Source organism: Dryas octopetala, chromosome 9 (genome assembly GCF_963921425.1).
Source record: "Dryas octopetala chromosome 9, drDryOcto1.1, whole genome shotgun sequence".
NCBI classification, from domain to species: domain Eukaryota; kingdom Viridiplantae; phylum Streptophyta; class Magnoliopsida; order Rosales; family Rosaceae; genus Dryas; species Dryas octopetala.
The window spans coordinates 1662620-1734708 of record NC_141374.1 but is presented as its reverse complement, the minus strand read 5'-3'; the positions used below and the strand labels follow the sequence as shown (position 1 = coordinate 1734708).

Sequence of the window (72089 nt, the reverse complement as noted above, 5' to 3'; positions counted from 1 at the left end):
GTTTTAGTAATTTAAGGGGTACATAGGTGTTTAACTAAATATTATTTGACAGATAATAATATGATTTGGCAATAAAAAATAATGTGTATTACTTAAATTTTCCACATTGAGACACAAAATTGAAGCCCAAAATCATTTCCCTTCCCTAGAATTCTTAATTCTATTTCAATTCCCATTTATTTAAGGGAAAATTTTAGATAAAAGACTCGAACTTTACCTCATGTCTCTATTTAGGACATGAATTTCACTTTGTGTCAACTGATAACTGAAATTTTCATTTTGTGTCACAATCTTAGAGCTATTCTTAGTTCCCAAGATATCCTCGAATCTTTCATAAATCCCATCATACTTGGATTCTAAGTTAGAAACTCTAGAAAACCCCTGAGTTGACAAAACGGCTTTGCTGCAGGCGTTTCATAGCATGATTTGAAGCTTAGGATATCATTTTCAATCATACAGTGCCCGACCACCAGTGGTGGCTCCACGCCCCCTCACGCACCGCCGTAATATGGCGCGTCAGGGCTGTTATCTTTTTCCTATTTTTCCTTTTTTCTTTCTTCTCTATTGTTTTAGACTTGTACAGTTGACTGGGCCTGTATAGCTGACTTTTCCCAATCCTTCCCAAGCCCATATAATTGTTCGGGTCTCAAGAATAAATATTCATGAAATCCAACTATAAGAGTGTCCAAAACAACTCCCAACTAATTATTTCTCCAATTTATTTCTTTGACTTTTTGTTAATCTTAATAAATTGGACAAAAATTATTTCTTCTCTCCAATCAATTTCTACCAACTGTTATAAACTAGAAAGAAAAATATGGAAAACTGAAGTAGCAACGTGTGTTTGTCAAATAGCTTGTGTATTCCATCTTTGGTAGAGATGTCTATTTATAAGCTTACAATGATAGGACTTTTAATACAATTCATTAACCATCAATAATTTGTAGGTTATAAATCACTAATTACCAACATTAAGACATATGTTACAAACCATCATTAAGGCATAAGTTACACAATATTCAAAGGTATAGTAATTGTAGTACTCATCCACACATTAAACCTTATGACTTACAACTCTCCCCCTTGAATGTCCACCACACAATGATAGTTGCCTCATTAAAACCTTGCTTGGAAAAAGCTAGTGGGAAAAAACCAAAGCGAAAAAAAAAGAGTACAACATTATGGTTAATAAATATGGTGTTGGACGCAGTACTTATTTTGCCTCGTTAAAACCTTGCTAGAAAAAACATAGTGGGACAAAAACCTAATTGAAGGAAAAAGAGTACAACGCGCATATGTCCATAATAGTATACTTCTTGATGCTCCCCTTGACAAGGATCTCCCCCTGATGATTGCATGTTTTAATTTGACTGCTAATAGAGTTGATGAAAAACCGATTCCATATATGTTAGTTTCTAGGATTTGTTATATTGGTTATTTTCCTTGTCAAAACCATTATATTTATTTTCATTTAATCACTCACAAGCTCTAGGCTAGATTAAGGACAAGATCAGTTGTATTGAAGAAGTCAAGAATGAACAAAGACTCAAGGTATACTGCACTTCATTCATTTCAGGAAAATAACAGTTTTTTGTCTATTTGACTAGTCATTCACTGAACATAAAGAACAATGTTTTTCACGTACAGTGGCTGATACTTATGTGACAGTCACTGCAGTGGGGCCATTTCGGGTTTTGCGTATTAAAGCTCATTTCATTGAAAGCCCATTTTCTGTTTTTCTATACATGCATGCGCACAGCACATGACTTGCTTTCCCTCACTGAATCAGATCTGATTGCATCTCATTCATTCACGCCACACAATTACACACACCTCAGCACTATTCATCATCTTCTCCATTTCTGATTTTTGCAAAATAAAGCAATATTTGATTTTACAGCTCCTCATTTCTATCCTTAGCAATACTAGCATACCCCTCTAGGATAAAAGAAATATGTCCTTTATTCGTCTCTTGTGGACAACCATTGATTGGCTTCAACGTGGCTTGGGCAAACATGGGAATGGCGTGTATGTGTACGGGTATATGAGATATCGGTTCAGATGTTTTTTTTTTTTTTTTTGTGTTGATGAGCATATTTTCAGTGGGTATTTTCGTGTGTTTATGCATGGGTATTTTGGGTGAGTGCTCATCCTTTATCAAGTAAGAAAATGCTTTTGATTTTCAAAAACTAAATTATTTTCTTAACTTGTTTTTTATCTAAAATCTGAATGGGTTTTAGTGTAGTTTAAAATCTTTTCACATATTCATAAACACATTCATTTAGATTTTAGATAAAGGATTCTCCATTAGCCTTTTCATGTCTTTTGCTTGAGAAGGCTAATTTTTAAAGAATCCAAATTTGCATATCATGTTCATACATTGAAGAATCTGCTGGGCTTGGTGTGAATTGGTGCCATGGGTTGATGAGCTTGGAGTTAGAGCTGCCTTCTTTATGAATGACCGATTGCCTTGTTTATAGAAGTTGCACAAAGGGGTAAGAAGCTGCCACTTAGTTTAGGACTTAGTGATTGAGCTTGTGTGCTGTATGCTCCCTTTGTATTGAACCTCCTCTATAGTGGATTGCCCAGTCAGCTGAAAAAGACCCCTAGTTTTTTCCCATTGTGGTTTTTCTGGGTGAACATTTTGTGTGCATTCGTCTCTATTTTGTGTTGTTATATTTACTGACTCACTCAACTTTTAAACACAAATCTACACTGTAGTTATATGCTTGAAATTGTTATATGTCATTTGGAACTGTCTAGCTAATCACACACCACTGTAGTTGTAGATAACACTGGGATGCCTACTGTGATGGGTCCTCTGAGAATATAGGATGTCACTTGATCCTTTGGTATGTTTGATTTGTGTTGTTTACAAAAGTTATTTTTGATTGACAAGTCAATCTGTGTCTTCAGATTTTAGCCATTGTGTCGTCAGAGTTTTGTCTGCTTGATTAGTCTCTTAGTGATCATATAAAACATAAATTGGGGTTCGATCACTGACAATGGTTTTAATCAAGTTAATTAGGTAGATAGATCACCTAATACAAACTTTCAATTGGTATCAGAGCGCTACTCTAAAAGCAAATAGAGAGATCCTAGGGTGTTGTTTGTTTTCTAGGTGTGTCTAGATGGAAAGAGATCGAGTTGCAGGGTCTTGCAGCTCTCCTTCATTCTTTGATGGCAGCAACTACGCTGATTGGAGAGAGAAATTTGAAATTTTCCTTGATGCTTATGACGAGTTGGCATATGAGTATCTCACTGTTGAGTGAATTCCTCCTACTCGAACTGTTGATGGGATTGAAACCCCTAAGCCTAGGTCTGAATGGTCTTTAGCCGAAGTCACGGCCTCTAGCTCCAACAAGAAGGCTAGAAATGTTATTGTCACTGCGCTATCTTCCTCACAATTTGCTCACATACAATATTGTGTCACGGAAAGGCAAGCTTGGAACAAGCTTAGGGTTGTTCATGAAGGGGACAAATAAGTTAGGCCACTTAAGCTTTAAATGGTACATGCCAAATTTGAAGAAATTAGGATGAAAGAGTCTGAGTCATTCTCCGAGTTCTATGAAAAGTTGGAAGCCCTCACAAATGAAGTCATGTCCTTAGGTAAACCATATGAGGAGTCCACCATTGTCCAAAAGGTACTTAGATCTCTACCTAAGAGATTTCAATCTAAGAAACATGCAATACAAGAAGTCTAAAATTTGGATGAACTCAAAATTGGTAAATTGGTAGAAAAACTCAAAACTTTTGAGATGGAGCTTGAAATGGATGAAAGGGACAGCAAGAAGTCAAAGGATATTGCTTTGCAAAGTGTCAAAGAAATGAGTGAAAACTTGAGTGAAAAATCATCTATGTCCGATGATGAGGTTGCCCTTTTTGTCAAAAAATTTAGGCAAATTCTTAGAAATAAAGGGAGAGAAGCTAGGACTAGTGGTAACAACTTCAAGGAGTTCAAATTCAAACCTCAAGGAGAGAATTCATTTGAGAGAAAACAAGAGAGAAAGTCTAACTTTAAGGAAGGAAGAACAACCAAGAGAGATGTGAAATGTTACACTTGTGGTGGAATAGGTCACATAGCAATTGAATGTGCAAATAATATAAAGAATTATTCTTCAAGTAAGAATAAAGTCATGAAGATCACTTGGAGTGATAGTGAGAGTGAGAACTCAAATGATTGTGAGTCTTCTTCCGACATTGAGGGTGATGAAGTTGCATTTGTTGCATCAATCAAGGAGATTAAACAAATTGATGGTGGGTTTGACTCAGAATTTGCTCCTGATGATGAGTCTTACACTGTACTCTGTGATAAGTATGACTTATTTTTCACCGAAACTCTTAGCATAAAGGAAGAAAATCAGAAACTAAAGAATGCTAAATTGAAATTGAGTGAAAAGATTAAGTCATTAGAGAGTGAATTAGAAAGTGTGGCTATCTTGAAACAAAATCTTGAAAGTCAAGTCAAAGTGCTCAAGGAGAGCAACATCTACTTTAAATCTTTGAGTGAGAAACTTCAAAAAGAAGTGAATGATGCAAATGAGAACATAGTTGAACTCACCATTGGGGCTGAAAAGGTTGATAGGATGCTTAGGATGGAGAAGCATCATGGGGACAAGACCGGTTTGGGTTTTAGTGAAAATTGTCCTAGTGTATCTAACATAAATACAATTTATGTCAAGTCAAAATCTGATCATGGTGTCAAAAAGGTTCTAGGTTTCATTGAGATTGGTCAAAATGCATCTCACTCTACGTCCAGTCAAACTACACCAAGTGTCACACAAATTGATTGTTCTACTTCACTTAGAAAAATAAAGTTTGTCTCGGTTTGTCATCATTGTCATGTCAAGGGTCACATTAGACCAAATTACAACAAACTTAGAGGAAAGAAATCAAATGAACCAAAGAGAAATATTTCTTTACAAGAGCAAGTGAACAATCTACTCAGAGAGGTAACCAAAATTGCCTTACTTGTTACCCCACTTCCCAAAAATAAGTCAAGTCTACATCAAAGATGGGTTGTGAAGAGCTCCACTAAATGTCTAGTAACCTTGAACGCTTTTTCAGCCACTGAGAGGAATATTTGGTACCTAGATAATGGGTGTTCCAAACATATGACGGGTGATAAGGAGGTCTTTACTTCACTTGCTCCTTACGATGGTGGTAGTGTGACTTTTGGAGGAGGAGAGAAGTCCTATGTGAGTGGAATATGGGTTGTACACATTCCCGGTATACCCGAATTGAAAAATGTAAAGTTTGTTGATGGGCTGAATTCTATTTTGCTTAGTATTAGCCAACTATATGATGAATGGGGTGGTGAAATGTGTATGTCCAAGAGTGGATGTAGAATTATTGACTCCCAAGGAAGGGAGATCTTGAATGCCCCTAGGTCTAAGGATGATTGCTATATATTTGATGGCAATGTTGGAAAAATTGAGAATACTTGTAATATAGCTATTGATCACACTAGCTCTCTTTGGCATCAAAGACTTGGTCACATTAATGTTCATGACCTTTACAAGTTGTCTAAGCATGAGGTTGTTAGAGGTCTACCAAAGATAGGAAAGCCCGAAATTTTTATTTGTGGTCCATGTCAAATGGGGAAACAAACCAAAGAACCACACAAAAGGGTCAAAGACATAGGCACCTCTAGGACACTTGAACTAATTCACATGGATTTAGTTGGTCCTGTCCAAACTTTGTCAATAGGTGGAAATAAATACATTCTAATCATGGTAGATGATTTTCCTAGGTACACTTGGGTGTCATTTCTTAAGGACAAGTCGGAGACCTTTCATCATTTTGTCAAGATTGTGAAACTGCTGAAAAGTGAAGGTATGTCAAGTCTGTCAACCCTGTCCAGAATTAGATCAGACCATGGAACTGAGTTTAAAAACTCTCAATTCGATGAGTTTTGTTGTCAAATGGGTATCAAACATGAATTCTCAGCTCCTATAACACCCCAACAAAATGGAATTGTTGAGAGAAAGAATAGGGTTTTGATTGAGATGGCAAGAGTGATGTTGAATAGCAAAAATCTTGCTAAACATTTCTGGGCTGAGGCGGTCAACACAGCATGTTACATCATAAATAGAGTCTACCTTAGACCGGGAAACAAAAAGACTCACTATGAACTGTGGAAGGGTAGGAAACCCAAGGTTACACACTTTAGCATGTTTGGGAGTGCATGTTACATCCTTAGGGATAGAGAACATTTGGGGAAATTTGATTCTAAGAGTGATGAGGGTCTGTTTTTAGGCTACTCATCAAACAGTAGAGCTTTCAGAGTTTTCAATTTGAGAACAAGTTCTATGATGGAGTCCATAAATGTGAAAATAGATGATCATGATGCATCTATTGAAATGGCTGCAGATATGAATGAATTGTTTCCTCAATCTGATCCAAAAGAGGATAATTTGGTTAAACAAGAGTCCAAGCTAGGCAGTGATGAACTTACTGATGACTCAAAAAGTGTTGAGTTTGATAAGTCAGAGAGTGAACAAAATGACAAAACTTTGAGTGACAGACCTGAAAAACTCTTTAAAACAAATAAATGGACTAAATTGGTAATTTTCTAGAAAAAATCAAACCCACTATCACCTCCCCTCTCCAACCCGTGCCCAGCCCATACCCACCACCCACAACCCTCTATCCACCATCGGCAACTCACCCACCCACCACCCTCCACCCTCTCCTCCCTCTCACTGACCTTCTGCCCGGCCCTACCACTACACCTAGCTAGTGACCCCCTCTTTACCCTCTCCTATTTTTTTTTTTTTCTCTCTCTCTCTCTCTCTCTCTCTCTCTATTTTCCCCTCTCTCTGAATGTGCAAATCCAGCTTCGTCTTCTTCATTTGCAGCCAAATCCATTTTCGATATGCCCTTTTTGCCAATCGTCTACTTCACCCCATCTCGATCTGCCTCTGCTTCTGCCATTGGAGCCTCTGGCGACGACACTAGGAGCTTCTACTTCCGCCATTGGAGATGAGAAAATGAGGTTTAGGGAAGGAAGATGGGTGGTTGGGGTTTGGGGGTTTGGCCGGGGATTTACGATGGGTTTTTTTTCTTTGTTTTTTGTTTTTTAAATTTAATTATTGGGTTTTTTTTAGTTCTAATATTTTTAAAATTAGAAATAGAATTAAAAATTTATTGAATATGAAAAGACAATTTTGTCCTTCATTTTAACAAAATTTATAACAAAATTGATAGAATGGACCAAGTAGGTAAATGTCGAAAAGAAAGTTGACCAACTTGGGAAAAACGTGAAAGTAAGTGGACCAATGGTACATTTAAGGATATGAATTCACCATTTTGCCCTTAAATTTGACGGCTGTTATTGAAATTTTGACGGAATGGACTATGTTGGCAAACATTAAACAGTTTGTGGATTAAGTTGGCCAAAAAAAATATCGTGGACCAAGATGAGACTTTAGAACAAATAAATGGACTAAATTGGTAATTTTCCCGATTTTTTCTGTTGTTTTTTTCCTATATATTCTTTTTTTCCAATTTTTTGTTTTTGTTTTCTGCAAGTGAGGGTAGAGATGGTGGGGAAGGAGGAAGGGCTACGGGTTGTGGGTGGAACCTGGGCTTCTTGTTCTTCTTTTATTTTTGTTTTTTTTTAAAAATTATTTTTATAGCTGGGCATGAGTGGAGATCATGGGAAGTTACAGAATAAGAAAGAAGGTGAAAAAAAAGTAATGGCTATGGGTGTGATCAAGGAAGAAGAAGAAAAAGAAAAAGGGAAAAGAAATGGCTATGGGTGTGATCAAACAACAAGAAGAATTTGGGTTTACTGCAAATGGACTTTGGGTTTATGCAACTTTTGTTTACTGCAATTAAATGGATTTTGGGTTTATTGCATAATTTTGGATTTTGTGTGTGAATTGAAGAAGAAAAAGAAGAACAAGAAGAACAAGAAAAATAAAGAAAAAGAACAAGAAAAAAGAAAAAAATTTGTGGGGGCTGTTATTTTTCTTTGTTGATCGATCTAAGGGTATGGATGTTTTTTCTTTGTTTTTTGTTTTTTAAATCTAATTATTGAGTTTTTTTTTAGTTCTAATATTTTTAAAATTAGAAATAGAATTAAATATTTATTAAATATGAAAAGACAATTTTGTCCTTCATTTTAACAGAATTTCTAACAAAAATTGATAGAATAGACCAAGTAGGTAAATGTCGAAAAGCAAGTGGACCAACTTGGGAAAAACGTGAAAGTAAGTGGACCAATGATACATTTAACTCATTTGTTGACTTATATATTAAGGATATGAATTCACCTTTTTGCCCCTAAATTTCACGGCTGTTATTGAAATTTTGACGAAATGGACTATGTTGGCAAACGTCAAACAGTTAGTGGATTACGTTGGCCAAAAAAAAAAAATCGTGGACCAAGATGAGACTTTAGAACAAATAAATGGACTAAATTGGTAATTTTTTCGAAAAAATCAAACCCACCATCACCTCCCCTCTCCAACTCGTGCCCAGCCCATACCCACCACCCACAACCCTCTATCCACCATCGGCAACTCACCCACCCACCACCCTCCACCCTCTCCTCCCTCTCACTGACCTTCTACCCGGCCCTACCACTACACCTAGCCAGTGACCCCCTCTTCCCCCTCTCCTATTTTTTTTCTCTCTCTCTATTTTCCCCTCTCTCTGAATGTGCAAATCCAGCTTCGTCTTCTTCATTTGCAGCCAAATCCATTTTCGATATGCCCTTTTTACCAATCGTCTACTTCATCCCATCTCGATCTGCCTCTGCTTCTGCCATTGGAGCCTCTGTCGACGACACTAGGAGCTTCTACTTCCGCCATTGGAGATGAGAAAATGAGATTTAGGGAAGGAAGATGGGTGGTTGGGGTTTGGGGGTTTGGGCGGGGATTTATGATGGGTTTTTTTTCTTTGTTTTTTGTTTTTTAAATTTAATTATTGGGTTTTTTTTAGTTCTAATATTTTTAAAATTAGAAATAGAATTAAAAATTTATTGAATATGAAAAGACAATTTTGTCTTTCATTTTAACAAAATTTATAACAAAATTGATAGAATGGACCAAGTAGGTAAATGTCGAAAAGAAAGTGGACCAACTTCGGAAAAACGTGAATGTAAGTGGACCAATGATACATTTAAGGATATGAATTCACCATTTTGCCCCTAAATTTGACGGCTGTTATTGAAATTTTGACAGAATGGACTATGTTGGCAAACGTCAAACAATTTGTGGATTAAGTTGGCCAAAAAAAAAATCGTGGACCAAGATGAGACTTTAGAACAAATAAATGGACTAAATTGGTAATTTCCTTGATTTTTTCTGTTGTTTTTTTCCTATATATTCTTTTTTTCCATTTTTTTTTTTTGGTTTTCTGCAGGTGAGGGTGGAGATGGTGGGGAGGGAGGAAGGGCTACGGGTTGTGGGTGGAACCTGGGCTTCTTGTTCTTCTTTTATTTTTGTTTTTTTTTTTTATTATTTTTATTGCTAGGCATGAGTGGAGATCATGGGAAGTTGCAGAATAAGAAAGAAGGTGAAAAAAAAAGTAATGGCTATGGGTGTGATCAGGGAAGAAGAAGAAGAAGAAGAAAAAGGGAAAAGAAATGGCTATGGGTGTGATCAAGCAACAAGAAGAATTTGGGTTTACTGCAAATGGACTTTGGGTTTATGCAACTTTTGTTTACTGCAATTAAATGGATTTTGGGTTTACTACATAATTTTGGATTTTGTGTGTGAATTGAAGAAGAAAAAGAAGAACAAGAAGAACAAGAAGAAGAAAGAAAAAGAACAAGAAAAAAGAAAAAAATTTGTGGGGGCTGTTATTTTTCTTTGTTGATCGATCTAAGGGTATGGATGTTTTTTCTTTGTTTTTTGTTTTTTAAATCTAATTATTGAGTTTTTTTTTAGTTCTAATATTTTTAAAATTAGAAATAGAATTAAAAATTTATTGAATATGAAAAGACAATTTTGTCCTTCATTTTAACAGAATTTCTAACAAAATTGATAGAATGGACCAAGTAGGTAAATGTCGAAAAGCAAGTGGACCAACTTGGGAAAAACGTAAAAGTAAGTGGACCAATGGTACATTTAACTCATTTGTTGACTTATTAAGGATATGAATTCACCATTTTGCCCCTAAATTTGACCGCTGTTATTGAAATTTTGACGGAATGGACTATGTTGGCAAACGTCAAACAGTTAGTGGATTAAGTTGGCCAAAAAAAAAATTTGTGGACCAAGATGAGACTTTTGAACAAATAAATGGATTAAATTGGTAATTTTCTCTAATAAATATTAATTCATGAGTTAGCTTCTTGGATTTGTGATTTAAAAATCACTTTTATTAAGCTTACCTTGATGTGTTTACATGAATGGAGATAATTTGATTCACGAAGTGTGCATGATTTTGGAAATCATTTATGAGATAATTGTTTTGATATGAGTTAAGGAAATGAGGTTTTGAGATCATAGTCGCATTGCATGATTTTTATAAGAAAGGTTTATGGAAATGGTTTTTGGGTATTGTTCTACGAAGTTTATGATTAAAATTTATATTTCTTTAGAAAATGATTTTGATCGAGCAACTTTCATGATTTGAGAATGATTTTATTTAATCGGATTTATTGAAAGAATTGTATTTCATTTTTTATATGGATGAGTATTTCTAAGATTAGGTTTATTGAGATATGGAAATCGGTTTCAAACCGCCATATTAGTACCCTCACTTAACAGGTACAAATTGCTCTACACTCGCCTAGAGACGACTCGGCGGTGTATGACCATCATTATATATATTTGCTCTGCACTTGCCTAGTCGGTGCTATATGACCAGCATTACATATTGTTCCGCACTCGCCTCGAGATGACTCGGCGTCGACGGTGTATGACTAGCATTATTAGCTCTGCGTGCACATATGACTAGCTTTTCCACGGGTACTAGTGTGGCGTGAGTTTTCAATATCAGTGTTTGAGATATCAGTTTACAAAGATGATTTCAGTTGATATAAATATTGAATTCAGATTTGATATTTTTCAGCTTGAACAATTTGATTGATTTTTCAGTTATTCGAGTATTATTTGAGAGGAAAGATTTCAGTTTTAAAAAAAAAAAATATATATATATATAGTTTGACGGTATCAGTTTCAGTTTGAGATTTTATTATTTAAGAAATTGATAATCATATTTATTGAGCAGTCAAATTTTCAGTTTAAGCAAATCGTGTTAGCATTTTTTTTACTTTCAGTTATAAATTTAGTTACCATGAAGTGCATGATTGATCATTGAATAAAATGCATGGCATGGTTTTGAAAATCCATAAGTGTTTCATGTTCACATGTATTTCTCATACCCTGAGCGCGACAACAGTTTTCAGGAGATTTCGAAACAGGTTTGTGAAATGGTTTTAAAAATGGGGGATTTCAAAAGAAAATGAGCTCAAGGAAAATGAGCACTTTTATAAGATGATTTTAAGGAAAATGTTTTAAACTTTATTTTTTTGTCCACTCATTGAGATTATTTTTTCACGTTTTGGTTTCAACGTTTTTCCCCAGGTATTAGAGATCGCTGAGGTCGGATCACACCACATCGAGGCATTTGAGTTTTTCATCTCCACCCTATTAGTATTGTGGCATCAAAGTGCTTCTTGTATTGATAAAAATGACTAGTGATTGTAAATCCTTATTAGCTATGCTCTGAATACTTGGTGAGGGTCTGAGACCCTGTTGGATTGCGGTTGGGGTTGGTTGTTGGTATAGAAGTGTGAAATTCAATTGTTTAACAGGTGGAATTGTTCAATTTATAGGGGAGATGTTTCCAAATTTTCGGTTGAATTGTCCACTTAGATTGGACTTCCCTATAATGATCACTAGAATTTTGAGACAAGTGAATCCGACACCTTATCGGTGTTGGACCCCACAAGATCACCTTGAGTTCCAGGGTGTCACCCAAGGGCGATCCTGTCACTATGATCGGCGGTCTTGTCACTATGATCGGCAGTCCTGTAACTATGATCGTATGTGATGCTGACCCCCGAATTTCTTTGTTTTGTTTTGTTTCTTTTCTCTTGCTTATGCAGATTTGCCTCTTGGAGGAGATCTCGATTGAGGGGGTGCACAACTTGGATTCTCTTGTCTGGTGTCTCAAAGTCTCTCTGTAGTCATGTCTTTTGCTTTGCAGCAGATCTTGTTTTTCGATGGGTGCTTTCCATTTGGAACCTATTTTGAACAATGATATTTTGGTTTAATCATTTTGTAAACTTGTGTGAGTTTTACTTATACTTTGGTAATTCCTTTTTTTGGGGTGTTGATTTAACTATTCTACCCTAGCGGGTTGGTTAATCTTTATTTACTTACTTATTTTGATCTTATTATTATTTCCTTAAAAGATCATGTTGTGTAATTAGTACTTTGATCCAACCTGGTCCATTTAAATTAAAAAGGCTCAACCTTTCTTAAGTACCTTGGGGGATTAACGCTGGTTTATTTATATTAATTTCTTGGGATATTCACGAAATGTGCCTCTGTCGCATACCCGGGGTTCGGGGTGCGACACATTGTGCTAAGTGTAATAAAACACATATTGCACTAAGATATGAAACTTCTGGGCCAAGGGTCTTTTTGTTATCCTCTTTAGGACGTAACGTATATTTTTTAGTGTCAAGAGACCGGACAACCATTGAAGTGCTTAATGGGTGAGCTATATCCATATTAAAAAGTTTAAAACCTTTTCAATATAGGCTGACTGATGAACAAGAATTTCGTTTTCATAATGCTAGATCTAGAAGCCGAAACAATATTTTGTTTTTCTGAGATCCTTCATTTCAAATTCAGGAGTTCTTATTGAATTCATGTCATCGACATGTACTACCAATGTTGCAAATCCAGAACTCCTTTTCTTTATAAAAACACAAGTGCATATAGGATCATTAATATAACATTATTTTGTCAAATATTCACTAGGACAATTATACCACATTCATCAAGATTGATTTAACCCATATAATAATCGTCTAAAATTGATTAAGTACATATTTTGGGGTTTTGCTTTAGGCAACTTAAATCCTTCTGGGACTATATATATAGGCCCCTTCCGTTAAGGAATCCCTCAAATAATTTTATTTAAGGGATCGCTCATGAGGCCTATTCTATGTTGTATTTCAACGATCTGAATCGTCTATTTTGTTGGTGTCTATTCAAAGATCATTTCTACAAAAAATTAGACAAATCAGAAATCATTAAGATATATAATTGTGATGAAACAAATAGACGAACAAAATGTTTTCCATAAACACTTGAAATTGTGACCATTTAATCAACGGTCAAATGATTTCTGATTTTTCTAATTTTTTGCAAAGATGATTCTTCAATGGAGACAAAAAAATAAGATGGTTCTGATTATAAAAATACTCTATGGAGTGGGCCCCATGAGAGATCCCTTAATAAACTTATTTAAGGGATCCCTTAACGGAAGGGCCATGTATATATATATATATATGTGTATATATATACAATAGCTAAAATTTCCTTTTTTTATTGTGGAATAGTTATGTTGTGCCGGATTCCACACTCCTGAGGTAAATCTACTAATTGTTCTTGTTTATTAAATTTTTGTTTTAAAATTTCACCATACCCAATTTCTGAGGCATCTGTCTCAACTATTTTAAAAGCCTAGGGATGTGGGATTGCTAAACAAGGTAATTCCCTTACTTTTGCTTTTATCTTTTTGACTGCTAGAGTATGCTCATTGCTCCAAACAGGGGAATTCTTTTTCAATCTTTGATATAAAGGTCTATTATCACTAGCTAATTCTTTATAGAAATCAGCAATATAATTTAGACTTCCTAAAAATCTTTGTAATTATGTTTTTTCTTTTAATTTATCAAGGAATGTATCTACAAATACAATTGCTCTAGCAATAGGAGTTATTGTCCCTTTATCAATCATATGTCCTAAGAATCTGATCTTAGTTTGGAATAATTTCATTTTCTTTGCAGAGACAACTAAGCCCACATTCTTAATTACTTTCATAAAAATATTAAGGTGTTTTTCATGTTGTTCTAAAGAATTAGAAAATACTAACACATCATCAATATAGACCAATGTGAAGGTTGAATAAGCATTAAAAATATCATTCATAATATGTTGAAATTCCGAAGGGGCATTTTTTAAACCAAAAGGCATTACATTCCATTCATAATGTCCAAAGGGAACTGTAAAAGCTGTCTTATATCTGTCCTTTTCGTTAATTTGAATTTGCCAATAACCTGATTTCATATCAAATTTTGAGATTATTAAAGCATTACACAATCTATTTAGTAAATCTTTTGGATTTGAAATTGGATACCTTATCCATCTCAAAGCATCATTAAGAGGCTTATAATTAATTACTAGCCTAGGAACTTCTCTTTCCAATTCAGGTGCCTTTTCTACATAGAAAGCTGAACAACTCCAAGGAGATGAGCTTTCTTTAATTAACCTTTTATTTAATAATCTTGGATTTCTTTTTTACATATTTCTAACAATCTACTATTCATCTAAATAGGCCTAGATTTTGTCGGTTACTACATGTTTTTTCCTTTCCCAAAAAGCATTAAGAATCTCAGCACAAACTTGTTGAGTAAACATATCTTGCAATTTATTTATTTTTCTCTGGATATTAGGAGAAGCAAGTTGTCTTCTATTCTCCTATATTGTATTTCTTCTTTTAAATAATATAGGAATTTCTCTTTATTATTTATTTTTTCTCTTATTTTATTAATAAATTTTGAACTTGGGGAGTCTAAAAATTCAAGCCTAATATTATTTTCTTCAATATTAGACTCTATTCCCTTAGGTGTGATTTGCATAGGGTACAGTATGATATCCCTTACAGTAATTTCAGGATCATTCCTATGATCGAAACTTTTTAGGCGATAAATGTCCCAATGAGTAAGGATTTGAAGAATAGTTTTGTACATATTTGGGACAACTTGAGCAGGCGGGAGTTCGAAATAATTTCAAAATTCCCTAATTAAAAGATGCAGGGGAAGCCTAAGACCGAATTCAAAGGGTTGAAAGTGCAAATATACCACGTCTTCGTAGCAATATAAACACCTAGCTTTAGGACCGGGGGTACAGAAGGTGATTTGGTAGGGATGATGGATTCGTTTGAACTTCAGGCATTCTTCTTCTGTTGCAAGGCTTCAAAGACGATCTGCAAGGAGTTCGGGATATTTTTTAGGCCGGATTTGATCCGAAACCATCACGACTTCGACATCTTTTTGGGAGGGGATATTCAAAGGAATGGCTTCAGGAATCTTGGAAGAACTCATGACGGAGGATCAATAGAGGTAAAAGTTGAGATTAGGGATTTAATCTCTTTCCTTCTCAAAATTTCTAAAAAGGATTTTCGAATTGTTTTTTTGTCTCTCCTAGTTAAAGGACTTATAGCAAAAAAGGGGGTAACTGATGGGCCATATTTGATGGCACCATGATGTATTTTAATTTAACTAGATTGGAATAGAAGGATCCTTAGTAATTAATTTCCTCTTGGAAGAAAGAAAGAAGGTATAAAAGAAAAGAAAAAAGAAAGGGAAAATAAACCCTCCTTAAGCAAGGCTTGGTGAGTAGGATTGGGACAGGTAGCAACACTTTGTTATGACAAGATAATTGGACTGGCCATGGTTTCTTATTAGAGCATTCTTTAGTCTCGCTGAGTGATGATCAGTTAGGGGCTTCTGTTGTTGATTTCATTGTTGGTCAATATTGAGATATTCCAAACTTAAGATAATTTCATCATGAAGATTTGGTGCAGGTTATTGCTGCTATCCCAGTTACACTTGAGGAAAATCTCGAGGACAAGTGGATTTGGAGCCATTCTTCAGTGCTTTTTTCAATTCGATCTACTTACCTGCTTGCTTTGGATGAGAAGGGGCGTGATGATTGACAATTTCAATTTATTTGATAGCTTAAAATCCCCCCAAGATTAGGTCATTTTTGTGGTTGCTTTGCTTAGATAAGCTCTTGGTCAATCTCCATAGCTAGAAGCGGGGCATGTGCACTAATTTTATCTACCATTTTTGTGGTGTTCATATGGAGTCATGTGAGTATTTGTTTCATGAGTGTGATAGAGCCAGGAAGGTGTGGGAGAGTCTTGGTATGTCTTCTCATTTTCTGGTGGTTTGGTCTTTGATGATTAATTAAGGATCAACCTTCTTTCCTAGATAACTAGTAAAGATGGGTTGACTTTGAATATCCCTTTTTGTTTTGGTTGTTGGTATCTTTGGAAATCGAGGAATAAGGAGCTATTTGATCTTACTTTTTTCCTTTCCTCTAAATCTCCAAGTTGGTATTGATTTTTCTGCAAAGGATTGGTGGGAGCCAAAAACTTGTGGATTGTTTTCTTAGAACCAAATAAAAATGCATTTTATTCTAAGTATACTCGAAAATGCACGAATCGCATCAGTAGAAAAGCGTACAAGCATGAGGTCGATCTCACAAGCAATGGTTAATACACAACAAATCAATTTAATTAATCAATTAGAATAACTAAACGGGGGGTTTGGGAGTTGGAACGCATGCACACACACTTTTCACTATCTTACAATGTTAACCATTCAGTCATCAATTCATCAATTCATCAATTCAAATAAACACACTCTAACCATCCAAGGCTAATGATAAATCAATTTAAATACAACATATCAAAGTTTAAATGCTAAAAAGGTATGGCTAGTTACTTTTTCGCAATTATTTCCTTGAGACATAATTAAGAAATTCTTAGGCCTCCCCTAATTAGTTAACTTACATGTTCCCTAGTACTAAGCTAAGACAGCTATTACCCATGCAAGAGTCATTAAGATTTATGAGAACGTCAAACATGTACAACATACAAGCTTTGGTTATTTCCATGTAGAGTTCCTACAAAACCATTACCAAGAACAAGTTATTATTCCCTTGTTACTTATGATTTAGTGTTTTTGACTATTTCACATCTAAACCTAACAAATAAACTAGATGCAATTACCCTAAGGTGATCAGTCAAACAGTGCATACAACTAGCAAGCAGGTTCAAATAGATAAATGGAATTTGATAAGTGCAAACATTAAATCAATTCATCAAGAGACAGATAAATGATTTGTTAAATCATGGCAAATCTGAAAATCAACCTAGGCTTAACATACAAGATAGAATAAACTACTACATAATTAAAATAGAGAAACAAAACTGAAATAAATAAATTCTCAATCCATGTTGAGAATCAAACTAACTAAACAAAACAATTAAAAACTAGAATTCCAAACAGAAAAATAAAAGAAGATCACAAGGGTGGCAGCGACACAAGAGAAAAAAAGAAAGAGACCTTCACAAGAAAAGAGATTCACAGCGAGGTGAGCTAGGGCTTGCGGCACAAGGCCTCAATCTCTCTGAAAAGTGGCGCCACCCTCTCTCTCTCTCTCTCTCTCTCTCTCTCTCTCTCTCTCTCAATTCGACTGCAAGCTAGGTCTAATTTTTCTAAATTGTCTAACTAATGGATCCCTGAATTATGAGAGAATGAGATGTATTTATAGAGGTAGGGTGAGAATTCCTTGTGAGGCAAGGCATAGGGGTGTGCGGCTAGGACTAGGGTTTTAAATGACACATAGGCTGACGCATTGGGCTTCACTTATTGCTCATGGGCTGCATGCATGTAGATGGCTACTAGGGTTTCACTTAAAACACACATGGGCTTGCGCACGGGCTGCAAGGGTTGCAAGGAATGAGCTGCCACTTGCGCATTGCTGGCTACTTAGACTTCGCGTGATGGGCTGCATGGGTTTAAGTTCACACTAGCATGCGCATAAGCTTTTAGGGTTAGGTAGTTGGGCTACACAGCATGGGCTAGGGTTTCCTTAAGCTTGCGCATGTGACCTGCCACTTACTCCTTACGCATGGGTTTTAGGTTTTGCTATAGGGTTTTGGCATATGGGCAGCTTGGAATAGGCTGCAAGCTTGCGCATGGGCTGCGACCTCACCATCTTGTCCCTTTGACTTCTCCTAGGCCCATGGCCCATTTGACTTTATGACATGGCATAGTTGACCCTTAACCATTGACTTTGACTTCCAATTTCGCCCCTCTCTCCCTCTTGGATTCGAATTCATTTTTTCACCCCATTTGATTCCATGGATGTCCAATACCTTCTAGAAGCTTCTGGAATCTTGACTTGATTGAGTTAACTTTGACCAACCTTTCCTAGTCTTACTAAGATTCCTTGTAGATGTAGGATTTCTTGCCCATTTTAACTTCTCATAATAACCATATTGCCCCTAGTGATTCCTAACATCATTAGGACTCATTTCCCTAGTAGGGTTAGGTTTCCTAGTTCAACCAGGAATTCCTACTCCAATTAGGATTTCTCAATTCTGACTTGATAATGATGGTTCTAGGCTTTACGTTTCCTCTTGTGACTAGGAATCCTCATTTGACTAGAATTTCCGCTCTTTTCTTAGTTTGACCAGGAAATGTCCCAAAACGGATCCATTTGCTCCTTTTACTATTTATGCTTCATCTGACTTAAAAACACAAAAGAAAAAATTAAAAAAAAAAACAGACACAAAAGTATCGAGTTCTAACACTCTAGGTTAAGGAATTAGAATCATAAAATGACGCAAAATGCACACTCATCACACCCCCAAACTTAGATTTTGCTTGTTCTCAAGCAAATAAAATAAGGAAAAGACTCTAAAAACGACTCAAACATCTCAACAATTGAATTCATGCGTATAACCATTAATGACATAGGAAAGTAAGGCATATAAATTGTATTCTCCAAATTCTAATAACATTTCAAATAACTATACCTCGTACCTCTATTATCATATAAGCCATCCTTGACATAAACTTAAGTGTTAGATAAACAAAACTAAATCAATTTATACATGATAGATTCAACTCCAATCTTCACTATGGCATACTCTTAATGATAAACACTCAAGAATTGGGTTGATATTTGCACTCAAAGATATATGTGAGAGGAATTATATATCAGAAGCAATTAGCTCACATAAGTAGATGAAGTAACGGCACATTAGAAAGAAATACTGATCTTATATATGGAAAGAAATCAAAGTGCTTGAAATGGAATCAATGACCATAGACTCCCTTCTCAATTAGACTCCACATAAGTATAATAGATGTCTCTTGAGATCAGCTAGGGCTTTTATAGGATTATAATGAAGGCTTTAGGCTAGGATAAGGTATTGAAATGAAAGGAACACCAATGGCTAAATACTATGGAATTGCAAGAACAATAGAACATTCTGAGGCATACCTTGCTTCTTTGCACTACATAGCTCAATTTGAACTCTTTTTACTCACTTATTCTTTTGAAACCGTCCCATCTCTTTCTTTCTTTTCTTTTTTTTTCTTTTTTTTTTCTTTGGGCACGGCATACATACTCTTTTAGCACATTTTTGTATAGGCTATGCATTTTCATTTCTTTTCCACCTCAATCAATATATAAACACATTGCAATACCATAGATAGGGTAAAACAGTTGGAAGAGGTATAACACCCCCAAACTTCGGGTTTGGTGTGGGGTAACTAGAAAACGGCTTAATAGGCTCAAAATGGGTTACTAAGGATAAAACAAATAATGGATAGGCTTTTAGGCTATGGATTACACAAATAAGGCCTAATTTCATTTCTCAAGATTCATGTAAATATAACATGCTTTGTGAAAACAAGAAAAGAGTACTAGTTCATTGATTCAAGATTATGTAAATTCCAAGCAATTGATCAAATGAAAGATAATGAAATCAAAGCAACAACTTATATGACAATAATAGAATTAGAATGGCGCGCAATACTCAAGAATTTAAGATCAAGGCTCACAACTCACTTAGGTCATGCAAATCTACTCTATCATGCATAAAAAATCATTAGTCATTCAAATCACTACCTAAATTCATATCAACAAGGCTTAATGACATAGAATTGCAAGATATGTTATGGAACACTATTAGGAAGATAAGAATACAGAATACACACACAAAATAAACATGTTCATAACAATCATATACAATCAAATCAATTAGTTGGGGACTCAATACTACCCAAAATAAACAAAAAAACTCAAAACTTTGTTTTTAAAACAATGTCGCACACTTCTAAATATTCGAATCCATCACTACGGTGGATGAAATCTAAAAAAAAGATGTATTTTGATGTGGGTTTGACACCCTGAGTTTAAAGACAAAAAAAAAAGGAAAAAATTTTCACAAAACTTAAAAACTAAAAACCTAAAAGCAAAATCCAATGACACCTACCTTCCCCCCCAAACTTAAATGATACATTGTCCCTCAATGTATAAGAAAAAAATGCATGAATGCTCAAATTAAGCAAAAGGAAAATTGCAATTATCCAAAACCAAATAAACACACAACTGAAATAAAAATTGTCTTATGAAACAGAAATAAGAAAATTGTTTACTTGGGCATGCAAGTGTGGACACTCCAAGTGTAGGCGCAGCCTCCTTGGTCTTGATTGACTTCCTTTGGATTCTTGAAAACAAAAACTTGGGTTGCCTCTCAATCAGTGCTTGGTTTACAGTCTTTCAGTCTGACATTGCCACTCCTCTACTCACGTCCTTTCTTCTCTTTCTTCCCATTGTTGCTCTCAACATCAACAAGAGCAAATACCAAATCAGTAGAGAATATGCTTATAAAGTCATGGCATTTATTTAAACTAAAAAAAATAACCAAAAACAAATCTAACTAATATATCATAATTCTAATGACTAATCAAATCAATTTATTGATATTAGACACCATTCCCTGGCAACGGCACCAAAAACTTGTTGATTGTTTTCTTAAAACAAAATAAAAATGCATTCGATTCTAAGTATACTCGCAAGTGCACGAATCTCATTAGTAGCAAAGCGTACAAGCATAAGGTTGATCCCACAAGGAATGGTTAATAAACAACAAATCAATTCAATTAATCAATTAGAATAACTAAACGAGGGATTTGGGAGTTGGAAACGCACTCACACATCACCACACGCACACACACTTTACACTATCTTGCAATGTTAAGCATTCAGCCATCAATTCAAATAAGCATACTCTAACTATCCAAGGCTAATGATAAATCAAATTAAACACAACATATCAAAGTTTGACTGCTAAAAAGGTTTGACTAGTTACTTTCTCGCAATTATTCCCCTAAGACATAATTAAGAGCTTCTTTGGCCTCTCCTAATTAGTTAACTTACATGTTCCCTAGTTCTAAGCTAAGGCAGATGTTACCTATGCAAGAGTCATTAAGATTTATGAGAACGTCAAACATGCACAACATACAAGCTTTGATTATTTCCATGTAGAGGTCCTACAAAACCATTACCAAGAACAATTTCTTATTCCTTTGTTACTTATGATATAGTGTCTTTTACTATTTCACATCTAAATCTAACAAATAAACTAGATGCAATTACCCTAAGGTGATCAGTCAAACAGTGCATACAACTAGCAAGGGGGTTCAAATAGATAAATGGAATTTGATAAGTGCAAACATTAAATCAATTCATCAAGAGACGGATAAACAATTTGTTAAAGCATGACAAATCTGAAAATCAACCTAGGCTTAACATAAAAGATAGAATAAACTACTACATAATTAAAATAGAGAAACAAAACTGAAATAAATAAATTCGCAATCCATGTTGAGAATCAAACTAACTAAACAAAACAATTAAAAACTAGAATTCCAAATAGAAAAATAAAAGAACATCACAAGGGTGGTAGCGGCACAAGAGAAAAGAAGAAAAAGACCTTCACAAGCAAAGAGACTCACAGCAAGATGAGCTAGGGCTTGCGGCACAAGGCCTCAATCTCTCTGAAAATTGGCACCACCCTCTCTCTCTCTCTCTCTCTTTCTCTCTTTCAATTCGGCTGCAAAGTGTGATTTTTCTGAATTGTCTAACTGATGGATCCCTGAATTATGAGAGAATGAGATGTATTTATAAAGGTAGTGTGACAATTCCTTGTGAGGCAAGGCATAGGGGTGTGCGGCTAGAACTAGGGTTTTAAATGACACATAGGCTGGCGCATTGGGCTTCACTTATTCCTCATGGGCTGCATGCATGTAGATGGCTGCTAGTGTTTCACTTAAAACACACATGGCCTTGCGCATAGGCTGCTAGGGCTTGGACTTGGCGTGATGGGCTGCATGGGTTTAAGTTCACACTAGCATGCGCTTAAGCTTTTAGGGTTAGGTAGTTGGGCTGCACGGCATGGTCTAGGGTTTCCTTAAGCTTGCGCATGTGGGTTGCCACTTACTCTTTATGCATGGGCTTTAGGTTTTGCTGTAGGGTTTTGGTGCATAGGTTGTTTGGAATGGGCTGCAAGCTTGCGCATGGGCTGCCACCTCACCATCTTGTCCTTTTGACTTCTCCTAGGTCCATTTGACTTCATGACATGACATAGTTGACCCTTGAACATTAACTTTGACTTCCAATTTCGCCCCTCTCTCCCTCTTGGATTCGAATTCATTTCTTCACCCCATTTGATTCCATGGATGTCTAATACCTTCTAGAAGCTTGTGGAACCTTGACTTGATTGAGTTGACTATAACCAATATTTCCTAGTCTCACTGGGATTCCTTGTAGATGTAGGATTCTTTGCCTATTTTGACTTCTCATAATAACCATATTGCCCCTAGTGATTCCTAGCATTATTATGACTCTCTTCCCTAGTAGGGTTAGGTTTCCTAATTCAACAAGGAATTCTTGCTCCAATTAGGATTTCTCATTTCTGGCTTGACAATGATGGTTCTAGGCTTCATGTTTCCTTTTGTGACTAGGACTTCCCCTATTTTCCTAGTTTGACCAGGAAATGTCCCAAAAACGGCTCCATTTGCTCTTTTTTCCTATTTATGCTTCATTTGACCTAAAAACACAAAAACAAGACAACAGACACAAAATTATCGAGTTCTAACACTCTAGGTTAGGGAATTAGCATTATAAAATGACGCAAAATGTATACTCATCAGAAGGGCTACCATTGCTTTGGGTTCCCTAAAGACCAAGCTTCATGTGATGTTTTCTTGGATTTCTCTTATAAATGACTAGCTCAAGCTTAACGTCAATGGAAGCAGGTATGGTGATGAGGGCTTTATTAGAGCTAGGGGTTTGGTGAGAGATTGTTTTGGTAATTGTCTTATTGGAATCCGTTGATGTATAACACCCTATTCAATATGCGCGCGGATGTATAACACCCTCACTTGCTTGACCATTGCATCTGTTGGCATATTGAGGCATCTTCTTAACTAGTTGCTAAGGTCATCACCATGTTCTTTGAGCCATCAATACCACCCTCAATCGTTCTCCCCTTGATTTACTACTTGGTCATCTATTTATGCCCAAGCCTCTTCTTCAGCATGACATCACCTTCCAACTGGGCCACTTGTTCTAGCCTTGCTTAAAATTCCAAGGGCATATGATAATCATGCCACATTCCAATGGCCCTAGAGTTCCGAAATCATATGTAATCTTTCCTGAAGGTGATATCTTCATTTGGGGCATTTCTCAATTACCTCCTTATTTTCAAAAGCCCAATTCTCTTATTATTTATTTCCAAAGGCCTAACTCTCTTATTTTTATTTTTCACTTTCTCATTCCCTCAAGCCCAGCAGCCCAAATAATCAACTTCCCAAAACCCTAGTTCCCCTAAACTTTTACACTAGCTGTAATGTCCTCTCTCTCTCTGTATTCATCACCATGGCAAGCCACCACCACCACCAAACCGTCACCACCACCGAGATGCGGCCACCACCATCATAATAAAGCTATCGCCGTCATAGATCTATGGTAGATCTAGCCTCGCCACCATAGATCTGTCCTCATCTCTTCGAACTAAAAACTGAGGTCACCCATTTAGTTTGGTTGTCGTGGCTACATCGAACCTATTCAAAAACTGACGATGGTTGCGGTTCGATCTGCAGTTAAGGGGCAGATGTGGGCCGAACTAAACCGTGCCTACCCGTACTCATTATCCTTTTCTATTGAGGGATTAGAGTTTGATGGAAGTTCTGAACTTGTGTGGAAATAGATCCGTCATGACCTGGTTGATTTCTTTTTCGGGGATTAAGACTGCTTCCTTGTTGTCCTCTCCTGCAGAGCCCATGATTATGGTTTGGTCTGATTCGTTGTTTAGGCCTTCGACCATAGGTTGGTCAACCTCAATCTTGGCAGCTTTATTCATCACCTGATTAGCGTTAGCATGGTCAGTCACGACTTTCTTCTTTTTCATCTCGAATGCTCCAGTCAAGTGAGCTTTAAGCAGGTTTATGACTTTATATTTCTCATTCGGGACAACCATTACCTTGGTTCCCACAACCTTTATTTGGACCTTAGGTTCAACATTCGTATTAATCTCGGTCAAATGATCACCCTTTAAGAACTTGGCTTCACCTTCTCTCAACTTCTCCTTAGCCTCTCTTTTCTCAATCCAAGCTTCCTTTTCCAGACATGCTTGAGCATATTTCCTTTGGACGCGTCGAGTTTGTGTTCTTGTTAAAGGAATCATAACTCCATCATTCCTTTCTTGTACCATACATTAGGCTCAGTCGGAGTGGGTTTAAAAGTGTTCTTGCCTAGTTTCGGCATAGAAACATAAGACACATCTTGCTTTTGGTCGTTGGCCACTTATACCCAAATGTTTTTTTCCTTCCTTTCATATGGTTGGGAACCTCTGCTACGTCTTCATACCATCGCGTCCTTTGATAAGGCCATTTATACGTCTTAGGATAGTCATCCTCTTGGTAATGTCTAGATTCACCTCCCAACTCAATTCTCCTTTTTGGGCTACAAAGTTTATGATCCTTGGGTGGAACCGTGTGTTCCAGCTTTCCCTTGCCCTTATCTCTGGGCTGGAAACCAATTGACTTCCTTTTATTACAATAGTCAAACTCAAGGCGACGCTTGGCCATACTACTTGGCTCGATCCTCTTCCTTGGTCTATAAAGCCATAATTCTCGGGTGGGGACATCTCCACCATCTTACCTTTGCCTTTGTCCTTATGTTGAAGCTCGACCGACTTCATCATCTTGTGGTCTTGGTCGATCTTCTTCTTCTCATTGCCTTTGAGCTGAACTATGTTTGACTTGTTCTTGTTGTGGTCTTGAGATGGGGTAACCGACTGTGGAATCTTGACCCTCACCTCTTTCTCCTTCTCAGCTTCCACCCTAAAGGCTTCGAGCGCCATTGCACATTGGCACTTACTATGTAGCATGATCCATTTTATTGGAGTTGATTTCTCTTCCGATCGAGTTCTCATCTTTTCAACTGGCCGATATTTATTTCTTTGAGTTTCCCTTATGCATTTGCGATGGCCCGCTCTTATCTTCTACAACTTTCATCTTGCTACGTCGATCAGACTCCAGGAGATGCAAGTTCACCATGTTAACTTGGATCTTTAGGAAATGATCCTTCTCAACCCCCATCACTGCCTTCTCTTTGTTCGGGAAGCATAAGGTTCCCTTGTCAATCAGGGTTTGCACAATGTTCTGAAAAATAACGCACTTAGCAGTTGAGTGAGTCTATGCATTATGCCACTTACAGTGGGTTCGATTCTTAAGTTCATTTTCTGATGGTACTACTTGGCCATTGGTTAGCTTGATAAGCTTTTTGGCCAACAATTGATTGAATATTTGTTCAGCCTTTAAGAAGTCAAAGGTGAACGTTCTAGTAGCGGGCTCTTTCTGTTCAGAGGAAAACCTAACTTTTTGCACTTTCTGATCTTTAGAGGCCATTACCAAGGCCTTCCACACATATGGCTTAGAAATCACGATCTCAGCCACATTGATCTATGCTGAATCCTTATTCGACTCGATTTTCAGTTGTTTGAGCTCTTCTTCCATGTCCACTGTAACACCCAGAATTTTTCCAATCCTATCGTGTGTTGACACATGTTTTTCAAAATTCTTTTGTAACTAGAAGTTTAAGGTTTCTTAAAGGAAACTCCATTTCCTTTGTCTTTTCTGTAACTAACTTGTACCATTAGAGGATTAGAGTTGAGCTCTACTACCCTTGTATGTGAATTTTGTGATTATCATGTTAAAATTAACTTTTAAGAATTAAATTCATTGGAGTTGATTTATCCTTGAATTTTATGGAGAACAATTTGTTGTTTTGAGGCTATAGGAAATTAAGTTTAATTACTACAAGTCTGTAGGATTTTTAAGGGAATTATTTGGAGTCCAGTGCTATTTTTTGTAAATTTACAAAGTTTGGAGAAATTAGAAAATAGAAAAAAAAAAGAATTTAATTTGGAAGCTGACTGGACTGACACGCCACGACGTGGCACATGTGGATTGTTCCAGAAGAAACAAACGAGGCGCTGATAGGCGAGCTCACGGAGAGTAGCGTGGGATGCATTGCACTGGATCCCTCCATGCGTTCTAATCTCAGCCGTCTGAGCTCACTTAAGTGAGTTGATCTTGGCTGTTGGATCTGAGTGAGGAACCGGTCAAAGCCAAAACGACCCGCATGTCTATCCGAGCCGGCCCGCCCGTTTTGTGTCACAGTTTGTGCAACCGTAGGTTTTTCTCAACCAAATTTGAGTTTTCAGCCTTCTTTGTGCAATTTCTCCTACATGGAAAACTTACAACTTGTTCCAACCCTCTAGTACCTATAAATAGAGACCCTTGTCCTTCATTTTTACTTGCACCACCAAGTAAAGTTAGAGTTACTCACTCCTTGGTTCTTTGGGTGTCTCTCTAAGAAGAGACATACCAAAAGGGAAGAAAATTCTCATAGTTTAAAAGTTTTGGAGTGCAAGGAGAAGAAGTCCCTAGGAGTGGAGTCTACTCTGGAGGTCTAAAACCGGTAAGTAATTTAAAATTTTTGCTTTATTTATTTATTTTTAGGCTTTAATTTTAGGATGCATGCTTAGGTTAATTAAGTATGATTTATTTATTAATTAAGCATGCCTAACTTTTTTTTGGAGATTTAATTGTTTAATTAAATGATATTAGCATGCTAGGATTAACAAGTTTCTATTACAGAGATTAAGTTGAATTAATCTAAATTATTTTGAGGAATTGCTTTAAGATAAAGCAAATAGTCAAGTAGTTTGACTTCAAGATAAAACTTGAAACTTGTAAACTCTTAAGTAATTTCTAAATAGTAGAGTTTAGTCAACCTATGACTAATAATTAACGACGTGTGACTAAAGGAAAGGTCATATAATCTTCCCTTATTGTAAATCATCTCTAACTTAGAATTTGTTCTCCTTTGTCGAATCTGTCTCTTTTGAATTACCCAGTTACCCAGTTGCCGAGTTGTTAAGATGTTAAGGTTTCCGTATTGCCTAATTACTGAGGATTTGCCAAGATAGGACCGTGCACAAACATGGAAGGCTTGTAGAAGAAAATACTTAAAGTGCATTGGATTCCAGGTAGGGGGATTTATTCTATATTCCTGACTATGGACTTTGTGTGTGTATGTGTAGTTTTTAAAACTGTTAGAACATGCTATTATTAAGTTTATTATAACTGGTTTGAGAGTTGAGGTAGTGTTATACGTGACCTTGGGTTCAAATCCCTAAACCTTCTAGAAGAATTGATCAGTACCTTATGGGTAGTTTAGCCAAGCCAACACGTGGCTACGTGTGCTTATGCGAAGTGGGGACCCATGATTGATCAGGTGGCAGTAATACCGTATCTCAATTGCGAGTTCCTATTTCTGTTTATCATGGCACTGTCACTGTGGATGTTATTTCTATTAATAGTTGGCCATATATAGTTGTACCTAATGTGTATCGACCAACTGAGTTATTGTAATTTATGGGTTTTTGTACATATTTATCAAATATTATTGCAACTGAGGTGTTAAAACGATTTTGTGGAAATGTTTTGAGATTTTGGAAATAAATCTTTCACAGAGAAATGTTCTAAAGGTTTTCAAACCTAGCAGGATCCCCTGAGGGAAGCTATGGTCGTATGTGATACTTATCCACTACTTTATTTGTTTTGATTTCTTTTCTCTTGCTTATGCAGATTTGCCTCTTGGAGGAGATCTCGATTAAGGGGTGCGCAGTTTGGATTCTCTTGTCTGGTGTCTCAAGGTCTTTGTATTTATGTCTTTTGCTTTGCAGCGATTTTTGCTTTCCCATGGCTGTTTTCCATTGGGAACCTATTTTGAACAATGATGTTTTTGGTTTAATTATTTTGTAAACTTATGTGGGATTTACTTATACTTTGGTAATTCCCTTTTCTAGGGTCTTGATTTAACTATTCCACCATAGCGGGTTGGTTAATTTTTATCTACTTATTTATTTTGATCTTACCATTTCCTTAAAAGATCCTGTTATGTAATGAGTACTCTGATCTAACCCGGTTTTGCCTCTTGGAGGAGATCTCGATTGAGGGGTGCGCAGCTTGGATTCTCTTGTCTGGTGTCTCAAGGTCTTTGTATTTATGTCTTTTGCTTTGCAGCGATTTTTGCTTTCCCATGGTTGTTTTCCATTGGGAACCTATTTTGAACAATAATGTTTTTGGTTTAATCATTTTGTAAACTTATGTGGGTTTTACTTATACTTTGGTAATTATCTTTTCTAGGGTCTTGATTTAATTATTCCACCCTAGCGGGTTGGTTAATTTCTATCTACTTATTTATTTTGATCTTACCATTTTCTTAAAAGATCCGGTTATGTAATGAGTACTCTGATCTAACCCGGTTTTGCCTCTTGGAGGAGATCTCGATTAAGGGGTGTGCAGCTTGGATTCTCTTGTCTGGTGTCTCAAGGTCTTTGTATTTATGTCTTTTGCTTTGCAGCGATTTTTGCTTTCCCATGGTTGTTTTCTATTGAGAACCTATTTTGAACAATGATGTTTTTGGTTTAATCATTTTGTAAACTTATGTGAGTTTTACTTATACTTTGATAATTCCCTTTTCTGGGGTCTTGATTTAACTATTTCACCCTAGCGGCTTGGTTAATTTCTATCTACTTATTTATTTTAATCTTACCATTTCCTTAAAAGATCATGTTATGTAATGAGTACTCTGATCTAACCCGGTCTATTTAAATTTAAAAGGCTCAACCTTTTTTGAGTGTCTTGGGGGATTAACGCTGGTTTATTGATGTTAATTCCTCCGAATATTCAAGAAATGTGCCTATGTCTCATATCCGGGGTTTAGGGTGTGACATCCACCATCTAGACGCTTGATTTATTCTTGTTCCATGTGGCATTTGCCACGATCCTCTTATGGCGTTGCTCCTTCAAAATTGACTCATATCTGTCAACCCTTATGACTAAGTCATAAAGGTCTTGAAATTCCATCCTTTCGAATTTCTTTTAGAGCTCTAATGATCAGCCGTTCTGGGCCAACTTCACTTCTTTCGGAGCTCTAACGACAAGCCGTCCTGGGCCAACTTCAAAAACTCACTTTCTAGTAAAGGCACAGTGCATCTACTTATTGCATGCCTAAATCAAGTGATATATCCTTAGGATGACTCCTTAGAACTTTGAACCAAGCGCCAAGTCGGCCATTGATACTTCGGGCTCGTGGAAATAGAATTGCTCATGGAAAATTCGTTTTATAGTTTACCAATTGGGAACTAAGTTGACCGGCAAACTAACATACTAAGTAAAAGCATCCCTAGTGAGTAAATTGGGGAACACTTTAAACTTCAAGTTACGCAATGTTAGCAAAGATAACAAATAAAGTCCTACCGAGCATGCCAAAAATATGTTCACTTGTTTTCAGCTAAAGTTGGCTGAAGCAACACTTTGGTCCATTTGAGTGTAAGTGCGGGGCGTGCCACCATCAAGCCAAGTTTTGGCTCGATCAAAATGAAAGTATGATTATTTGAGTGATTGCGCCTAAAAATTGATTTTATCAAACAATTATGCGACCAAGCTAAGAATCGCTCTCGGCCTAGGTTCTTTTCAAGCCTCAAGGACAAGGCTCTTATAGGCTTAGTCGGATTTAGAGTCTGAATCGCGAGTAGGCCTCCTAAAAATTATGTAATCAAATTTGTACACAAAGTGATGTAATTGTCCAAACAAAATAAAGAAGCTATGAATAACAAAAATATAATGAAACTCAATGCAATGCTCACCAATCAAATTAATTTCAAGATTCCAGGCACAATGAATATAACAGGCATTTAGATTGAGAACGAATGAAAGAAAATTGCATTAAACTTAAAGATTATGCTTGTTTATGGAAAGAGTGAAAGATTAAAAGTACTGGGATTCTCTGATTTCGATTTTGCAGGATTTGATGACTTGAAATGCACTACTGGTTACATTTTCTTACTAGCTAGAAGTGCACTCTCGTGGAAAAGTGTTAAGCAAACTATTATGGCTTCTTCTACCATGCAAGCTGAATTTAAAGCTTGTTATGAGGCTACTTTACAAGCTATATGGTTGAAGAATTTCATTGAAATCATTAAGGTTGTGGACTTTATTTCTAGGCCAGTAAGAATTTTCTGTGACAACAGTGCTGCATAACTGACGCTGCGAAAACCTAAGAGATTTAAGCGAAACCCTAAAAGATAAAAATTCTAGAGTCTACCAAAAAAAAAAAGAGAAATTCTCTATAATGTTAGTGATAAAATACTGAATAATAATCCTAAACAACTCTGAAAAGAGAGGTTTTATAGTCTTACGAACCTAGCTTCAATAAGAAGCCTAAACGGAAAAAGGAATCCTAATTGCAAAATAGGAAAGTTTAACATAAAATAGTAAAATGATGTTTACAGCTTGTAAACGACTTTATTTGGCCTAACGACAAAAACGACCTGGCAAAGTGGGTTTGGTCACCTTCCTTTCAGAATTCCTTTCGATTTGATTTATAATTTGACCTATTTTCGACCTTGTATGAATTAAATATGGCTGTCAAAGTTGGCCCTTGCGTTTCTTGCGCATGTCAAGTTGGTTTTCAAATTCAATTGCAAGTCTCTCCACATCAATATATATCTTATACTAAGTTTGTTTTTTACTTGTCCAATTCAGCTGTTTCATTTACTTGAATATCTTATACTATTTTAGATTATGGAACATGAGTCACTGTTGCAACATATGTAGTTGGTCAAATTTGCTGTCATTTGAGATGTGTTATCAATTGGAAGGATGACCATAAGGCTGCTTGTTTTAATAAGCATTAAGGAGCTCATATTGAACCATAAAGTTGGACCAGAGTGTGAGAGTATAAGGGACGTTTCTCCATTACACTATATCATATTACAAGCAACATTGTGTTACTAGTTTGAAGTGTATCTGATAATAGAGTGCTGATACAACTCAGTATGAATTATGTTTTATGTGGTTTTTACATTTTAGATTGGTTTTGACATCTGCTCAAAGGAGTTAATCCATTGCATAAATTAAATTCAGTGATCATTAAGGAATTGGACTAGTCATGGTTAGATATATATGGTGTAATCAATCTACGACCAAATGGGAAAATGTAAGAATAATTAGGTTAGTTTGATCACACGTATGGCATATGCTGACTAAGACAAAAGGACAATAGACTCTTTATGTTGTTGATTAAATAGATATATACTCCTTCTAAGGTCTACTTAAATAAAGTGAAATAGGTAAATTTGTTACTAGTTGATACTAAGGTAACTACCTATATCCCTTAATAAGAGACTTCTCGCAATATTCATGCTCTAAGAGAGTAGAAGACTGTTCTTGTAGCAATTGAGTATGGTGTTATTTTTAGATAGCTTCAAACTCTGTTTTACTTTAGGTCAATTTGGTTTATACTATTTAATGTATGGATAAAGATCCTCTGCCAGACTTTCTCTACCAGATTTGTGCCAGGCTTTTGATTTTGGCCATTGAAAGGATCAATGGTTATGACTACACAATATTTTTAAGGCCACCTACCATATTAATTTAAAAAATAAAACTAAAAGAAAAAAAATGTAGAAACAAATCCCAGCCCCATCCCCAACCCACCTCCCTCCCTCTCTGGCCACCAGCAGCCCCACTACTGCATCTCTCTCTCACTCTCTTTATTTTTTTCTCTCTCTAATAGAGGAAAAAAAAAAAGGGGAAAGAAGAAAGATAAGATTTATTTTCTGTTTCTTTTGATGGTTGACTCCCAAACAAAAGAAGAAGAAAATTTTGGATTTACAGGGAGAAAGAAAGAAAATAAGAGAAGGATTGAAGGGAGGGATTAAGAGAAAGAACAAAAGCCTCTGTGAAAGAGCTTTGACTCTCTCTCTCTCTTTGCAAATTCATGGCATTTTCACACCTTCAGGTCACCTTTTCTCTTTCTTCCCTTTCCCCTTCCCAAATCCCTCATTTCTTGTTTTAGCTCGAGAGCGCTCTCTGTCTCTCTGTCTCTCTCTGTCTCTCTCTCTGTCTTTGACAACAAAGAGAATTAGAGAGAGATGCAATAGTGTGGGGTTGCCGACGATGGGGCTGCTAGCCGGAGAGGGAGGGAGGTGGGTTAGGGATGCGGTTAGGGCCGGAATTTGGTTCTGCATTTTTTTCTTTTAGTTTTTTTAAAAAAATTTATAATTATTTTAGTTTTAGTTTTTTAAAATATTGTAGATGGGCTTTAAAGATATTGTATAGTCATAACCATTAGATCCTTCCAAGGGTTTAAATTTCAATTTTTGGGGGGTTCGAAATCGAAACGCATAATCGTCAATTTTTCGGGATAATTTCGCAGAAATTTTCAAAATTTCGCCGAAATCCTCAAAATTTCGGCTAAATTTTTTACGATCTCAGATCTATGGAGCAAGAGAGGGCGGCGGCATGGAGGAGATGAGGGAGAAAGAGATAGAAGGAGGAAGAGATGAGCGGCTGAAGCTTGGAAGCAGTTGCTTTTCGGTGGGTTTCGGCGGCAGTGAGCGGCGGCAGGGGGAGATGAGGGAGAAAGAGATGAGGGTGAGGGTGAGAGTGAGGGTGAGTTGGTGATGGTGACGCAGAGAGAGAGAGAGAGAGAGAGAGAGAGAGAGAGAGAGAGAGAGAGAGAGAGAGAGAGAGAGAGAGAGAGAAGCTGTTGCACAGGTGGAAGGAAGAAGAAGAAATGAGAAGAAAAAGGAGGAAGGAAAGAAAAGGAGAAAAGGAGAGTCATGGGGAAATAAAAGGAAGGAAAGGAAAAAAAAAAAAAAAAAAGAGAAAAGGTTTTCTTTGATTGGGGTTTAGGACTTTTGGGCAATTGAAAAGAAAAAAAATGGTTTGAGATTTCGTTTGGCCGTTTTGGGGTTTTGTTTAATTGTTTTTAAATCCTAAATTAATAAACTCTAATATATTTTTATATAAAAAATAATTAAAAATATTTTAAAGGGCCTAAACTCTAATATCATATACGATATCTTAAACAATATAGAATATAGATTATAAAGTATATATGGTTTAGAATGTTTAGTATATAAATTATAGAATATAAAAAGTATTAGGGTATATAGAGTTTAGTATTAGAATTTAGTGTATAGATTATAAAATATAAATAATATACTAATTTTATTTAACAGTATTTGTCTTCAGCGCGCATTATATTCATCTTATATCACATGAAACTTATTATATAATTTGGTTTTTTCAATATTTTTTATCAATATAGTAGATAATATGTTAAATAAACATATGGTAAAATTTTATTCAAAATTTCCGTATTTTGATAGCAATTTTCGTCATTTCCGTCTAATTTCTGTCGAAATTTAAAAATCTTCGAAATTTCAGTCAAAATTTTCATCAAAAAAATTTCGAAACCCAAAATTTTATTTCTTGAATTCTTCCAATGGTCAAAATAAAAAACCAGACACAAGTCTGCTAGAGAAAATATGGCAGAGGATCCTCGTCCTTAATGTAATCCAATAACTTGTTTGATTGAGGTTATGTAGTTCTCTCTTACGTGTGGATATGTGATGTCCCGACAAAACACTCTCTGCCGGCCAAAAAGTCCCGTCTGAACGGATTACTAGAAGAACAATAAAAAGGTAGCAGCAATACATAATACTAAACTAATACAGACTATACAGTAATATTTAAATTAACAATTAAAAAAAGTAGCAGCTTATTCGAATAATTCTTAAAGATGCATTGATCCTTAATTAATCGTTGACGATGGAGAAATCTTATTGGGTCCTGAGCCAATGCACCTCATTCGAATTCAAATGGTGATTGGGATTTGAGGGCCCACCTGTAATAATAAATCTTAAAGACCAAAAAAAGATCTTCAAGCATGAAATTCCACAGAACCTTTTATAATTAGTGTTTTTGACATGGAAGTCCACCTTACCATATATGATATTTTTTTTTTTTTTTTTGGGTCGAATTACCATATATGATATAATGATATAGGCTTCATAGGGATGAGGGCAGCCACATGTTCTTAATTACTGTGGGTTTTCGGTGTTATTAGTCATGCATGACGTGATCTTTCTACATTTGATATGGTCGGTCAACTGAAGAATATCATTAAGTTTTAATTTGGTACATTAAGAAAAAGAAAATAACTCTTTAGTCTTTACATGTAAGAATTCATATAAGAAAATATCATTCTTTCTTACAAGTTAATCATAAGTCCATGTTTTTTTTTTTTTCTTGCAAGTTAATCATAACTCTTCTATTCAATTCCTCCTTGTACGTAAATAGGTGTCAACTTGTAGAGAGTCGAGCATGAAAGGAGCTTGATAACTTTTGTCTTTTACGACGAGCCAAATATTATTCTAAGATATATCATATATCACTTTTTTTTTCTTTTTTCTTTTTTTCTCAACCAATTACTTTTTCCTGGATAACAATGAAGTGTTAGAATATTCTTGGAATTTACGATGTTTCTTGGTCTGCACACAACAGGACAGACAAAACCATTCCCCAAGTTGGTGGAAAACAACCTTATTCAGCGAAAAACTTGTTGTTTTCGTCAACAAAGACAACATAGTAGGGTTGTTTCAGCACCTTATTGTACATTGTATGTAGCCTGGGCCCTGGCAAAAAAAGAAAAAGAAAAAGCACCTGTAATTTATTAATCCAAATGATTTCAGCACCTTATTGATAACTTTTTGTCCCATGATTTCAGCACAGAGCAAAGTGAAGACAAATTCTACGCTGCTTTTTGTTTTGCATTCGAATCAATCCAACTGTTGATCTTGATCTATATTGATTCTAATTTATTTTCCCATATTTCTTGACTATTTCAACTAGCCCATATATTATTTCGAAATACAATTCTCTACTTATATCCAAACATTATTTTTATATCTAAAGACTTTATTTATATTTTATAGTAACAAACTTGGACAAAATAAAATTTATAGTAACAAACAAACAGAGAAAAGGTTGAAGAATTTGTCTAGGTACAACATGGGTCACCATTCCACTGTCACACACTCATATTCATTCTTAATCATAGATAGTTTATTTGGTCAGGAATGAGGAATCTAGTTTCTTCTTGGAAGCATAAATTCGTATATCCTCTTATATTGGGTTTATCAACACAATTGTTAACACTACTTTATGCTTCTTGTTGATTAAGAAGCTTTAGCATACTGTTCAAAAGTTTCAGGCAGGTGAAGATTAAATTGAAACTCTGATGCTCCATTTTGGGATCCAGCATAGAACTAAATAAAAAGTAAACAGTGTAACACCTAAAAATATAGCCCAGAACCACTATAATCAGGACTAGGATTACTAACTTTGTTCAAAACCATGTGACAATATTTTATTTATTCAAACTTAAGTTCATTTATACTGACAGTCTGACACATTGTTTAATGTACAACTTTAATGAGCTTAAAATTATTGATTTGCCATACAATCCCAGGGCAATGGTTCCATTTGGACAATCAGTTCTGGCAAGAAAAATAAGCGACATCAAAGTCTGTACAAAAAAGCTACGATGGTGCTTTGATTCTGTTCCACCCCCAATCCTATTTTTATTATATTACAGAATCCATAGAAACCTATACATCTGTCTCTAATCTCTACTCAACCAAACTTAATTTCCTTCTCTTTGGAATCAGTTTTTCTCTAAAATGTTAGCTTGATATTAATTGCTGACTCATTCCTTCACAACTTAAGTTTTTAAAATCTAATGGTATTCTAGTATTGATATCAAAGCTCTGATTACAAGAGGATTCTGAATTCGAATATCAAATTCTTATTTCTTATTTATTAGTTAATTTGTAGGGTAAGACTGCAGCTATATGTTTCTAACAGGTAAGACTGCAGCTATATGTTTCTTAGTCTAACACAATCTCGATGTATTGCTTCCAGCTTTGACTATACAAGAGACAAGTTTGCCACCAGCAGAAGATGGTTTATTACACATCTAAATCTCAAATACAACAACCAGAATCATAATTTATCAAAAAGCCACATATCCAAACCCAAATATATATACATACATACTTGTGCACCTTTGTATACCAATTCTTCATGTGTACATATTACAGTGGTACTTGAAATTTATCAGGGTTGCTCTTTTTCTTCTGAGTTTGACAAGACTAGGCACCTGCAATCACACATTGGGAACATGTTACAACAGTTAGTATGCAAAAATTATTAATACCTCTTCCAATCAGTCATTGACATGCAGACCCATGTACACAACATTAGCATTTATGAAACTATAACTGCAAAGGGAAAGGACAACAAAGGTTAAACGAAAAAGAAGAATAATTGTCATCCTAGATGTTGCTGTTACATTGAGTCACAGCACAGCATGCAACATGAAACTTGCATTTGAGAAATTCAAAAGAGCATGTTCACAAGACACCAGTAAATTGATGCAATGATGACCAGGGAATATGCAGCCTATAGCTTCATTCCTTGTACACTATCAATAAATCCTATTCAATCTGCTTCCCTTTCCCTCAAGAATCAAGAAATCTTAAATAACACATAATATATTATGCAAAACGTATCCTATACAGTGGTTACTAACACCAGATAGGGAACAAGACCATACTAGGATCTCCTTTCATGCTAATCAATAACCTATTCTCTTAGTGTATGCAAGCAAAGTTGACAACGCAATTAAAACATTAACAATGAGAAATGAGAAAAAAGATGCATCTGAGGAGAATTTTCTGCCTTCTTTTTTCTTTTAAATGTTTTTGAGGTTAGCAAAATATATGCAATAAATGCAAGCAGCCTTCCTAGCGACACCATATATGCTTCTCAAGCAGCAATAATGAATGTTTTGTTTCTCTAATTATGGAAAACAATGGGTGACCAAAAAATGCCAAATTCCTTACAAAATGTGAATTTGTGCCTTACATCAATCAGAGTGTCACAGCAGGTTGTCCCCAAGAAGGCAAGAACTTCTAAACAGAATTTGAACTCATTCTGCAATCTGATTCCTGAAAGAAAGTATCCCTCTTCTGCTGTGAAGGTGATGACAAAAAGGGACTATTGACCCCAGCCTTAAGATGTTCTGCTTTGTAGCTCTGTGAGGCCAAGTACTCAAGTGCTACAACAATATCACCAATAAGAGGACGGAAAGTTGGTTGCTCTTGAAGACACATGGCAGTAATGGCAACTGCATGATGCAAACAACGAACAGGGAAGCGTCCTTGCAACAAAGGATCAACTAATTGGACAAACTTCCTCCGGTCCTTCAAAAATGGGCGAGACTGCATTTACAAAAACAAAGGTGTTTAAATAGTTTATGAAGAAATAATAATAAAAAGAAAATTATGTTTGTATGTAATAAAGAAAAGGTAGATTTTGTTTTTTGATCTAAGGAAGGGGGCATTGGAACTTGGACCTCTCTACTTTGTGTGGAGAGAAATACCACTACACCAATAGCTAGTTGGTAAACAAAAGGTAGTTAAAAAGTGTTTAGAAAACGATAAGAGAGACTTACAATAAGGAATCCATTTTTTATATTTATTTAATTATTTTGAAAAGAAGTAGAGGTTTCCATTTTATTTATTTCTGTAATAAGGAGCTTTCTTTGCTAGAGACCATAGGAGCTGCAGCAACTTCACCATAAACACAAAAAAGCAATATACTTTAAACTCCTCATTAATTCATTTCTAGGATGATGAAGAAGATGCAAATGCAAAAACCTTGCATTAAGTTCAGTGAAATGTAGGTAGAAATAAATTGAGGTGAGAGCAAAGATAAGTTGATAACTTGATATAGCATCCCATGTGCTTGCGTAACAATGGGAATTCGAAGCGATTCCACAAATGCAAGTGAGATTCAAAATCAGATAGTCGAGAAGAAGAAATAAAAAGGAAATAGGAAGTGATTAACTCACCCAAGATACTAGGTTCTGTTCTCCTTGCCTCTTAGAGCAGTCAATTGCCTTCTTCCCAGTAATCAGCTCCAACATAACCACGCCAAAGCTATAAATATCAGACTTAAGAGTCAATTTTCCACTCATGGCATATTCTGGTGCACAGTATCCATATGTTCCCATCACTCTCGTTGAAACATGAGTTTTGTCACCCACAGGTGCAAGTTTAGCAAGTCCAAAGTCTGAAAGCCTTGGATTGAAATTATCATCCAGCAATATATTTGCTGATTTCAAGTCTCGGTATATAACAGGTGGGCTAGCTTTGCAGTGGAGATATTCAAGGCCCTGAGCTGCACCAACAGCTATCTTCATTCGAGTATTCCAACTCAGTGGCTCTTGATCAGGATTCAGATCTGACAATGTAAGGTACCATATTGGTTAGGTCAAATACAATGGAAGTATAATAATAAAGAAAAAAGGCTGCTAAAGAAGGATTATATGTTTCATTTAGATGCTATCCCAAGTTTCCTTAAGCCATGTTCAATAGCAGGACAGATACCGTACTAGATGAGGTAAGGCATTGATGTGGTAAAATAATAGAAAGACATTTCAATGATGCACAATTTAACCATCTATACTATTCCTAATCAACCAAAATTTTTAATGTAAAACACCCATATTTCCCAACCATATAAATATACAGCCCACTCGTTTGGTGGGAACCTAAAAGAATCAAGCTTTTATTAAACACAAGGGATGATTTGATAACAAAATAAATCAATTAGAAGTTGTACAATGGATGAATATGTACAGTATTTAATGATTGTGATAATTACCAAAAAGATGATCTTCCAAGCTACCTCTCGGCATGTACTCATAGACCAATAGTCTTTGATCTCCGTCAGTACAGTAGCCAATCAAAGTCACGAGATTAGAATGGTGTAGTAGGCTTAACATGAGAACCTCCACGATGAATTCCTGGAACCCTTGAAGACCATCATGATTAAGTTGTTTAATCGCAACAACCTGCTCATAGAAATCAAAAGCTGCACCACATAAACATCGAATTCAACATAATCCACCTAATGATATTTGGACAACGTCTAGTAGATCAAGTTTCACCCATCTAAAGAAGGTTTTATAAAAATATATTAATTCCAATTTATAAAACAAATTCAGCTTTCATTATTAACCAGCAAATAGATCACAGCACATATTACTTTCCAAATACAAAACATACTACAATTAAGGGATTAAATGTGATAAGGTAGTCGGGAAGAGCCCTGCTAACTTACCTGGCCTGCTTCAAGCCGGCCTTTGAAAACCCTTCCAAAACCCCCTTCCCCAATCAAATTCACTTCCCTAAAGCCTTTCGTGGCAGTTGCAAGTTCGCGAAATGTAAAACTACGTGCGACACTTTTTTGTGAGCCGTTGCCACCCTTTCCTTTTCCCCTCCCACTCTCTGTACGTAAATAGCATAATTCAACACCAAGACAGAAGACAGTTGAATTTCAGAAGTACCAAAAACAAATACAGAATCCCAAAATTTCATACAATGTGTGAGAGTCAAATTGAGTGGGAAAAACAACTGAATTTCAAATTCCACAAAATGGGTGTTAAAATTGAACCCAAAAAAAAAAAATTCAAATTTACCAAAATTCAAAATTTTCTTAAAATGAGTGCTTGAAATGCTTACCACTGTCATCAGAATTCCCCTTCCCTCTCCCACTACCTGCAATTTCATGCATCATTTCAACCAAAAGTAGTCACAGTTAACAAAATCGAAGTTAAAAATCTGGGTCAGAAAGTAAAACGTGAAAGAGCGAAACACAAACCTGAGGATCGAGTTCCATTATCAATTTCGACCTTGCTGACATCCTTTCGGTGAGGACTAAAGCAATTAAAGCAACTCATTCCTTAAACTTCCATGTATATGATTCAAAATCATACAAAAACCCTAATCCCGAAACAGATAAGCTTTTGTCCTCTCCCTCCTCCCCAGCCGGAGAGATTTAGAAGTCGAAACCTTGTCAGCTCCCGACAACCAAAAATTCCCAAATGATTATAAACCCAAATGGATGTATGATTTAGATTTAGATTTAGATTTAGATGCTACCATTAGTATTTAGTACAATCCAAAAAGGTCAATAAATAAATAAATAAATTAGCAGAAACAAAGACTCATTAAATTAAACTAAAAACTATAAATTAAATTAAAAATGCCGAATTTGCAATTTTTGTAAGTGAAGGAAGGGCAAAACAGAGAGAAAAATAAATAAATTAGACAGTGAGCGGTGCCCTATATTAACTGGCTCGGATATTCGTTTCTAACTTCTATTTATTTTGTTATAAGTAATTAATTTATTTGATTTTAAAGTTTTAATAATATTGTTGAAGTGGGACCCTGTTCTGAGTTTTTGGGTCTCTGAATACTTGGCATTTATGATTCTTGCGAGTCGCTCCAATATGCTCCATCGCTTTCGCTCTAATTTTTCTCCTCCCGCATTTAAACGTTCCGGTTGGCTACTGCTGTGATATTACCTTATTGCCCTCGCCCTTCGGTTGGTTTTACCGTCATTGACACTGAGAGGCAGTGAGTTTCAGCTGTTTCCGACCGACATTGGATTCCGATACGCTGAGCAGAATCGTATCCATTGTTTATTCCATTCTGATACCGCGTGGGGCCCTCGTAAAGTTCTATGGGCCCTTCTGCTTTATTACGCAACACCAACTTCAACAGGAGGAAGTAATTTTGCCAATCATGTTGGAGACTTTGCTTCCCAGTTCCCACTAAATACGCTTCGGTTCACCATTAATTGCATGGGAAGATCTTATCTAAGATCTTTAATCTATAATAACAATAATAAATCCAACTTTCAAGTCTTGGAAGTTGGAACACTTGAACTCTGATACAAAATGAAGTAGTAAAGAAACCAATGTATTTTCACGGATGTATTAGTAGCAGAAAAGAAATAAGTGGAGACTCATTTTAAAAGATTGAATAAGACGAAGGAATAAAATTTGAGGTTTCGAGAAAATTTTGATGGAAATTTCGATGAGAATTTCAAAAAATTTTAAATTTCGACAAAAATTAGACGGAAACGATGAAAATTACTATTAAAATATAAAAATTTTGAATGAAATTTTACCATATGTTTATTTAATATATTATCTACTATATTGATAAAAAAATATTGAAAAAACTAAATTATATAGTAGATTTCATGTGATATATGATGAATATAATGCGCGTTATAGACAATATTGTTAAAAAAATACTTCACTAATTAATAATTACATAATGAAATTACAAGAATAAATCACCAATATGGTAATAAGAAGTAGCAAGCTTACTCAAAGGGACTTGGAAATGGTCTTCGATAGTTAAATTAAGCCGAATTGGGTTAAAATAGAACCAACCGGATGACAGCAGCGGCGACAGCGGTTTACCTAAAATTTCAATTTCACAAATTCTCGATCTCGAAATTGGAAATATAAACATTAAGTAAATAAAACTTCATTATGAGGGGATACATTTTTTTTTATAATTTATGTTTACAACTAAACGAAACACCAAAATAATCAAATCAAACCCCAAATAAAATTCCAAATCTTTTTTTTTTCTTTCCAATTGCCTAAAAACTCCAAATCTCAATCGACCCTAAATTTTTTTTTTTCTTTTCTCTTCTTTTTTTTCTTTCTTTTTTTTTTCTTTTTTTTTTCTTTCCTTTTCTTTTCTTTTTTTTCTTTTCCTTTCTTTTCTCTTCTTTTTTTTTTCTTTCCTTCCTTTTCCTCTTCTTCCCCCGTGTATTCCAGTGGCCTTCGTCCTCTTCAAGCAAGTGGTCTTCCTCTTTTTTTTTCTCCAGTTTTTCTTTCTCTTCTCCAATCTCCCTTCACTTCCAGTTTTTCTCTTCCTTCCTAATCTCTCTCTTCCCTCTCCCTTCCCTGATCTCCTTCTCTTCCTCCTCTCCTTCCCGGATCTCTTTTCCCCGGATCTTTTCTCTCCCTTCGACAACGACACGGCGCACCTCTACAGCTTCTCTGATCTCTTATCTCCCTCCGGCGAGTCGGCGACGGTGCTCTGCCTCCCATCTCTCTCTCCGGTCTCTACATCGAAATTTTCGCCGAAATTTCGAGGATTTCGGCAAATTTCGGCGAAATTTTGGCGAAATTTTTCGAAATTAATTTGGTATGGTGTTAAAATTTTCATACCCCTAAAAAGGAAATTTTACTCCTTGAATAAGACCAACCCTTTGGAGTGAATTATAAATAAATATATTCCCATTTCAAAAAATACTTAATGAGCCTTAAATAATTTATAATAAATAATTTACAAGCTGAAATACAAAATAGAAATATGTGACTACCTCTGAAGCGCTCACTGCCACTCCCTTTTCACTCTGTCTCTTCTACCTCGTTATCCTGCAAAATAATTTGTTAAACCATGGAATGGTGTGCCAGATGTAACACCTTAAATTTTTCTAATCCTATCGTATGTTGATACGTGTTTTTTAAAATTCTTTTGTACTTAAAAGCTTAAGGTTTCTTAAAAGAAATAATGTTTTCTTTGTCTTTTATGTAACTAACTTGTACCATTAGAGGTTTATAGTTGAGCTCTAGTATCCTTGTACGTGATTTTGGTAATTATCAAGTTGAAATTAATTTTTTAGAATTAAATTCATTAGAGTTAATTTATCCTTAATTTTTATGAAAAACAATTTGTTGTTTTAAGGCTACAGAAAATTACGATTAATTACTAAGAGTCCGTAAGATTTTTCTGGAAATTATTTGAAGTCTCGAGCTATTTTGGTGAATTTACGAAATTTGGAGAAAATAGGAAATTAAATTTGAGTGATGACTAGACTTACAACGCGACGCATGTTGCACTGCCATTCACCCAGACGCACTGATAGGCGAGCCCACAAGGAGCCACGTGTGTGCATCACACTTAATCCCTAGCCCACATTTTAATCTAGAGCGTTCGACCTCATTAAACCAAATGGATTTGGACCGTTGGATCTGTGTGGAATCGGTCCAAGCCAAACCGAGTCACCATGCATGACCCCTCGTGTTTTCTAAACGGGCCACACCCTCCTATTTTGTCTCACAAAATGAATAGTCCGACTGGGTTTTCTCAACCTAATTCGAGTTTTAAGCCTTCTTTGTGAGTTTTTAGTGCAATTTGTCCCACATTGAAAACTTACAACTTCTTTCAACCCTCTAGTGCATATAAATAGAGACCATTGTCCATCATTTTCACTTGCACCACCAAGTGAAGTTAGAGTTAGAAGAAAAAAATTAGGAAATTTGAAAATTAAAAGGAGTGGCTGACTGGACTAACAACCGCCACGTGGCGCGCTCCGATTGGAGGAGACACTCTGACGGGGCTATTGGCAGTTGACGAAGGACGCGCTCACACGAAGGGTTCTGTATGCCGCATTACACTGAAGCCATCCACTTTAAATTTGAACTGTTGGAGCTCATTAATCACTTTTTAATTTTGACCGTTGATTCCATTTAAGGAATCGGTCAGCTTTGTCTCATTGTTGATATGAAGAAATATAAATTAGTATCATGTCAATCTCTAAAATTTAAAACTCAATAGGCAAATATCTTGCATCAAGTTTCAGCACTCCATTGCACTTTTACCATATACGCATGTGAAAGTCTTCCTAAAATTTTTCATTAATCTCAATGTCACCATGAGGCCTTTACTTCATGCCAAAGCTTTGTCAGATCCAGTGTTTCCAAAGTCCAAACTCTTCATTGTCTCTGTCCACCGTAATAAAAAGGTTTTTTCACTTGCTCATGTAAACATTTATATAACATATTCTTTGCAAATGTCAATTTAATTTATGGCATAAAAAATAATATGTGTAACGACCCGACCCAAATTTTCACTAGAAATTTAAATTTTTATTTAACTATGCTTTAAAGATATTTTTTTTAAAAAGATGTTGAATTGTATTTTAAAGATTTTGGGATTTATTCGGAAAATAAAAAAGGTTTGGATTTAAAATTTTTATTTTATTATTGTTTTAATTTGGGGTTTGACCAAAAGTTGACTTTTAAAATGAATGGGTTTTCGATTTTGACTTTGGGTCCGTTAGATAGGTTTCGAGCCCACGAGTTCATAGACACGTAGCACGCATCGTTTCGAGTTACGGTTTAAAAGATACGGACATGTGAAGTGAGGGGTAATTTTGTAAATTTATAAAAGTAGGTTTTTAAATACCCAAAATCTGATTTTTTCTCTCTCTCTCTAGAATTTTCTACACACTTCTCTCTCCTTTTATTTCTCTCTCCCCGCACCCCCTTTCTCTTCGTGTCTCCTCACCCCTGCACACCGGCACCTCCCTCCCAGACATCATCACCAGCCACCCCTGCCGACACCAACCTCCGGTGAGCACCCCCAGGGGCCGACCACCCTCCCCTAAGCTCACTCTCTCTTTCCCTCATTTTCTCTCTCCCCGACCCTCTCTCTTCTTCTTCCCTGCGCGCGACCTCACCATTGGGAGCAGTGGTCCGGCCACTTTCCCGGCAACGCGAGGCCACCAGCGTGATCCCCTTAGGCCGGCCATCCATCCCCGAAGCCTCCTCGAGCAGGCCAATTGTTTCCACATGCAGAAACCACCGGAGAAGCCAGCAGCCACCGCCGGCCATTTCGTCGATCCCACCCGTTTTCAGCCACCGTTGGCCGTGATTCTTGAGGGGTTTTACTCCTTTAGGTATGGGCTTTCATTCCCCCTTGGTTTAGTTGATAAATTTTGAGTATTTTCGCGAATTGAAATTTTGGAGTTTATAGCCATTTTGGGTTATCTTGGGTTTTCGAATTTGGGGGCTATTGTGATGCTGTTTTGGATAAATTTTGTCTCTAGGAAACCCAATGGCTGTGCAGGATTGAAATTTGGAGGAAATTGGGAGAAATTTGTGAAATCTAGTTTTGGTGCGTTTGTGGCTGCCACTTTAAGCGGCGGAAGCGGCGGTTCTGATCAACCAGCCGCCAATTTCTTTTGATACTTGAATTTAAAACTCTTTTGGAGTTGGTTATTAATTGTGTTTAGGTGGAAATTTTCCGGAGTTTACGAAACCCTAATTTGGATTGATATTGGATATGTTTTCTATATTGAAAACGATTCCCGAGTGAACCTAGGTCGAGGCATAACACACGTAAGGTTTATTTGGGTATTAATGGATTAAATGTTTGGATATTTTTCCGATATCGAACTTACTCTCAGACGGTGTGCTCGATGGAGGTTGGCTACGTAGATTTATTTTCGAAATTTGAAATTGGTTTTAGAAGTGTGGGTGACATTGGTGTGAGCCGGGAAGTTTCGAGATGGTTTAGGAATATAGTAGAGAGCATATAGTTTTGAGGAAGATGATTTATAACCGTTACTTGAGCGTGAGTTTGGCGGGACATTAGGATTAACACCCATGCAAAATTTAATGTATTGGAGTCAAGACTAATTTCATAATTTATCGTTTGTGTTATAGGCGAGACGACCGGGGTTCGTGACGATCCGGCGGAGGATCGACATTAGATCTTCTCACTGTGAGTGGACTCTCATTTCTTTAAATGATTTATGAAATTTGCGTTTTATTTTGGTTAATTGAGTTTGATTTAGAAATAACAAATGTGAGCGAACTTTGGTTTTCAAATAAATTTATAAAAGATTTCATTAATCCTATTATGCATGAATTTGATTTGGGATTTGAAGAAAATGTTGGATTTCGGATTTCAATGCTTCATAAGAAAGTTTTTTTTAAACATATATTTACATGTTGGTTTTAGTGAGTTGTTGGACTTTGGGAAAAGAATTTAATTTCTCATTTTATATATAAGGTTCATTTAATATTTCAGTTTTGTCGAAAAGTATTATTTTGATTTATGTATATCGATTTTTATTTGAATTTCGTATGTTAGCTTATGGATTTTAAGTTCCTTTTTGGGAAAATATCTTGATATTTATTCTTGGTGGAAAAAGGATTATGATTTGGTTATGGAAAATGGTTTTCAAAACCACCCTTTGCAGTACCCTACAGGTTATCAGATTTAATAGGTCTTTGGGACCCATCACGATGCACATATAGGCTTTGGGCCGTGTGTCGGGATGCTTCGCCCTTTGGGGGCCGCTCTGCGTGCACGTACGACCAGGATTTGCCTGCACGTGCTGATTTTATTCACACGTGTGTATGGCCAGGATATTGCCTGCACGTGTTGGATTTACTCCACACGTGTGTATGGCCAGGATATTGCCTGCACGTGTTGGATTTCACTCCACGCGTGTGTATGGCCAGGATTATTCAGGGTATATAGCATGGTGGAAAATAAATTTGGTTATTTTCGGAAATTATCAAATATGTTTTTAAGTGAGGGATTTCTTTTGAATTCCATCAAGGTTGTTGTTACGATGTTTTTACGGTTCGGTTGTTTTAAGAAATTGTTTTCTTGAGAAAATATATATCGTTTTATGAGATTCTTTAAATTTAAATAAACTTTATGGTTTTAAAACTGGGGGATTTCAGAGAGTGACGTGAGGTCTTGGTGCTAAATGTGGTTTTGAAGGATTTTCTGAAAAAGAAAGTTTACTTTTATTTTCGTTTTTATTAAACTGTCCACTCACTGAGTTTGTCTCACGGTTTATTTTCTTTTGTCTTAAATTGTTCCCCCCAGGTAGTAGCTTTGGTGGAGGTCGAGCCAAACGCGTCGAGGCATAGCATCCATTTTTTCATTCCCGGACCCTGTAGGCGCCATGTTTATTTTTGTAAAAACTTATTAGTAGCTCTGATAACCACTCCTAAGGTTTAAGTTGGATTTCTGTGAAATTGTTGGGTCTGAGACCTTATTTTGGTTGTGGTAGAAGTGGTTGCTGTTTAGAAGTGCATTTTAACAGGTATAAGAATTCTGGGTTAGTCCATTTTCAGGGGAGGTTCTGCCGAAATTTCGGTAGGATTTTCTTTGAATTTGGATTCCCGCAGGACCTCTTCGGGTTTCAGGGTGGAATCCGGGGGCGGTCCTGACAATATGAATAATGAAACTCAATATCAAATAATTTTAAAATAAGAAATCGTCATTTTTTTTAATTCACTGTTAAAGTTGTCAAATTTCTGCTTTGTAGGAGTTCATTTACTGCTTTTCTGACAGTCGTGCGGAATAAGCTAAAGATAAGTATTTGTTTAATCTTTTTTGAAAACATTTTATTTACAGTATTATTAGAATGTGCATGTGTTATTTTTGCAAGTAATCTATAATTTAAAGATACTATTATATATTTATACATTTTTTTTTTCAGCCATCAATCTACTGCTTCTAATATTTTGCTTTGAATGCAATGCCTAAAAAGCATAGGCTCTGTGATAGAACTTTAATAATAGAACAAAGCTATAGTTCAAATATACCAAGTAGCATTGAAATAGCTAGCAAATAAGTATGTGATACTATTTCTAGTAGTGCCTATAAAAAAAAAAACCAATAACTCATAATAAAAGACAAAAAACTCCTGATAGTGGATTGTTTAGCTATGTAAATGCACTTGAAACAAGCACATATCAAATCCTTTTAGATCAATCAGATGCTTTCATCTTTGATGAAAGTCATTTTGATTCTAGTACTGGAGTTTCCAGTTCCTCAATCATTTCTTATTCTCACGCTTTGGCCTCCGATCAAAGTCATTTTGATTTGGCTATTGGAGCTTTGACTTTCTTACTTATTGAGGATACTTCAAATCAAATAAATAGAGCTCAAGCACATTATCATATGAAGAGACAAAGTATGTCTTCTTTTTTGTTCCAACTTTCTTTCCAATTTCAACATTGTTGGTGTATTAGTCATACTTTATATTTCTGATTTTTCCATGTTTTCTGTGTTTTTTTTTTTTTTATAGGAAGTGTTCACAAATATGTTGATTTTGGAGATAAGAATTACAAGTGTATTTATTGTAATGCACTGTTTTGGTTAAATGAATCTATTCTAAGAAAATCTAAAAAAAATGAGCCTTTATTCACTCTTTGTTGTCAAGAAGGAAAGATTAAACTTCCAATTGTCAAGCCAACACCCCCTTTTTTAGACATTTTACTTAATCCTGCTAAAGGTCAATCAAGTTTGGCATTTAGGGAGAACATATATTAGAGCATATAATTCTATGTTTGCATTCACTTCAATGGGAGCCAAAGTTGATACTTCCGTTAATAATAGACCAAACCCTTACATCTTTAAAATTAGTGGTCAAGTTCATTATTTAATGGGTTCATTAGTACCACCTGAAGGAGAATGTCCAAAATTTGTCCAACTTTATGTTTATGATACATATAATGAAGTGATTAATCGCTTTAGTGTTGTTAACCGTCTTCAAACTAATCAAAAGTTGGATGAGAATATTTTTAAGGTCTCATCAGCATGTTTGATGAATCAAATGAATTGGTTAAATTTTTTCGCACGATCAGAGACAAATTTGAAGAAAATTCTCTTTGTAATGTCAGAATCAAATTGTTAGCTAGGCAGCCAAATGACACCAAACAATATGAACAACCAACATGTGATGAAATTGGTAGTCTAATTGTAGGATATATAGGTCTTTTTGATTTAAATAGAGATATTGTAATAGAATTGCAAGATGGGGAATTGAAAATGATAACAAAATTACATCCAAAATTCATGTCTTTGCAGTATCTTATTCTCTTCCCTTACGGTGAAGATGGTTATAGACCTGATATCAAATGGAATAATACTTTTAAAAATCATCAAATGAAAAGAGGCAGAGTGCCTATGAGAGCTTTCATCGCTTATCAAATTCAAGAAAGAGAACTTGAGTTCAGTACATTGTTAAAGGGTGGAAGATTATTTCAACAATTTTTAGTAAATGCTTATGTAACACTTGAGGAAGACATATTAGATTATATTTGAAAAAACCAAAAAGTTGTGAGAAGTGAGATATTTAAAGGCATTTATGATGTTGTTACAAAAGGTGAAAAAAATGCGAATCATATAGGTCAAAAAGTAATATTGTCAAGTTCATATACTGGAAGTGCTAGAAACATGATAAATAACTACCAGGATGCCATGACAATTTATAGAAAATATGGAAATCTTGACCTATTCATTACATTTACTTGCAATGTAAAATGGCCTGAAATTTTCAGAGAGTTGGATAAAAAACCTGGATACAAACCAGAAGATAGACCTGATATTATTTTAAGAGTGTTCAAAATGAAATTAAGTGATATGATTAATTATATCAAATCAGGTAAACCTTTTAGAGAAACTGTAGCAGGTACATTTTACAAACCTAACAAGCTTCTTTTAAATACTTTATTTCTTTTTTGATGAAGTTAGCGTATATTAGCTGTAATTAGTTGTCAATTAGTTTAATTGTATAGTTGACTTACCATATTTGGTATTTGTATCCTGTATAAAATACCCACAATATAATGAAAATAATCATTCAACCTAATTAGCAATTTGGTATCAGTGCCCTAGGGTTTTTCCTTTAAGATTTTTTTTTTCTGCCACTACAGTAACTCCGCTGCTACGGTAACACCGCCACTACAGTAACTTTGCCGCTACAGTACCATCAGGAAAAAAAAATCTCTCTTATTAAGGCTGAAGATTTCCACTACCTACAGCTAATGTTGCTTCTCTTTGTGCTGCCTACTTTCTACAGCTGCTGCCTCTCTTTGTGCTGCTGTTGTGTCTACTTCTTTTTCGAAAACCCTAGCCACAGAAAACTTCCTTCTCGTTCTTTGCTATAGCCGATCAGCCAATTCTCTTCAACATGTCTGCTGGGCAAGACACTATGTCTGGCAGTGGCAAGGCTCTTGCCAATTTTGACAGCAAACTACCTTATGTTGTTACCATTCAAGAAACCTCTACTCCAATCCATATTAAAGTAGATGGTACTAATTATCAGGTTTGGTCTAAAATTTTGGAAATACATATTGTTAGCAGGATGAAGAAAAGCTATATTACAGGGAGGAATGTTGCACCCACAGAGACTGATCCAGCCTACGATGAATGGGAAGGGCAAGATGCCCTAGTTAAATCATGGCTCATCAACTCCATGACTGCATCTTATGTCACATTTTGTGCAGTGTGGAACGGCAAAGGATGTATGAGATGCTGTTAAGAGGAGCTATCTTGATGCTTATGACTCTTCTCAGGTTTATGAACTGATGAAGAAAGCCTTTCAATTGCGTTAGGGTGGCCGGCCTCTCACCGATTACTACAACGAGCTGAACTCCATTTTTATGGACCTTGATTATCGGAGGCCTAATGATATGGATTGTCAAGCCAATGTGGAGAAAGAAAGAAAGCGCTTGGCTAAGGATCGTGTTTACATGTTTCTTGTAGGACTTGATCACAGTTTGGATCACGTCAGCGGCCGTGTCCTCACTACCTCTCCTTTACCAAGCCTAGAAGAAACGTACTCCCTGGTTCTCCGAGAAGTGCAGAGATAGGTTACCATGGGTATTGAAGATCGTTCTGAGGCTTTAGCCCTGGAAATTCAGAAGAGTAGCTCTCAGTCGGCCCCTCTTCTTGCTTTTTCTGGTTCTTTTGATCCTCATACTCGCCATTGCACTTACTGCAATGGTACCAGGCATACAGTCGATGTTTGCTGGAAGAAGCATGGCTATCTCGAGTGGTATAAGCTTAAGCAAGCTGAGAGAAAAAATAGGAAACCTTCTCAAGCTGCTCTTGCTGACACATCTTCATCTCCTGCTTCTCATGTCTCTCGAGTGTCTTCTCAAGGAGGTAATTCTGGTTTGGCCTTTATTTCTTCTACTAATCACAATTGGGTTATTGGAGCTACTGATCATATGACTAGAAACTCTTCCTTGTTTGATTCTCTAATGCCTTCGCCTGTTAAGTCTGTTCAGGTTGCTGACGGACTTCCATGCCGGTTACAGGGGCCGGGACTGTCTGATTTTCTCCTCCACTCTCCATGTCTTCTGTCTTACTTGTTCATAATCTCTCTAATAGTCTTCTTTCCATTAGCCAGATTACCAAACATCTTAATTGTTCTGTAACCTATTATTCTACTCATTGTGTGTTTCAGGACAATCTCACGAAGATGACGATTGGCACTGATAAGGAGATTGGAGGTCTTTACTACTTGGAAGGGGACAAATCATTGCAATCCAAATCTAGTATTGGTTTTCACGTAAAAAGAGAGTCGTCAGACAGGGAGAAGATTCTTTTATGGCATTGTCGTTTGGGACATTCTTCTTTTGCCTATTTAGAACGTTCATTTCCTAAGTTGTTTTGTCATATTCATATTTCTAGTTTACGGTGTGAACAATGCATTTATACTAAAAACCATCGTGTTCCTTTTAAAGTGAGTTTCAATAAAAGTTTAATTTCTTTTTTCATGTGTTTATACTGATGTTTGGGGTCCTTTGTCTACCTCTTCTGCTTTGGGTCATAAATACTGTGTTTTTTATTGATGACTGCACTCGGGTGAGTTGGGTATATTTGTTGAAGTCTAAGAATGATGTTATCCATGTTATTCCTCAGTTTTATAAGATGGTTGTCACACAGTTTCATACTCATGTTCAGGTTTTTCATTCTGACAATGGTCGTGAGTTTGTTAATCAGTCTCTTGCTGATTTCGATCAAACAACATGGCATCCTCCACCAGATTACATGTGCCTATACACCACAATAGAACGACATAGCAGAACGTACGAACCGCCATCTCCTTGAGGTGGCCAGGCCTTATATTTTACTATGTATGTTCCTAAACGTTTCTGGGCTGAGGCTGTCATGACCGTTGTCTTTCTTATCAACTGAATTCCTGCCCGTATTCTCTTGACTATCAACCTCCGTTGGGGATGTTATCACGGTTTCACTCTATCCCTTCTACTCTCAATCTTTGCCCTAAGGTTTTTGGTTGCATGTGTTATGTCCATATTCACTCTCTTCATAGGGACACGCTTGATCCTCGTGCCCTTCGATGTGTCTTCCTTGGTTACTCTAATTCCCAGAAATGATATAAATGTTTTCATCCTCCTACGGGTAAATATTATGTGTATATGGATGTTCAGTTCTGTGAACGAGTGTCTTATTTTTCTGGGGATGTATCTCTGGTTCCTCTTCAGGGGGAGATTAGTAGTAAGGAAGAGGAAAGGTTATGGTTGGAAGAAAAGAAATTGTGGATTTCGGGTAAGGGGGAGGATTCAGCTGCTTTGGGTGAGGGAGAGATTTCTAATGCTCCTGATCATGTGGACGCTGAATCCAAACCTGAAGAAAGTAGGGGTGAAAGACCAGCTCGGTTGTTCTAGAAGGGTTATACAAGAAGGAAGAAAGAGGCTATTGATGTGCCTCATCCTGATTCCAGTACTCCTCTTAATGATACTACCATGACATCGAATGACTCTTCCGAGATTGATCCTGAGATACATGTCTCTTCTCCTATAGCTTCAGATATTGATTCGGATTCTAACCATGTAGGCTCAGATCTTGTACCTTCAGACTCTGCTGACTTGAATCCACAAGTCGGTGGTCAGGATAGGAGATATCCCCTTCGTGATCGTAAAGCGCCTGATAGCTTGGGTTTCTCCAAATCTTCGTCTAATGTCATTTATCCTATGTCTGATTTTGTCTATTATCATCGTCTGTCTAAGTCTCATCTAGCTTTTGCCCTTCAGTTGTCTTATGTGCCTGTTCCTAGTCATTTCCAGGAAGTTCTTAATGATCCCAAGTGGAAGTCTGCTATGGTAGAAGAAATGAAAGCTCTCCAGAAGAACTCTACTTGGGAGATGGTTGAGTTACCTTGGGAAAAGAAAACAGTGGGATGTAAGTGGGTGTTTACGGTGAAGTATAAGTCAGACGAGACGGTTGATAGGTACAAGGCTAGACTGGTAGCCAAAGGTTATATTCAGACTTATGAGATTGACTGTCAAGAGACATTTACTCTTGTGGCCTAGATGAACACTGTTAGGGTCATACTCTCTCTTGCGGTTAATCTGGACTGGCCACCAAGACAGTTTGATGTGAAAAATGCTTTTCTTCATGGTGATCTGGTAGAGGAGGTGTATATGGATCCTCCTCCAGGATTTACACCAAAATGAGGTAAAGTATGCAAGCTGAAGAAGGCGTTGTATGGACTGAAGCAGTTGCCGAGGGCTTGGTTTGGCAGGTTTAGCTACTCAATGAAGGAGTATGGTTTTAAGCAAGCTTTGACAGATCACACCTTGTTCTATAAAAGGGTTGGTGATAATATTACCTTGCTTATTGTTTATGTTGATGACATGATTGTTACATGTAGTGACATAAGTGAGATAGAGAAGCTTCAAAATTATTTGGCCAAGGAATTTGAAATGAAGGACTTAGGAGTTCTAAAATACTTCTTCGGCATTGAAGTATCTCGATCCAAGCAAGAAATTTTTCTCTCACAACGGAAGTATGTATTAGATCTCTTGGTTGAAACTGGTAACTCTGCCTGCGAACCTGTGGATACTCTTATTGAGGTGAACCATGGTCTGACTATCTACCCTGGTCAGGTTCCAACAAACAAAGAGATGTATCAGAGGTTAGTAAAGAAGTTGATCTATCTAGCTCATACTAGGCCTAACATATCGTATGCAGTTAGTGTTGTGAGTCAATTCATGCATAATCTGAGTGATCGACACATGGATGCAGTGAACCGTGTTTTGGCTTATCTGAAATCCTTCATGGTAAAGGTGTTATGTTCTCCAAGCATGGTCACCTAGATATTGTGGTATATACTGATTCTGACTTTGCTGGATCCAAATTGGATAGAAAGTCTACTTCAGGGTATGTGTCATTTGTTGGAGGCAACTTGGTGACTTGGAAGAGTAAGAAACAGAATGTAGTATCACTATCTAGTGCAGAAGCAGAATACCGTGCCCTTCATCATGCGACTACAGAGCTTAACTGGCTCAAACTTCTCTTGGGTGAACTCGAGTATGGTCCTCAAAAACCGATGGTACTCTTTTGTGATAACACAGTAGCTATTGAGATCGCTAATAATCCGGTGCAGCATGATCGAACCAAACACATTGAACTTGATAGGAACTACATCAAGGATAATCTAGATTCTAGTGTAATTAAGGTTCCTTATATTAAGAGTGCGGATCAGCTGGTTGATATGATGACTTATGTTGTTACTAGTGGTCCTTTCCATACATCGCTATCCAAGTTGGGCGTATACGATATCTATGCACCAACTTGAGGGGGAAAGTTAGTGTATATTAGCTATAATTAGTTATCAATTAGTTTAATTGTATAGTTGACTTACCATATTTGGTATTTGTATCCTGTATAAAATACCCACAGTATAATGGAAATAATCATTCAGCCTAATTAGCAATTGATGATAATCAAACTAATTACATATATATATATATTTTTTTTTAACTGATTGCAAATAGAAATCTGTGCAACTGAGTTTCAAAAAAGAGGATTGTCTCACTATCATTTGTTAGTCTGGTTGGAACAACAATACAAGTGCACTTCGCCAATAGATTTAGATAGTATAATTTCTGCCGAAATACCTGATAGGATTGTGCATCCAACTCTTTACAATATTGTGAATCAATTTATGATTCATGGTCCCTGTGGAGAATTGAATTTTGAATCTCCTTGCATGCGAGAGGGGTAAATGTTCCAAGTTTTTCCCAAAATAGTACAAATTTTGAAGACATATGGCTTTCCAGTGTATAGACGTCGTGAAAATCCAGACAAATTTGTGTTAAAAAATAGAATTAAAATTGACAATAGATTTGTAATGCCTTATAACTCATAATTATTATTAAGATACAATGCTCATATCAATGTTGAATCATATTGTCAATCAATGCTCATAAAGTATCTTTTTAAATATATAAACAAAGGTTCAAATAGAGCTAGAGTTGTTCTTGAAAAAAAACCAGAAGATGAAATCCTAGCCTATCTAAATTGTAGATACATATCTCTGTATGAAGCTGTTTGGAGGTTAATTGTTTCAATACCCTATTAATCTTAGAGAACCTGCTGTAGAGCGATTGCCAATACATTTGCCTTTAGAGCAAAATATTGTTTTTAGTGCTGATCAATCGCTTGAGTCAGTAGTTAATCGAGAAGGTGTTTCAAACTACAATGCTTACAAGTTGGTTTGCAGCGAATAAAATTATCCTCAGGCACAAGATGTATCTTATGCAGAATTCCCTTCAAAATTTGTGTGGGATTGTCGCAATAAAATTTGGAAACCTAGACAAAAAGGAACATCTTTAGGTAGAATTGCTTATGTTCATCCTGCATCTAGTGAATTGTATTATCTAAGGATGCTTTTGAATTTGCTAAAAGGTGCCTTAAACTTCAATAATATCAAAACTGTTAATGGCACTGAACATTTGTCATATCAATCTGTATGCCAATCTCTAGGTTTATTAGGTGATGACAAAAAATGGGTTGAAGCCTTAGGAGATGTTATTAGTACAACAACATGCTCTGAATTAAGATAGTTATTTATTATAATCATTTTGTTTTGTGATGTGGCCAATCCTAAACTGCTTTTGGATACTCATTGGCAAAATATATCTGAAAATATTATGTACAAACTTAGAAAAAGTTTTGACATGCCAAATCTAATTGTATCAGAGTGTGAGCTCAAAAATTCTCTTTTGTATGAATTAGAACAGCTTTTTAATGCGTCATCTAACTCTTTAAAAAATCATAATCTTTCATTGCCTGATGAAAATAAAATGTTAGAAATAAAAAATAAATTTTTGACAGAAGAGCTAAATTACAATATACATGAATTACAAAATGAATACTTGAGCTTAATCTCACAGCTAAACACAGAGCAAAGAAATATCTATGATTCTATCATAGCTGCTGTGAATGAAAAAAAAAAAAAAAAAGCCTATTTTTTGTTTATGGACATGGAGGAATTGGTAAAACTTTTTTGTGGCACACAATCATAAGCAAAATTAGATCTAAGGGAAAAATTATATTGGCTATTCCATCATTAGGATTAGCATCTTTGTTACTATCTGGAGGTAGAACAGCCCATTCTAGATTTAAGATTTCATTAAATATTACAGATTCTTCTATATGCCAGATAAAAAAGGGAAGCCATCTTGCCAAATTAATTCAAAAAGTTGATTTAATTATTTGGGATGAAGCACCTATAAATCATAATTATTATTTTGAGGCATTAGACAATCATTGTATGATATGTTATCAGAGATACATGATTCATCTAATACCAAACCATTCGGTGGAAAACCTGTTTTGCTAGGAGATGATTTTAGACAAATCTTGCCAGTAATTCCAGGGGGAACAAAAGAGGAAATAGTAGATGCCTCCTTTAATAACTATTATTTATGGCCTTACTTTAAAATATTTTTCTTGAAACAAAATATGAGACTGTCAAAAAAAGGTTTGGACATTAATAAAAAGCAAAGAATAACAGATTTTGCCAACTGGATTCTTAAAATTGGAGATGGTCAAATCAATGATATGATGATTAAAATGATGAAAAAGCATCTTGGATAGAAATTCCTGAAGATTTGCTCATTCAACCATCCAAAAATCTCATCCATTCAATTTTCTTGGCTGCATACCCAAATTTTGACAACAATTTTGAGAACATTGCTTATCTAAGAGAGCGAACCATCATTACACCTAGAAATTCAACAGTTACAAAGATAAATAATTTTGTCATAAATTTAGTACCAGGAATTCATCGGCCTTATATGAGTTCATATTCTTTATGCTCATCATCTAGCAATTTTGAAAATTTTAGTCTAATGTATCCTGTAGAATTTCTTAACTAACTTGAATTTAGTGGTTTGCCTGCACACATTTTGACTTTAAAAATAAGCATGCCTATCTTGTTACTAAGAAATTTAAATCAATCCTTAGTGTGAGACCCCGTATTTTTTAAAGATTTATTTTAAGGATTTTGGAAATTTTATTTGGAAATTAAAAAGGTTTTAATTAAATTTTAATTTTGTTTTAAATTGGGCTTGACCCAAAAGTTGACTTTTAAAATTAGTGGGCTTTTGATTTTGACTTTGGGCTTGTTGGGAAGGTCTCGAGTCCACGAGTTCATAGACACGTAGCATGCGTCGATTCGAATTACAGTTTGAGTTTTACAGATGTTCAAAGTGAGGGGCATTTTTGTAATTTTGCGTGAAAGGGTTTTAAAACCCAAAACTTAGATTTATATTTCCATTTCTTTCTCCTTTCTCACGCATCTCTATCTTTCTCCCCGGTTCTCTCCTCTCTCTCGGCAACTTCGGCGTCCGGCCACCCTACGACCAGCGACGGGCACTGGCGACTTCTTCTTGTCGTCGCCGACCCCCAGCAGCCTCCTCTTCGCCGGCTGACTACTGTAGACGGAGAATCGACGCAATGATAAAGAAATTATCTCGCCGGCGATCTCGTTTTTCTGGCCTGGACACGACACCAGACCCACGGGGTCTTGTTGCTCTCATCACGGCGAGTTCAGCCGTGGTGTCCTCCTGCTCCGATGATGCTCCACGACGGAGCAATAAGCTCGGAAAGTCCAACTCAACCGCCCGCTTCCACCGCCGATTCCGGCCATTTCCGGCGACTTTTGGCCGTCGATCCAGCTGTTAAAAACAATCCTCGAGGTATGGGTAATCTTTCCCCTAAGGTGGGCACGTCCAATTTTGAGAAATTGGAAATTCGATTTTAGGGTTTATGCCTATTTCGAATTTCTTGAAATTAGACTTGAATTCGAGTTGTTTTTGTGCAATTGAAGGTTCTATTGTGCATCCGAGCGCGTTGCCGTCTAAGGGCATTTCAGTCTTTTTACGTGATTGCATTGTGAGTGAAATTAGTTAGTTTTACTGTTTGCTTGATTTCTTGTGTGCATTTGTTTGCTAGGACTTGGTTTGGTTAGAACTTGGTAAAGTCTAAGCTTGAATCTTTAAGAAAGGAAATGAGGATGATTATGCATTGAGATTATGGGTTAGGATGTGAATGGTTGATGTTGAGGTTAATATTTGACGTTTAGGAAATTGATTTGCCAGAATGATGATTATTATTTATTGATGTGATTTGATTTGAATACAAGGATTTATGATTTATCTTGATGCTTGGATGATTGGTAATGAAATTATTATGCGATTGAGTAATTATGGATTTTATTGTGGATATTTATTGAGTATGAAAATTGAAGGAATTATTGAGGTTAATTGTTTAAGTCATTTCACTCATACTAGCTCTAGTGAGCTTATCAATGTGAGACCCCGTATTTTTCAAAGATTTATTTTAAATATTTTGAGAATTTATTTTAAGGATTTTGAGAATTTATTTGGAATTTAAAAAGGTTTTGGGTTAATTTGTAATTTTTGTTTTAAATTGGGCTTGACCCAAAGTTGACTTTTAAAATAAATGGGCTTTTGATTTTAACTTTGGGTCCGTTGGATAGGTTTCGAGCCTACGATTTCATAGACACGTAGCACGCGTCGATCCGAGTTACAGTTTGAGAGATATGGCGTTTAAAGTGAGGGGCATATTTGTAATTTTTACTTAAATGGTTTTTAAAACCCAAATCACATATCTCTCTCTCTCCATCATCATTTGATTTCTCTCTCCCCGACTACACACACACACACTCTCTCTCTCTCTCTCAGCTTCTCCCCGCGCACACACCCCCCTTCCCAGCCATCATTGGCCACCCCCCTCCCCAGCGACCTCGACCTCCGGCGATGCCACCCCCTCAGCCTCCTCTTCTCTCTCTCTCCTCCCCTGGTCTCTCTCTCTCTCTCTCTTCCCTCTCTCTGCGCGCGCAGCCACTGCTACACACCGGAGCTTCTTGCTCCGGCCTTCCCCCGACGAACGGCGACCACCGATGTGCTCCTTACACTGGCGTCGGCTCAACCCACCCTTCCCCGTTGCCGGTTGGCCGCCACGTGCAGCAAATTGACGTGAGAAAATGGAATGCTAGCCGCCGGCTTCCACCGCCGTTTTCGGCTGTTTCCGGCGACTTTTGGCCGTCGGTCCAGTTGTCAAAAATAATCATCGAGGTATGGGTAACCTTTCCCTTAAGGTGGGCATGTCTAATTTTGAGAACTTGCGGTAAAACCTCTTTAGAATAAACATTTCGGGCACGGCACGTAAAAATTCAAATGGTCCAATACTGTCTCCTTGCCAAATGAAGATGAAGACATCTACATACCCAACCTTCGCCGTTCCATTTGTGTCAAGTGGTGGGACAAGTTTAACTCCAAATCCATTGAAGGAGTTTCTTTTAAACCTAAAAAGGTTAAAGATATTTTGGGATCCTCTTCATCATCTTCTTCCTCTGATTCAGACAGATTGAGGCAACTTAAGGCTGAATGCAATGACTTAAGGAGCCAACTCCTTAGAAGAACTGGTAAAAGGCCAGACTCAGATGCTCCATCATTCGACCTCACTTCTGATAATGATAACGAAGATGACTGTTTTGGAGTCTTCACCCCAATCAAGTAACTTTACTAAAATGTAAAGTAAAATTCCCGTGATGCTTATCAGCATCTCTGATGGTCCCCTCTACTTTAGTAGCCTCCTTTCGGTGGTTTTGGCTTTATGTAAAATAATTAAGTACTTTACTATTCACCTTTTGACTTTGTCCTCGGTGGTTGTACCCACTCCACCTTTTACTGTTTACTTTTTAAAAGGATAAGATTCCTTGTCGGGCCAGCTGTTTGGTCTGGATCTTTCCTTTCTTTCTATTTAAAGAGGCTTGAGCCTCAGTTGTAATCATCTAGCAATTTTCAGTTTTCTTAAGTGTGAGCTTGTAAGAGTGTATCAAAACAAGTCTCTTGTCAAGACTTGATATTGATACAAGTGTGGAGTTTGCTTTCTATTTTGAAGTGTGCTTTTTAAATCCTGTAAGTTTGAATGTTCAATTTAATTTATGTTCTTCTATTTATTTGTTCATTTCAGTTTATTTTAATCATACTATTCATCTTGTACATCTGGACCTTGCCAATTTTCAAAATTAAAAAAGATTAAATTTTCGGTTTAAAACCTTCCCCTTTACCTGAGATAGTTTTGGTATCAGAGCCATTTTTCACGGGAGATAGTTATAAGGGTTTTTAGTTTGATAAAAGTGTTGAAATCGGTGGAGTGAAGGGCAGTTGAAGGCAGTGTTAGTCGTTGGTAAGTCCCAAGGAGTAGCTCAAAATCAAAAATTAAACACTTTTATTTTCTAATCTCTTTTATGGCCAATCTCTTTAGAAATTTGTCCAGATCTTCTGAAGCTAGTACCTCAGGGAAGATGAAGCTGAATAATACCGAAGAAATAGTCTTTGCTGACTATGAAAAGCAGCTCCAGAACTGGTCCATACCAGCCTTTCCTACTAAGGAGATATACAGAAAAGGCACCTTTGATTGGAGGACAGACTATGTCATCAAAACAACTGAAAGGACAGTGCCTATCTCCAATTCTCAGGACAACTTCCAGTTGTTCACACCAAGTATGCTAAATCAGCATATTTCTAAGAAATTCAAATATCTACACATAGGTGTAGTCCAGGTTGCGGTAAAACCTTTGATAAGAACAGGTTTAAATACCTCTGTTTTGGTCTGTGTAAGAGACCAAAGGCATAACAAGTTTTCAGATTCTCTACTTGGAGTTGTTGAATCCTCTCTTAGTGAAGGTCCTATATTTTTTAATTGTTTTCCTAATTTCTCAGTATCTTTGACTGACAAAGGGGTCCTAAAAGCCTTAACCCTGAATATTAAGTCCCATGGATTTGATATGATTCCAGGGTCTGAAAACATGGCTATTGTTTACAGGATCTATTATAAAGCTATGACTACCTTGTGTGCAGGAGCAAAGGATTTGCATGAACAAGGAAAAACAATTATGTTTCAAGCAGATCTAAAATGATCTAATGTAGCGGTCCCTAAGACAATTAGCTGGAATCAAGTCAATCTTCCTTTAGAATGGACAGTAGCTCAAGAAGCGCCCCAAAGGCCTCTCCAAAACCAGGAAATTGACCAGATCGTGGAACATGATGACGGAGAAGTAGAAATTAGATTCTCTAATCTAAGATCTACACGCCTTGGAACATCTACAAACTCTAGGTTTTCTTATTCAGGAGACCCACCAAGACGACCAGTAACCTTGCCAAGATCCACCTCATCCAGAACTATGGATGAACCTTTGATGGTTGGAACAGAAAGAGAAGGACTAACTAGTGAGCCCATATATACTAATTTTGAGAAATCTAACGCAGAGGATGACCCGTTGGGCCAACCTTTTCTGATGTGCAGGGACTAATCTATACTGGGCCACAGTTGAATGTTTTGAAAGATGAAGGCCCATCCAAGTTTCAATATGATATTAAAGCTTTAAAAATGGAGTTTATGAGCCCAAAGCATAGGCTTAAAAGAGCCTGGTTTTATGAGAACTTTGACAATATGCAAAGAGTCTCTTTCTATGCGGAATGGATTTCCTATATGGAAAACAACAAAAGGGAAATTCCCTTTTGGGCATGGTTCTATCAACACGTCCGAGACCATGGTAGCGAGAAGCTAAAAGCTTCAATACTTTTCTGATTTCGAGCTACTCCCTGGGACTTACTAACGGCTAACACTGCCTTCAACTGCCCTTCACTCCACCGATTTCAACACTTTTATCAAATTAACTAAAAACCCTTATAACTATCTCCCGTGAAAAATGGCTCTGCTACCAAAACTATCCCAGGTAAAGGGGAAGGTTTTAAACCGAAAATTTAATCTTTTTTAATTTTGAAAATTGGCAAGGTTCAGATGTACAAGATGAATAGTATGATTAAAATAAATTGAAATGAACAAATAAATAAAAGAACAGAAATTAAATTGAACATTCAAACTTACAGGATTTAAAAAGCACACTTCAAAATAGAAAGCAAACTTCCACACTTGTATTAATATCAAGTCTTGACAAGAGACTTGTTTTGATACACTCTTACAAGCTCACACTTAAGAAAACTGAAAATTGCTGGATGGTTACAACTGAGGCTCAAGCCTCTTGAAATAGAAAGAAAGGAAAGATCCAGACCAAACAGCTGGCCCGACAAGGAATCTTATCCTTTTAAAAAGTAAACAGTAAAAGGTGGAGTGGGTACAACCACCAAGGACAAAGTCAAAAGGTGAATAGTAAAGTACTTAATTATTTTACATAAAGCCAAAACCACCGAAAGGAGGCTACTAAAGTAGAGGGGACCATCAGAGATGCTGATAAGCATCACGAGAATTTTACTTTACCTTTTAGTAAAGTTACTTGATTGGAGTGAGGACTCCAAAACAGTCATCTTCCTTATCATTATCAGAAGTGAGGTCGAATGATGGAGCATCTGAGTCTGGCCTTTTACCAGTTCTTCTAAGGAGTGGGCTCCTTAAGTCATTGCATTCAACCTCAAGTTGCCTCAATCTGTCTGAATCAGAGGAAGAAGATGATGAAGAGGATCCCAAAATATCTTTAACCTTTTTAGGTTTAAAAGAAACTCCTTCTATGGATTTGGAGTTAAACTTGTCCCACCACTTGACACAAATGGAACGGCGAAGGTTGGGTATGTAGATGTCTTTACCAGTTCTTCTAAGGAGTGGGCTCCTTAAGTCATTGCATTCAGCCTCAAGTTGCCTCAATCTGTCTGAATCAGAGGAAGAAGATGATGAAGAGGATCCCAAAATATCTTTAACCTTTTTAGGTTTAAAAGAAACTCCTTCTATGGATTTGGAGTTAAACTTGTCCCACCACTTGACACAAATGGAACGGCGAAGGTTGGGTATGTAGATGTCTTCATCTTCATTTAGCAAGGAGACAGTATAGGACCATTTGAGGATCCAAGGAACACTGTAAAGATACATGAACCACAACCCAATTTCCCAGTTGGGAACAACATCTTGATTGAAATTTTTAAAACGGGGCAGGAATAATGTCTGGAGAATGACCCCAAACAGCATACCAGGCTTTTAGCCAGTTTGGTAAAGGTTTTTGGCCAGTTGTTTTAAACTGGAGAAACCAAGAATGAGTAAATTCTTGGTTTTGGTAAATTAGAGAGACTTCCCAAGCTTTCACATAATCATAGTAATCAAAACGATTTGGGATAAGTCCCTGGTCCATATTAAATCGCTGTTTAGCGAATAGGGATGTTCCCCATTCATCAGGTGTGATGAAATCACAGATGATAAAATGAGAAAAGGCAATAATCCCTTTATTTCTGAAATGGTGCTTAATTTGCACTGAACCATAGTCTATTAAGACTGCCTCATACCATTCTCGGGTTTTATTTCCCAGTGAAGGGCTACAGTGATTTACTAGGTACTTTTTAGCAACTTCTGGTGGAGGATTAGTTAAATCCTGATTTTCAATTATAGCTACAGAGACCTCAAAAGAGGGATAGTAAGGAGTCCTTTTAGGCTCCTCAGGCTGGGGCTCTCTAAGCCACTGAGTGTGTTGTTGAGCTTCCTTTTGTTGTCTTTGGTTTATTCTTGAGCCTGAACCTCTCCTGAAATAAGAACCCCTCCTCATTCTTGCCCTGCAGAAATTCTCTTGTTAGAAAATCGGGAAGAGAGTTATCCTCCCCTTTTATGTATTTGATGTCAAAATCAAAGGCTGAAAGAATGGCCTGCCATCTGACAAAAATTTGTTTAGAGGCCAGGTTTTTGACATCCTTTTGTAAAACTTCTTTTGCAGCTTTGCAATCAACACGTATCAAAAACTTTTGGTTTAGTAAATCACTTTCAAATTTGGTAACAGTTAAAACAATAGCCAAAATTTCCTTTTTAATTGTGGCATAATTTTTCTGCGCACTATTCCAAATTCCTGAAGTGAACCTGACCAATTTTCTTTTTTTGAGTTTAAATCCTTTTGTTTATGGATTCCTCCATAACCCTTTTCTGAAGCATCTGTTTCTACGATTTTGAACATTCCTGGTTTAGCAATAGATAAGCAAGGAAGTTCCTTGACGTGAGCCTTTAAGGCTTTTACAACTTGGGTATGTTTTTTATCCCAAGGTGGAGGGTTCTTTTTTAACCTCTCATATAGTGGCTTGCTTATTTTAGCAAGATCTTGGTAGAAGTCTGAGACATAATTTAGACTTCCCAAAAATCTTTGTAATTGAGTTTTGTCTTTTAACTCATCTGGGAATCTGTCGGCAAAAGCAATAACCTTGTCAATAGAAACGATCGTTCCTTGGTCAATGTTATGCCCAAGAAATCTTATTTTAGTCTGGAATAAGACTATTTTCTTGCTTGAGACCACCAACCCTGCATTTTTCACTACCTTAAGAAAGATGTTAACATGTTTAAAGTGTTCTTCCAGAGAGGAGGAGTAAACTAAAACATCATCAATATAGGTAATAGTGAAAGAGGAATAAGGGTTAAAAATATCATAAATTCAGAGGGTGCATTTTTAAGTCCGAATGGCATGACATTCCATTCGTAATGTCCAAAAGGTACAGTAAAGGCTGTTTTGTACCTTTCTTCTTCTCTGATTTGGACTTGCCAGAATCCAGACTTCATGTCAAATTTTGAAAAGATTACAGCTTCATGTAATCTATTTAACAAATCTCTTTTGTTTGGGATTGCATATCTTATCCACCTTAAAGCCTTATTTAAAGCTTTGTAATTAATTACTAACCTTGGAACCCCGCGTTCGATTTCTGCAGCTTTTTCAACGTAGAAGGCTGGACAGCTCCATGGGGATTTGCTCTTGCGGATTAATCCCTTTTTTAAGAGATCCTTTATTTCTTTTTCACACAATTCCAAATGGCTTCTATTCATTTGGATGGGCCTAGCTTTGGTAGGGATCATTGACTCTTTAAAGTCAGGTTCATAAGGGAGGCTAACAATGTGCTTTTCTCTATTCCAGAACGCTGTTGGGAGATCATAGCACACTTCCTTAATAATAAGATCTTTTAGATCTTGTATTTTCTTTTCGATCTTGGGTTCCTGCAACATTTGTATAGTCTTCTTGTTTCTAATTTCTCCTTTTAATGACATTATAAAATTCTCTTTTCCTATGATAAGGTTATTTAGAGAATTTACTTGTCGTGCCAAAGGCTCTACTATAAAAGGGAAATTTACTTTTATATAATGAGTGTGCATTTTGCATCACTTTATGATACTAATTCCTTAACCTAGAGTGTTAGAACTCGATATTTTGTGTTTATTGTCTTGTTTTTGTGTTTTCAGGTCAAATGAAGTAGAAATGAGAAAAAGAAGCAAATGGAGCCATTTTGGGACATTTTCTGGTCAAACTAGGAAAACGAGTGAAATCTTGGTCAAACCAGGAAAAGTACAGAAATCCTAGTCAAATGAGGATTCCTAGTCACACTAGGAAACATCAAGTCCAGAACCATCATTGTGGAGCAAAAAATGAGAAATCCTGATTCGAACAGGAAATCCTGGTTGAACTAGAAAACCTAACCCAACTAGGGAAAGAAGTCCTAATGACACTAGGAGACCCCAGGGGCAATATGGTCATTACGAGAAGTCGAAACGGATAAGGAATCCTTAATTTTCAAGGAATCATAGTTGCACTAGGAAATGTTGGCAAAAGTCAACTCTACAAAGTCAAGGTTCCAGAAGCTTCTAGAAGGTGGTGGACATCCATGGAAATGAATGGAGGGAAGAAATGAATTTGAATTCAAATAGAAATGAGGGGCAAAATGGGAAGTCAAAAGTCAAGGGCCCATGGGCCTAAGGGATGCCGAACCCAAGATGGGCCATGCATGCACATGCATGGGCCAAATCCTAGCAGCCCAAAGACCATGCGTAAGGAGCAAGATGGCAGCCCATGCATGCGCATTCATGCCATGCAAACCCTAGCAGCCAAGAAGCCCTATGCGCAAGACCCATGCACAAGCCCAAGGTGGAAGCCCATGGAGTGAAACCCTAGCCCATCTTGTGCAAGCCACTTCAGCCCAACACATGTGAGCCCAATGCACCATCAAGGCCCAAGACCATCAGCCCATGCGCAAGGAGGGAGGTCCTAGCTGACTTGCATGCATCACTTAAGCCCAAAAGGCCAAGCCTTTGCCGCAAGCCCATAGCTAGAAACCCTAGCTGATGCCGCAAGCTACAAGGAGCAGCAAACCCTAGTTGTGCCGCAAGCCCTATCCTTGCCTCTCAAGGATTTATCCTCTATATATATCCCATCAATTCAGAACCCTAGCACACTTACACACTCCAGCCGAAATTCTCCTTGCCTTCTAGTTTATTCTCTGTTTTAGGTTTTTAATTTCAGTTTTGAGTTTTATTCTTGTGAGGGCTAGCCGAAGGTTGAGAGAGAGATAGGAGTGGCGTGGCTGCAAGGAAGAGCAACCCTAAGCCGCAAGCCCTAGCTCACCATAGTCGTGAGGCAATTGCTTGTGAAAGGTGCCTTCTCTTCCTTGTCTTGCCGCAGCCTCTCTTGTTGTTTCCCTTTGATTTTTGTTCTAGTTTTCTATTTTATTGTTGGATTATGCCTCTGAATTTATTTAATTAAGTTTCTGAATTTAATTAGTTTATCTCTTGATTTCATTTAATTCATGTTTCTGCTTTCAATTTGTTTATGCTTTTAATTTCGTTTCCTTTGTGTTTCTGATTTCTTTAGCAAGCATGAATTGGGACTTTGTTTATTGTTGCTGTTTTTATTTATTTAATTTAGTTATGTAGTTAGTTATTCTATCTTGCATGTTAGTCGTAGGTCGATTAATGGATTTGCATGTTCTAACAAATCGTTTATCCGTCTCTTGGTCTGTTAGTTTGATGTTTGCATGTATTAAATTTCCACTATCTATTTGAACCCGTCACTAGTTGTTTGCATCCTTTGACTGGCCACCTTAGGGTAATTGCATCTAGTTTAATTGTTAGGTTTAGCTGTGAAATAGTCAAAGACACTAAACCACAAGTAACAAGGGAATAAGGGATTATTCTTGGTAGTGGGGTTGGGCGACCTCTATAAGGAAATAGTCAAATCTTATATGTTGTGCATGTTTGACGTTCTCATAAAACTTAATGACTCCTGCATGGGTAACATCTGCCTTAGCTTGAACTAGGGAACATGTAGGTTAACTGGCTAAGGAAGGACCAAGAAGCTCTTAGTTTATGCATTAGGAGAACAATTGCGAGAAAGTAACTAGCCAAACCTTTTTAGCAGTCAAACTTTAATATGTTGTGTTCAAATTAACTGTCATTAGCCTTGGATGGTTATTGCATGCTTATCTGATTTGAAACTGAAAACTTAACATTGCAAGATAGAATAAAGGGTGTGTGCATGTGGTGATGTGTGCATGTGTTTCCATCTTTCAAAACCCCACCCCCATTTAGTTATTCTAGTGATTATTTGAATTGATTTGTTGTTTATTAACCATTCCCTGTGGGATCGACCTCGTGCTTGTACGCTTTGCTGCTAATGCGATTCGTGCACTTGCGAGTATACTTGGGATGAAATAATTGTTTATTTTATTCTAAGAAAACACATCAACAAGTTTTTAGTGCCGTTGCCGGGGAATGGTGTCTAATATCAATGAATTGGTTTAATTAGTCATTAGAATTAGGTTATATTAGTTAGATTTCATTTTTGGTTAATTTTTAGTTTTAATAAATGCCATGCCTTTATATGCATTCTTTCTACTGATTGTGTGTTTTTCTCTTGATTAGGTGTGTTTTATGAACCCTGAACTTGTTGCAAGGTTGGAGAGGCTCAAAAAGGAAACTTTAGGTACATCACAAGGTAGCCCTCTACCTAGCGCACCAGATTCGAGTAGTGAAGAGACTGAGAGTGTCGACATGGCTGAGACAAACGAGATGATGCCGCAGCCCCTGAGCCATTTTTTAGCACCTTCGCTGCCCACTCAACCGTCTTGCATTCGGTATGCAACCATAGCCACTGATTTCGAGATCAAGAGTGGTCAGATTCACTTGTTGCCGAGCTACCATGGGCTGAATGGGGAGGATCCGATCCACTTTTTGAAGGAGTTTTCCTGGGTTTGTGAAGCCGCACAGTTGAGGGGTCTGAATGCCAATTAGTACCGTTTGAGGATGTTCCCTTTTGCGCTTAAGGACAAGGCAAAGAGGTGGTTGTATTCGCTGCCCAGTGGTTCCATTTCGACATGGGATGATCTTTCGAGCAAGTTCCTGAACAAGTTTTATTCCATTTCCAAGACAAATTCGATTCGGAAGGAGATCCTTGGATTTGTGCAGAAGGCGGACGAGCCATTCCATGAGACTTGGGACAGATTCAATGAGTTACTTACTAGCTGCCCACACCATAACTTATCTCCTTGGTATGTGATTTGTTGTTTTTATCAGGGATTATTGGAGAGAGATCAAGCCAAGGTAGATTCGGCATGTGGTGGTGCGTTTATGTCAAAAACGGAGGATGAGGCTACAGATTTGTTTGAGTCACTTTCTTTGAATTCTCAACAGTGGGATTCCAATCGTCCAAGGGGAGGACCAAAGAGAGGGTTATATGAGGTGACTGATGTGCCAAACACCATGGAGGGACAGATTTTGGAAATCAAGACTATGGTGCAGAAGTTATCTTTGGCTCAAGAGAAGCTGATGGGTATGCAAGAACAAGGAGGTGATGTGGAACACGTGAATCAGGTTGGGAATTATCCTAGGGTGCCATACGATCCATTTTCTAACACTTATAACCCTGGATGGAAGAACAACCCTAATTTCAGGTGGAGCAACAACAATGGACAGCAAGCTAGTGGGAGCACCAACAAGCCATATATGCACCCTAATGCCAAAAGGTCTAGTTTGGAGGACAAGATTGCTCAGATTGCTTAAAGCACCACTTCCCTTGCTCAGAGCACCAACGCCTTCATGAACCGTACCGAGCAGCAGATGCAAGCCAATTTGAAGGCTATTGCACATTTGGAGAGTCAAAGTGGATCAGATTGCCACTACTTTGGGTCAGAGAGAGAAGGGGAAATTGCCAAGTCAGCCCATCGTCAACCTGAAGAATGAAGAGCATGTAAATGCTATTTTGAGAACAACTCCAAGAAAAAGAGTTAAAGTGGTCAAGACTAAGGAGGTGATTGAGATCATTGATAGTGAGGAAGAGGAGGATCCGGAAATGATTGAAGAGAAAGTTGACACACGTGTGATTCCCCTCATTCTGGACATCGACGGCACCAAATTTCCAGCAACCATGAGGGAGTTGAAGTCTATTGAGAAGAAGGTTGAGGAGCAAGGGCATAGTCACAACGTTCCTAGGGAGATTTGTGGTTATCTCTTTGCATCTTTTCCGAGCAAGAAGAGGGATCCGAGCTCATTGGTCATACCATGTAGCATAGGGGAGTATGAGATTGCCAATGCCTTAATTGACAATGGCTCAGCTATCAATGTCATGCCGCTGGTGGTGTTCAAGAGGCTTGGATTTGTGGAAGCTAATTTGCAACCATTTGATTTGAACATTCGCTTCGCCAACTCTTCAGTCGAGAAAGCCCTTGGTATGCTTGTGGATGTTTTGGTTAGATGTCGTAATTTACTAATTCCCTCTGATTTCATAGTGCTAGATGTGCCGAGACTTCCGGGTGACGTTTCTATTACACGTGGGAGACCATTTTTGTGCACCTCTAACATGGAGTACAAGGCGATGGAGAGTACCATGAAGATTCGGCACAACACCAAGCAAGAGGTGTATTGTCTCACTTCCGAGCTTCCGCAGAGCGAGGAGATCACTTTTTATAGAGATGAGAAGTCAGAATTGGAGAGCTTCTTCAGCTCGTTCTTAGGGAGTGCCGAGAGTAGCAGTGGCAAGAAGAAGAGGAAATGACGCAAGTAAAGGAGAAGGCAATGTCAGGCTGAAGACAGAAAAACAAGCACTGATTGGGAGGCAACCCAAGTTTTTGGTTTCGAATAATGGAGGAGGAGTCATTGAGGACCAAGGAGGCCGCGCCTACCCTTGGAGTGTCCACGCTTGCGTATGCAAGTAAACAGTTTCCTTATTTTGCTTCATAAGACAATTTTTCATTTTGGTGTGTTTATTTGGTTTTGGATATTTGCAATTTCCCGTTTCGCTTAATTTGATCATTCTTGCATTTATTTCTTATACATTGAGGGCAATGTATCATTTAAGTGTGGGGGAAGGGCAATTGTCATTTGTTAGTGTTTTTAGGTTAGAACAAGTGTTTAGGGTGTTTTAAGTGTTTTTAAGCATTTTTAGAAAAAGAAAAAAAAATTTTGTTTTTAGTGTTTTTAGGTTAGGAAAAAACTTTTTCTTTTGTTTTTAAATTTAGGGTGTCAAAACCCACATCAAAATGCACGTTTTCGTTAGATCTCATTCACCTTAGTGATGGATGTGATTCTTTAGAAGTGTGCGACATTGTTTTAAAAACAAAAAGTTTTTGAGTCATTTTGGTTATTTCAGGTCGTTTTGAGTCCCCAACTAATTGATTTGATTGTGCATGATTGTTATGAGCATGTTTTAGTATTGTGTGTATATTTGGTGTTCTTTTCCTTCTAATAGTGTTCCATAACATATCTTGCAATTCTATGTCATTTGGCCTTGTTGATATGAATTTAGGTTGTGATTAGCATTTCTAATGATTATATGCATAATAGAGTAGACTTGCTTGACCTAAGTGAGCTTTTGAGCCCTGTTCTTCAATTCTTGAGTGTTGCGCGCCACTCTGATTCTATCATTGTCATATAAGTTGTTGTTTTGATCTCATTATCTTTCATTTGGTCATTTGCTTGAAATATGCATAATCTTGAATCAATGAGCTAGAACTCTTTTCTTGTGTACACAAAGCATGTGGTATATGCATAACTCTTGAGAAATGAATTTAGGCCCTGTTTGTGTACCCCATAGCCTGAAAGCCTACCCATTACATGTTTTATCCTTAGTTACTCATTTTGAGCCTAGCTTTTAAGCCGTTTTCTTTGTTACCCTATACCAAACCCTAAGTTTAGGGGGTGTTACACCCCTTTTACCCGTTTTACCCTTTTTATGGTATTGCAAGTTGTTTACATGTTGATTGAGGTGGAAAAGAAGTGAAAATGCATAGCTTATACAAAAATATGTCAGAAAAGTATGTATGCCGTGCCCACAGAAAAGAAAAAGAAAAAAAAGAAATCAAAGAAAAGAGATGGGACGGTTTCAAAAGAAAAAGTGAGCAAAAAGAGTTCAAATTAAGCTATGAAGTGCAAAGAAGCAAAGTGTACCTCAGAATGTTCTATTAATGCTTGCAATTCCATGGATGTAGCCCTTTGTGTTTCCTTTTCATTTCAATACCTTATCGTAGCCTAGGCCTTCATTATAACCTTATTAAAGCCCTAGCTAATCTCAAGAGGTGTGTATTATACTTATGTGGAGTCTATTTGAGAAGAGACCCTATGGTTATTGATTCTATTTCAAGCATTTGGATTCCTTTCATGAGATCAGTATTCTTTCTAAAATGTGCCTTTATTTCATGTACATATGTGAGCGAATTGTTTTTGTTATATATTTCCTCTCACATATACTTTTGAGTGCACATATCAACCTAATTCTTGAGTGTTTATCATTGAGAGTATGTCATAGTGAGGATTGGAGTTGAATTTATTATGTATGTATTGATTTAGTTTTGTTTGTCTAAAACTTGGATTTGTGTCAAGGATGACCTATATGACAATAGAGGAGCGAGGTATGTTATTTGAAATATTATTAGAATATGGAGAATACAATGTATATGCCTTGCTTTCCTATGTGATTAATGGTTGTGCGCATGAATTCAGTTGTTGGGATGTTAGCTAGAGTCAGTCTTGAGTCTTTTCTTTCCTTTATTTGCTCGAGGACTAGCAAAATCTAAGTTTGGGGGTGTGATGAGTATGCATTTTGCATCACTTTATGATACTAATTCCTTAACCTAGAGTGTTAGAACTCGATATTTTGTGTTTATTGTCTTATTTTTGTGTTTTCAGGTCAAATGAAGCAGAAACGAGAAAAAGAAGCAAATGGAGCCATTTTGGGACATTTCCTGGTCAAA

At 36.7% G+C, this 72089-nt stretch overlaps 2 protein-coding genes, 1 long non-coding RNA gene, 1 other non-coding gene and 1 pseudogene across 7 annotated transcripts; 3 read left to right on the top strand and 2 right to left on the bottom strand.

Moving 5' to 3' along the window:
- Window positions 1–36250: 36250 nt before the first annotated feature.
- Window positions 36251–40281, bottom strand: LOC147273116 (putative serine/threonine-protein kinase PBL21). 4 transcript variants are annotated; one of them, XR_015124167.1, is made up of 7 exons: window positions 40007–40281; window positions 39868–39903; window positions 39467–39633; window positions 39008–39197; window positions 38193–38584; window positions 37183–37560; window positions 36251–36437 (listed from the first exon to the last, which is right to left on the bottom strand). XR_015124167.1 is itself a non-coding variant. In XM_086256026.1 (7 exons), the coding sequence occupies exons 1-6, from the start codon at window positions 40083–40085 to the stop codon at window positions 37252–37254; spliced, it is 1173 nt and encodes a 390-aa protein (XP_086112152.1). In that variant the 5' UTR covers window positions 40086–40281; the 3' UTR covers window positions 36251–36437; window positions 37205–37251. The 4 variants fall into 4 exon arrangements, 1 of the variants encoding a protein (XP_086112152.1); XM_086256026.1 differs by having other exon boundaries at window positions 37205–37560; XR_015124168.1 differs by lacking the exon at window positions 39467–39633 and having other exon boundaries at window positions 39008–39217.
- A 4171-nt stretch (window positions 40282–44452) lies between these two features.
- On the top strand, window positions 44453–47204 carry LOC147273115 (uncharacterized). Its single transcript, XR_015119769.1, has 3 exons — window positions 44453–44899; window positions 45669–45726; window positions 46849–47204. It is a non-coding gene; the product is annotated as an uncharacterized LOC147273115 (long non-coding RNA).
- Window positions 47205–47506: 302 nt separating this feature from the next.
- On the top strand, window positions 47507–49077 carry LOC147273114 (uncharacterized; annotated as a pseudogene).
- An 868-nt stretch (window positions 49078–49945) lies between these two features.
- LOC147273113 (uncharacterized) lies at window positions 49946–50627 on the top strand. The gene is made up of 2 exons (XM_086256715.1): window positions 49946–50260; window positions 50370–50627. The coding sequence occupies exons 1-2, from the start codon at window positions 49946–49948 to the stop codon at window positions 50625–50627; spliced, it is 573 nt and encodes a 190-aa protein (XP_086112841.1).
- A 17650-nt stretch (window positions 50628–68277) lies between these two features.
- LOC147273112 (small nucleolar RNA R71) lies at window positions 68278–68384 on the bottom strand. The gene has a single exon (XR_015119798.1). It is a non-coding gene; the product is annotated as a small nucleolar RNA R71 (small nucleolar RNA).
- Between the last annotated feature and the right edge of the window lie 3705 nt (window positions 68385–72089).

What these genes read in the sequence shown, in the direction of transcription:
- LOC147273113 (XM_086256715.1), top strand. Translation starts at nt 49,946, where the DNA reads ATGTCTGCTGGGCAAGACACTATGTCTGGCAGTGGCAAGGCTCTTGCC. An exon ending in CTTATGTCACATTTTGTGCA is followed by an intron (nt 50,261 to 50,369) that starts GTGTGGAACGGC and finishes CAATTGCGTTAG; the next exon opens with GGTGGCCGGCCTCTCACCGA.
- LOC147273116 (XM_086256026.1), bottom strand. Translation starts at nt 40,085, where the DNA reads ATGAGTTGCTTTAATTGCTTTAGTCCTCACCGAAAGGATGTCAGCAAG. An exon ending in GGGGAATTCTGATGACAGTG is followed by an intron (nt 39,634 to 39,867) that starts GTAAGCATTTCA and finishes ATTTACGTACAG; the next exon opens with AGAGTGGGAGGGGAAAAGGA. An exon ending in CTTGGAAGATCATCTTTTTG is followed by an intron (nt 38,585 to 39,007) that starts GTAATTATCACA and finishes TTACATTGTCAG; the next exon opens with ATCTGAATCCTGATCAAGAG.